Here is a 72,089-nt window from a genome sequence, read left to right as displayed (position 1 = left end):
TAGAAATAAAACCAAAAATCATTTTTATTTTTCAGTGGCAGCAACGTTAAAAAAATATAGCAGCAACAAAAAATATAGACACGGGATGCTGTATGTTGCAACAATTGTAAAAGGGAGAGAGAAATATAAGGTGTATTTGTGGGCCCCACCAAAAGAGAAGAGAGAAAATAAAATAATTATTACACTTGATATAGGCTGCAAAGGGTTTGAACACATACACTTTCGTAAACAACAAACACACGATAACATCCAAACTAGAAGTTTTCTCACTATATATGATGCACCAATAAACTATAAATGTATCAGGCTCACATGATTTAATTGAATAATAAATAAAATAATTTAACGGCCATATTCGAACCCATTTACCTGCACACACAAATACACTCTCCAACCACCAAGCAAATTATTTTCTCATGTTATAATACGCACCACTTAATTATATACACATATCCGCAACATTAAATATAGTATTAAAATTTAAAATAAATAAAACAATAACTTACATCACTTAAATAATAATTATTTCATATTTCATAACTAAATAAATGATTAAAATAAATACAACCATAACTTAAATCATTCAATTAATTATTTCACCATATATCAAAATCAAATAAAATACTTAATTTAAATAAATCCACAATCTCAAAGAAGCCATCAATTTTTTCTATGTTTCCCTTTATTCTAATTTTTCTCGAATCTTACACCTACGCTAGCTCAAACTCAGGGCAATATAATTGTTGTTACTGAAGAATTGGTAAAGCAAATAACCTCAACACCAGAGTGTAAGACCTAGGAAAAATATTTATAATTTTTGCAAGTAATTTGGTGGAACATGGAAATAGTATTAAAGTAAATAAGTAATGTGGTAAGAGAAATGGTTGGTTTGCAAGTAATAAATAATAATTAATAATGCTAATTGATAAAATAAGTGAAGTGTAACACAATTGTATATGAAAAATGTGTTAGCTTGTTGGTATGAAGTGGTTGATGTGATTAAAGGTTGTATGTTTGAACCTTGGCTAGAGCAATGGCACTTTAATTTTTTTTTTGCAATTTTTTTAAAAATATCTGTGGAATATGAAAGGTTGAAGGTAGATTCATTGAATATGGTCACAGGCACTATGTTTAAGACTAATTAATGAGAATTCAAGAGGAGAGTTAGTGCATAGCGTCTCAACGTTAAAACCAAATTAAGGTTAATATTTATATTTTATTTTGATTTGGGTAGCTGAATGGTTAGAAAATTTAAGTTAGGATATTTTTTAAGAATAATGCATAGAGAGAGTAGAGTGGAACATAAGTTTTGGGAGAGAAGGAAAATAGGGGTTGTAGAATTTTTTTGCGGCAACATGTTTGTGGTGTGGGGAGAAAAATCCTGGTGCAGAATTGGTTCACTAGAACTAAAGCTGGTGATAAAAAAATTTCTAGATAAGGGGAGCTATCCAACTTTCTTAATGGGTGTAATCGTTGAATAATTGTTCTTATTCCATGAATGTTAAGATGATATTAAGATATTGGTGGAATAAATTTCTTTTGGGATTAAGGGTACAATATAATTTTTTTATGATCTATTCTTAATTTTTTTAATGTTGGATGGAATTGAAATAGTTTAGGTTGGAGAAATTATTTAAGAATAAAATTGGGCATAGTTGAGAATTTGTATGGTGATGTGATCATGGGAAATTCTATTTTTTTGTCCAGATTTTTTTTAAGTGCAAAATTTTGTTGGATGTGCGTTCTAAATGAGTATTTCAAAAGAGTGAAGTGGTGGGTGCAAAATTTTAATTTTTGGTTGAATTACATGAGTTGTGGTTGGGAGAAAGGAATAATTTGTTAAGTGCAAGATTTTTGTTAATTTTGGGGTTTCAAAGAATTGGTTTTGAAATGTTTTTTTTTTTAAATTAAGAGGTATGAGTTGATTGTAGACCATGTCGATCTTGACATGAAGAATGACAATTCTCTGTTCCTGAATACCAAATGTGTTAATAATATTAGTTTTTGTTAGGTTATAGGTTTTTGGAAAATTTTTTGTATATGCCAATATTGGGAATTTTCTATTGTTTGGCAATTGATATGATTTTGGAATTAGCATACCCATCCCCATACCCATAGAAAAACTTCATCCCCATCCCCATACCCAAACCCAACGGGTATCAAACTTTTGTCTCATCCCCATTCCTACCGAGTAACATGTATATTCTCGTACCCATACTCGTACCCGTTTTCTTACTGTTTCAATATTAATTAATTATTTTTTATAAAATAGTAAAAAATTATGGTAAAGGAAAAATAATATTATTAAATATTTAATATTAAGAGGATGGTTGTTTCTTCGATATTACATATTTAGAAAAAAATTATATTGTATACATTTCAAATTAAAATAACAAATAAAATTTCATAAGAACCCAAACATTTATTAAATTTACAAACATTGATGAAACCTAGTTAACAATTAAAAAAAATATAAAAGGAAAACAAATATTCAAATTAAAATATATTTTGAATATCTGTTTATTTCAATTTTTTAAAATTTAATGAATCTTTTTTTAATACACTAATAAAAGTTATAGTACATCACTTGATCAAAATAACAAAAATAACAAAGATTAAACTAATAATAATGAAATCTTAACATAGATCTTGTATCTTTTGAACTTCAACATATGTTGGATGGTGATACAAAAATTCATGACAATCACATTAAATTTTTATATTATAATAAATAAAATTTATTCATACAATTATAATGACAAAATTACAGTATGATAATGGGTTAGGAAATAAAAAATAATTATATAAAATATATAAAGATAGTATTCTACATTATAAAAATAAACAACAAACAAAAATATTAAAAAATTATCAAATATGTGTTTTAGAAACAATTTGAGAGACTATTGAATGAAATTGTACAAAGGAAAATGTTCCTACGGAGAACAAACAAGAGATGTCAGACACAAATATCACCTTACCACAATCTGCAATCCCTTTAGTAGGCTTCCTCTCGGCTCGCATATGCTATCTGCTAGTGTTTCGGCTTGGACCCATGAAGGATTACCTGCAGAGAAGACTCCGATGATCAAGTCAGCCAACAGATACTCAAAAAGTCAAATCTCGTGATTAAGGGATTAATGAATGTGTACCTTTAAATGATAGGGTCCATGCGTATTTATAGCTTATTAATTACGTTTGACCTTGTTATGGGCTAGGTTATTGATTGGGTCGTAGGTGGGCCTAGGCCTGGCCTGGGCCCCCTTAATTCAATGATTGTTGGTCGTAGGGGGTTTGTCTTTATATTCTAAGTCTGGAATAACCGTAGATGTCATCTTGTCCTCTGAGTAGTCAGCCTGGTCTGCCTATACTCGTCCGTTGATTTGTCTGATAACTATTTGCATCGTTGGGGGTTGTGTAGGCGGATTTTACTGTTATAGTCATGTTGGGTCGCCTAAGTGCAGTACACCAGTCCTTCAACCTGTGTAGGTATAGCTATAGCGATAAAGGATGAGAAGTGTGAGCATTTTTGTTAGGCCGCCTAGGTGCAGTATACCAGTCCCCCAACCTTTAAGTGTGATGAACAATGTTAAGGCTAAAGTCTTAATAGGTGGTGGTAGGTGAAAAGGTGCAGATGTCAGGGGTCTAATCAGAAGGGTTTTGGGTCGTCGTTTAAAGTATTGTGCTTTTCGTGTGCGTTTATAAGTTTTGGTGGGAAGGAGTTGTAGCGGTTTATATCGTTGTTTATAAATGAGGATGCTGTTGAAAGTTTGTTCACGTTGGCTCATTTGTAAGAAATCTGAGAGTAGTAATCTGTTCTATGTTCCTGCGGCATCTTACTTATTAAAAAAGGTATGTCTAGTACTAGCGATAGTATGTCATTATCTACATCGAGTAATGGGACAGGGAGGATTTTGATGGAGACGGTAACTGATGTGAGGAAAGACCCTCCAAAGGAGATAGCAGAGAGTAGCTGGCCAGCTAAGACCGATTGTGAATGGGTCGATGTAGATGTTCGAAACCAATCTTCATTATTCAAATGGTCAAGATTGCTTAATTCATGGCTTAACTGTACTCTTGTCATAGGGAGGGATGTAAGTCGTGATATAGTGTCTTTGGAGCGGGTGAGTGTTGTTGAATGTGTCTGTCACAGCCAAGAGGGAGCGACTGAGAAGTTTTTCTACATGTATATGTACCATTTTTCACAATTGCACGTGAGGCTACCGTTCGATGACTTTACCATGGGGATACTTCGTCTACTAAATGTTGCCCCTACCTAGCTACATCCGAATAGCTAGGCGTACTTGCAAGCCTTTGGCGTTCTCTGCCACTCGTTATACATGCAACCTTCTCCGTAGGTGTTTTTGTATTTCTATGACACAAGGCCACGACAGCCGACAACGTGGTTATCTTTGGTGAGTCGGCCAAGTATAAGCAGAGTGGACGCGTTCACCCAGTCGTTCAAACATTTCAAGGATGGATTCTTCAAAGTAGTAGTGAAAGAGGCCAGGAGATCATATTTCTATAACGATGACGGTAGTACTAAGTTCCCTTTTAGTTGGACCGATAACCCTTGGCGGTATAAGGACATGAAGATTGAGAAGTTGTTGGTGGCGGATAAAGAGGTGGTGGAGACGCTGATGAAGTTTAATGATAGGCTGCCCACTAAGGGCTTAGTTAGGGTTTATAATTCGGTTCATCTGATTGTTGATATTGAAGGTATCTTTTTGTAATTTTAAGTGTTATAATGTGTGTAAGTTAACTAACCAGCATTTGGTGTAAACAATGCATGGCATATGGCATAACTTGGGAAGAAGAACTTGATGCTTTTTCAGACACTGAGGAAGGAAAAGGCGGCGAAGGCAAAGGCTGTCGGGAGCACTAAGGATATAGAGATCAATTTGTCGGAAACACTGGTTAACTCCATTGATAACATGGAGTCGAATGCCATGGTGAAGGCTATGGTAGAATTTAGTAGTAAGGCGTTAATTTTGGGTCGTAGGGTTGGTAGTATCCTGCAAAGGGAGTTGAAGGATGGGAGTCGGTCAAAGGTAGATGAACTGCAAAGTCCAGTGGATAAACATGTCGAGGAGAAAGCGACCTGGGAGAAGGAAAGAAAGGAATGGCTGGAGGAGAAAAAGAGGTTGGGGACTTGGAAAGTACGCTACTTGGACTTAGAGAAGAAGTTGAAGGGTAGGGTTGCAAATCTGGGGGCTGATTATGACGAATTAGAGGAGAAGCATGATGGTTTGGAAGTTGAGTTGAAGGACCTTAAAGGTTGCATAATTCAGGAACATATCAATGGGTTTTAGAAGGTCGTGAGGCAGGCGGCCTTTTCTTTCAAAAACGTAGATGAGTCAGATTCCAGATTTGATGTGGACAAGAATGTAGTTGATGGCCAACTCATAAGGGAGGTCGAGACTAATGCTGAGGAGGAGGTGGAGAGGGTGGCAGTTGATGAAGATGTGAATGCTGAAGAGGCGATGGTTGCGGAAGATGATGAGGAAAAGACAGCTTAGAATATAGGCTTTATTCGTACTATTTGTTATGAATTCTACGTCTGTAATAACCTGTACACTATTTTTTCTTTCTTTTAAATATGATGCATGTTTCCGATATTTGTTGCGTTGGTTGATGACGATAGTATATTGTGTAGGAACACGATTGTTGAATGCTATTGGTATGGATTTGTTACGTATTCAATATGTTGTTTTAGTAGGCCGTTTTATTTGAATAAGTAGTATTGGCGTTTGTAGATTTATTTGAGTCATTTTGTGTGTGGAAGTTATAAGTTATACTTAAGCGACTGAAAGAATATAAAAGGGTGTTCGACCTAGGTCGCTTAATTGTGATGAGGGTGGGGAACTTAAGCGATTAAAAGCATATAAAGGGTGTTCGACCCAGTCCGCTTACATATGGTAAAGAGGGGAAACTTAAGCAATTCAAAACATAGAAAGGGTGTTCGACCCAGGCCACTTACTTGGGGTAAGGGTGGGGAACTTAAGCAATTAAAAACATCTAAAGGGTGTTCGACCCAGGCTGCTTACTTGTGGTAAGGGTGGGGAACTTAAGCGATTAAAAACATATAAAGGATGTTCGACCTAGGCCACTTACTTGTGGTAAGGGTGGGGAACTTAAGCGATTAAAAACATATAAAGGGTGTTCGACCCAGGCCACTTACTTGTGGTAAGGGTGGGGAACTTAAGCGATTAAAAACATATAAAGGATGTTCGGCCCAAACTGCTTACTTGTGGTAAGGGTGGGAAACTTAAGCAATTAAAAACATATAAAGGGTGTTCGACTCAGGCCGCTTACTTGTGGTAAGGGTGGGGAACTTAAGAAATTAAAAACATATATAGGGTGTTTGACCCAGGCCGCTTACTTGTGGTAAGGGTGGGGAACTTAAGCAATTAAAAACATATAAAGGGTGTTCGACCCAAGCCGCTTACTTGTGGTAAGGGTGGGGAACTTAAGCAATTAAAAACATATAAAGGGTGTTCGACCTCGGTCGCTTACTTGTGGTAAGGGTGGGGAACTTAAGCGATTAAAAACATATAAAGGGTGTTCGACCAAAGCTCCTTCTTGGGGTAAGGGTGGGGAACTTAAGCGATTGAAAACATATAAAGGTTGTTCGACCCAGGCCGTTTACTTATGGTAAGGGTGGGAAACTTAAGCAATTAAAATATGGAGCAAGAGTTGAGCGTATGATCAAGAACCCTTTGTTTTATTCATGAAATTTGGGGTGCCTCATTAAAAACTCCCTGGCCAAAACTTTCCTTAAGGAAAAAAATGCCAAGTGAGGAAAAATAGTACACCTAGGGTTACAAGTATTCGGTACAGTAATCAGTCTAAATGAAGTAAAATTTGATATGAGAAACATTCCACGTATTCGGTATCTCTTCTCCTGATAATTGTTCAAGCTTGTAAACGTCGCCTCCTACATCATCACGTATTCGGTACGGGCCATCCCAATTGGCAGATAATTTGCCATCCTTCTTTCTTGCGATGGTGGCCATTCTTCAAACTAGGTCTCTTTTTGCAAACGATCGCGGGCATAAGTTCGCGTTATATTTTATGGCCGCTCTCTACTTAGCTGCCAAGTTGTGGATTTGTGCCCTGTCTCTTAGTTCGGTAGGAGGTCGAGGTGGGTGCACATATTTTGGTGGTTCTGATCTGGGTCGTATAGTTCTCGGCGTAAAGATGGCTCGCCAATTTCTAATGGAATCATGGACTCTACATCGTATACTAGGCTAAAAGGAGATTCGTTTGTTGTTGATTGAGGGGTACACCGGTAGGCCTACAACACTTCCAAAAAATCTTCTGGCCATCGGCCATTGGCGCTATCCAATCTTTTCCGTAACTCTACTAGTATAACTTTGTTGGCTGTTTCAGCTTGGCCATTGGTTTACGCATGTTCGATAGAGATGGTTACATGTTTGATGTTAAGGCCGGTGTAGAACTTAGCGAATTATTTATCTATGAACTATTGGCCATTGTCGATTATGATCTTATGTGGCACGCCATAGCAGCATATGATATCTTTCCAGACGAACTGCTGGACTTGTTGAGCTGTGATGTTGGCTAATGGTTTGACATCTATCCATTTGGTGAAGTAGTCGATGGCTACTATCAAAAATTTCACTTGGCCTTTTCCTGGGGTAAAGGGGCTGAGAATGTCCATTCCCCACTTTGCAAAGGGCCATGGGGAAAGTATGGAGCGGAGTTGTTCTTGCTTCTGATGGATGAGGTTGCCATGCTTCTGGCATGGTATGCACTTCTTGACAAAGGTTTGGCAGTCCGCCTCCATGGTTGGCCAGAAGTAACCGGCTCTGAGTATTCTGGTGGTCATGGTTCGCGCGTCGGAGTGATACCCACACATGCCTTCATGTAAATCTTTAATTACGTACTGGGCTTGTTCGGCTATGACACATTTGAGGAGTGGCTGACCGTATCCTCGCTTGTATAAGTCATCCCCTATCATCGTATACCTCGCGACTTTGGCCAACTAGCTTTTGTCAGGGTCAGGCAGAAGGTTACCAGTTTTGAGATAGTGGATGTAGGGAGTGGTCTAGTTGTCAGCATGGTTTTGGTCTAGGGTTAGGCAAATGTTTGTTGTGGATGGTGTAGATAATGTGTGTTGTAAGAGGGATCTTATCGGTTTTTTAGCTTAGTGCTGACTAGTTTGGATAGTATGTCAGCCCAGACATTTTCACTTTTGGGTATATGTTGGACGCACACACGATCAAAAGTGGATTGAATGACATTGCGGACTAGATGGTAGTATTGCAGGAGGGTAGGGTCCTTGATTTGGAATTCGTCGTTTAGATGGCCTACTGTGAGTTTGGAATCGGTCTTGCATGTGAGTGTTTTGACGCCAACCTCGCGTGTGAAGGATAAGCCAACTAGGATGGCTTCGTATTCGGCTTGATTGTTAGAGGTTTTAAAGGCAAAGTGGAGTGATTTTTCGATGAGGATGTCGTTTGGGCCTTCGAGGACAATACCGGCCCCTGCCCCCTTCGGATTCGAAGAACCATCTACACATAGTGTCCACTGGTCTTCTTCTAAGATGTGTTGCAGGTCGTTGACAAAGTCGAGAAGGCTTTGAGCTTTGATGGGACTGTAGGGTTCATAATGAATGTTAACCTCGGACAGTTCCACGGCCCGAGACGACATGCAGCCAGCAAGGTCCGGCTTCTGCAGTATCTTTTGAATGGGGTAATCGGTTTTGACGATGATGGTATGGTTTTGGAAGTAGGGGCGTACGTGTCGTGCTACATGTACCAAGGATAGTGCCAGCTTTTCCACCATTTGGTATCTGGTTTCGGGATCTTGCAAGGTTCGGCTGACGAAGTATATGGGATGTTGAGTACCAGCAATGTCCTGAACTGGAGTGGCACTTACAGTGTGACTTGTTGCGGTAATGTAGACGAGAAGGGGTTGGTGGATATTCGGCTTATGGAGGATAGGTGGGGATGTGAGGGAGGTTTTGAGGTTTTGGAAGACTTGCTCACATTCGTCGTTCCAAGAGAACTTTGTGGATTTCTTGAGTAGTTGAATGATGGGCTGGGTTTGCTCGGCTAATTTGGGTAGGAAGCGGGAGATGGCGGTTAGACGACCAATTAGGCATTGTACTTCCTTGATATTGTTGGGGCTTCGCATTTCGATGATGGCATGACACTTTTTAGGGTTTGCTTCTATGTTGCGTTATGTTAGCATGAAGCCAAGGAATTTGCTATGATTGACGCCGAAAACACATTTTTCAAGGTTGAGTCTGAGGTTGTACTGCCGTAACGCAGAGAATACTGTGGATAAGTCTTGAGCGTGTTGGTGGTGACTTGGGGATTTGACAACCATGTCGTCGACGTATACTTCGACACACTTGCCCATTATATGGCTAAAGACTTTATCCATCAACCGTTGATAAGTTGCTCTTGCGTTCTTTAGGCCGAAGGGCATGACCTTTTAAAAGTAGTTGGCGTTGTCTATGATGAAGGCGGTCTTGTTCATGTCGGTTATGGCCATTGGGATCTAGTTGTAGCTGGAGTATGCGTCTAGGAAACTGAGGACCTTGTTGTAAGGGTGGGTAGGGGATAAACGTCTCTAGGGCATACTTTATTTAGATCTGTGTAATCGACGCACATTTGCCATTTGTCATTTGCTTTTTTTACCAGAACCACATTGGAAAGCCAGGTGGTGTAGTGGGCTTCCTCGATGAAGTCGGCCTTGAGTAACTTGTCATCTTCGACTTTCGGTGCTAGTCGACGCTCTTTGCCCAGCTTTCGTTTCTTTTGGGAGACGTACCTGGCTTCCTTATAAATGGAGAGCTTGTCGACCGCGACTTGAGGGACGACACCGGGCAAGTCAACGGTTGACCAGGCAAAGAGGTCGGTGTTACTGATGAGGGTGGGTGTTAAGATGTCACGCTGTTCATGCTGGAGACCAGTGCCCAGCTTGAGGGTGCGTCCATTAGGGAGTTCCAAGGGTACAGTGTCATCGACTGGTTCGAGATGTGCATTGCGTCCTATTCTAGGGTCCAAGTCATCCTCAGATAAAGCTATGTCAGAGCCAGGTGGGCGTTCGATGTTGTTTGTTTGGAGGATGGGTAGTTGTGGACGTAGGCTAGCCATGTAGCACTCGCGCACGAGCCGTTGGTCACCATGGATGGTAAAGATGTCACCGGATGGAGTAGGGAATTTCATGGCTAAGTGTGGCATAGATACGACAGCGCCTAGAGTGTTGAGGAATGGTCGGCCAAGGAGAACATTGCATGATGTAGGCGCGTCAACGACAAGGAAGCGGATAGGGATTATTTTGGTTTGAGTGCCATCGTGAAAAATGGTGTGGAGATTGATGTACCCGTGAGTGGAGACCTTCTCCCCAGAGAAGTCGTATATAGGTTCACCATAAGGGACCATGGCAATGGTGGGAAGCTAGAGTTTTTGGTATGTTGTCCAATATAGGATGTCAACTGAGTTGCCTTGGTCGATGAGGACCTTTTTTACTGCGTAGTTCTCGAGTTCAACTGTGATGACCATGCAGTCGTCCTGCTGGTGGTCGACGCCATGGAAATAATCGTCTGTAAAGGTAATGGGAGGCATGCGACGTCTGTGGTGGGAGTGGGTTATGTGGTTAATGGATTGGAGTTGGCAAAGTTGTTTCTTTCTAGCTAAAGAGGTGGACCTGCCACTAGCGAAGCCGCTAGAGATGGTGTTAATCGTCTCGCGTAGTGGGGGATCAAACGAAGTAACATCAGTGCGAGCCGGTTGCGGGTCATGGGTAGTTGGTTGGGTGGGGTGTCGGTCGTGGCGAGAATCACGGGGGGATATCTGTGATTAGATCGTGAAGGATGTGGGTGGTCATCTCTGCGGATGAAGTTGTAGAAATGGCCAGCACGAACCAATTCTTCTATCTTATCTTGGAGTACTTTACATTCATTTGTGGTATTGCCATTGTTTCAGTGGTAGCAACAATATTTGGTCATGTCAGCGTTGGGAGGATTGGATGTTTTACAAGGTGGTGGGATTAGGTCGGCTTGGAGGGCCTCGTTAAGAAGGCGAGATCAAGGGACACTCAGCGGCGTGTATCTGGTGAAGCGTGGTTGTTTAAGTTCCCTAGGTCTGGAGTCAAGCCATGATGGTGGTTTGGCGGGGGTAGCAGTGGAGGGAGTGTAATTGTTGCAGAACTTCGTGTGGAGGGTATGCATCTCTTCCATGCGAATGTAATCCGTAACGCAGAGCTTAAGTTCATGCATGGATGCGGGTTAGCGAATGGTCCGGGCTTCAGAGTGAGGGCCATACATTACAATATCATTTCTTGGTTCAAGTGGGGTGTGCGGAGGGCGGCCTTGAAGAAGTGGTCTATGAAAGGCCGTAACATCTCGTCTTGCTCCTGTCTGACGCCAAGCAGAGAGAGGGTTGTGGTTTGATGTGGGCGGCTGCCAACGAAATGAGTCTTAAACATGTGGGAGAAGGTGTCGAAGTAGTCAATGGAATATGGTGGGAGAGTAGTGAACCATTCGAGGGCAGGGCCTTTGAGGGTGGTTGGAAAGGCTTTGCAGAAGACGGCATCATGGGATGTATAGAGGACAACATGGGTTATGTATATTTTGAGGTGCTCGTCGGGGTCGGTTTCTCCCGTATAACGGTCCCGCGTGAAGGGTTCCCATTTGTAACATCCCTGGCTACCCCTCCTCGGGTCCCAGAGGCACAACTGGTAGCATCTGCTGGTGAACCAGAGGTGTTAAAGGTCAGGTTGGGGGTTCGATTCCCACTGGCAACAACCCACCCAGTATGAATGGACGGAGAAGGGTGAGGGGTTGGGGTGCATCGGGCTGTAGTAACCTGACAGCCTCTGGGACCCGAGGAGGGGTAGCCAGGGATGTTACAAAAAAAGTGCACATTTTTGTAACACCCCTGGCGCACCAATCCCTGGTCCTAGAGCATGTCAGGTTACTACAGCCCGATGCACCCCAACCCCTCACCCTTCTCCGTCCATTCATACTGGGTGGGTTGTTGCCAGTGGGGATCGAACCCCCAACCTGACCTTTAACACCTCTGGCTCACCAGCAGATGCTACCAGTTATGCTGCAGCGCAACTGGTAGCATCTGCTGGTGAGCCAGAGGTGTTAAAGGTCAGGTTGGGGGTTCGATCCCCACTGGCAACAACCCACCCAGTATGAATGTACGGAGAAGGGTGAGGGGTTGGGGTGCATCGGGCTGTAGTAACCTGACATGCTCTGGGACCAAGGATTGGTGCGCCAGGGGTGTTACACCATTGGGCAGGGAGAGGGGTGTTAGTGATGGAATCGGTGAAAGGGTGGCAGCGCCTTGGTGGTTGGGGTGGTAACGGGTGAGGTGGAATGGGATGGTGGATGAGGGTGGGAAAAGTGGAGGTAAAGTTGTGAGGTGGGATATGGGTAGTGGGAAGGGTGGCGGCGGGGGTAGGTGTTGTGGTATGTCCGAGGAGGGTGGGATGGAAGTGTGTATGATGGGTAGAGATGATGGGTGTCTGCTGAGTGGTGGTGAAGGTGTGTGGGGTAGGATTGTACTCGCTTTCCTCCTCACTAGGCTGGTAAGCTGGAGACTTGGGGGCTTCTAATGCTTCCTTGGCTTTCCCCTTCTAAGTGGGGTCGGCCTCGATCTTCCTCCTCAGCCGTGAGTTTTCTTGCCTGAGTGCCTCCATCTCATCGGCACTGCGCTTTCTCATATCGACGAGCTCTTGTTGCATCTTGGCTTGGCCTTCTAGGATGGCGACCAAGTCCGGGGTGAGGCTGGCAGGCGCTGTAGGACCTGCTTTGGGTTGTTTCGTGACTCCAGCTCTGCTACAAGTGGAAATCATCGTCGAGAGTGTGCGGGTTGATTTGTAAGGTGTTACTTCATGCCCCACGGTGGGCACCAATTGTTCCTGCAGAGAACAAAAAAGAGATGTTAGACACAAATAACACCTTACTTCAATCCACAATCCCTCTAGTAGGCTTCCTCTCGGCTTGCATATGCTATTTGTTGGTGTTTCAGCTCGGACCCATGAGGGGTTACCTATGGAGAAGACTCTGATGATCAAGTCAGCCAACAAATACTCAGAAAGTCAAATCTCGTGATTAAAGGATTAATGAATGCGTACCTTTAATTGCTAGGGTCCATGCGTTTTATAGCTTATTAATTATGCTTGACCTTGTCATGGACTAGGTTATTGATTGGGTCATTGATGGGCCTGGGCCTGGCCCGGGCCCCCTTAATTCAATGATTGTTGGTTGTAGGGGGTTTGTCTCTGTATTCTAAGTCTGGAATAGCCGACAGATGTCGTCTTATCCTCTGAAGTAGTCGGCCTGGTCCGCCTATACTTGTTCGCTGATTTGTCTGATAACTATTTGCATCATTGGGGGTTATGTAGGCGAATTTTACTATTATAGTCTTGTTGGGTCGACTAGGTGTAGTACACCAGTCCCCCAGCCTGTGTCGGTATAGCTATAGCGGCAAAGGATGAGAAGTGTGAGCATTTTTGTTAGGCCGCCTAGGTGCAGTACAGAAAACAAATATATAACTATGGGTATGATAAGATGAAAAATATCTTAGAGATCTAGAAAAAATTTTCAAATATCAAAATAGTCAATGGTTGAGAAATAACAAAAGAAAATAAACAAGATAAACAACAAAAGAGTTTTTCAAATGAAACAAAAATAAATAATAATAGAATAAAGAAGATAATTATTTTTATATTACCTATTCAATGAAAGGTTTATACTATTAAACATTTAAATTGAGAGTGTTAAACAATCTCATGTGAAAGGAAAATATACAATAAATAAAAGTATTAAAAAAGAATAGAAATATTCAAATATGAGAAATAAAAATATGTAATTGACATACATCATTTAAACATAATTGCATAAATGTTATGATTAGATGAAAAAAAAAATATTGGAGATACGAATGAATTTCATGACAAACCAAACAATTAGAAGAAATTAAAAATAGAAAATATGTACTAATATATATATATATATATATATATATATATATATATATATATAAGATTACTTAATTGACTATGAATATTTTAATAATTTAAACGGGGACAAGGCAGATATGCATATCGCCATACCGAATTGAAAAAGCTGGGGATTCCCTATCCCCAAACCCATACCCATACCTATACCCACACCCATACCTAGTTAATGTGGGGATTTCTCATCAAAACGAGGACGGGTTTGAGAAATACCCTCTACGGTGGGTTTATTTACCATCCCTAGTTGGCTTCCTACAGCCAGGCATTGGGCCTCTGGTTTTTCGGCGTTGGGCTTCCTACAGCCAGCCAGCCATGTATATATATATATGTATATACATATATACATACATATGTATATATATGTATATATATATATACATATGTATATATATACATATATATACATGTATATATATATATATACATATATATATATATATATACATATACATGTATATGTATATATACATATACATGTATATGTATATATATATATATATATATATATGTATATATATATATATATATATATATATATATACATATATATATATATATATATATATATATATACATATATGTAGTTGCATGATGAATTGAGATATGTACTACAAAAATAATTATTTTTAGTTGGGGTTGTTTTCGGCGTTTATGAGGTTTTAACCCTCATTAATGGTTTTATCCGGGGTTCCTTCTTCTCCTAGAAAAACCACCGTAGCTAAGAGGTTACTGGGGGTTTTTAACAACCCTTGGTATTAGCGTAACTTACTGGGGGTTTCCAAAACCCCTGGTAATTACTGGGGTTTTAAAACCTCTGGTAGTGGTCGGGGTTTACAAAATCCCTGGTAATGGCTGGGGTTTACAAAACCCCTGGTAATGGTTGGGGTTTATAAAACCCCTGGTAATGACTAGGGTTTGAGACCCGTTCTCTCTACAATTTTTTCAAAGGGTTTTAAATCCACCTTATGTTTGTTACTTTTTTTTAATTATACATAAATCTTAAAATAAATAAAAAATTATAAAAGACAAAAGTTTTAAGTTTTTTGTATTTATAATTTTCCTATAACATTCGTAAAAGGATAAAAAGAAATCTACAATTTTAAATAAAATCTACAAAAGAGTGAATAATACAAGTTGAGTTTTGTTTCTTCAACCACATTTCATAGTATTGTTAACACAAGCATCTTCTAAGATCGCAACACCTAAAGCATCTTCTAAGATGCATTATTAACAAAGCAGCAGTTGTTGAATATTAGGGGCATTGGTTGTGGTGTGCATATACTGTTGTTACAAGCGCCAGCATGAAGCCATACTAAATTCTGCAAGGTTCATAAAATGACAATTAAAACCTTGAGCCAGATGAAGTTGGATGATACAAAGAATTCATGTGATTAGGTAGCTACCTTGAGACACACTACTTTTCTAATGGGTAATAGCAAGGCTGTCATGAGACACTACACATATGTGATATCATGCTTGGTAGAGTAAACCTGCAATAAGGGACTTGATGGTCAAACAAATACTATAATAATGCTTCCTGGTCAAGATTGAATGGAATCAGTTCAATTTATAGAGACCATGTGAACACTAACACAACAAGTTAAAAAACCCATGCTCGCAGAGTCTTAACCCCTGGTCATAAAGCAAACTTGTAGATTTTCTTATGCCAAAAACATAGTGCTACTCAGTAGTGATAATGTACCTCAATTTAAGCACTGCTTCCTTTCGATGATGTAATCAATCTAGTTCTTGAATCATACACCAATTTAGTCTCACAACTTAGCAATAAAAAAACCTAGTCAAATATGAAGATTTAAAGTTCTCATAAAGACTAAAAGAACCTGGAATTGATTCTTGTACACATCTACAACAGTTGCATGAGAAAGTAGTAGATTATGTGTAACTATATAAGGTTCTGTTCTTGAATCACCACCAAGGCAAGTTGGATCTTACCATTCAGAGCATCGACCTGGTGCAAAGAAAAAAAATGGTGGTGGAAGCACTAAAATAAATTTTTTTTATTATTGATAGATTTTGAAAATCTAGCAATAATTAGTATTTTGAACTCGTGTATGGTATATACGAGGTGAAAGAAAGAAATTTCACAATCAACAATACACATTTCAAATTAACTTGAAGATAATTTACTAAAATTCGACGTGGAAGATACCTCAAGTAACTGAAACATGGATTTCATGTCAACTAAACTCTGTACAGTCTCACGAAAAATACAACCAAGGAAATTAAGTGGAAGTGATAATGGGAAGAGAAGCCCATTCACCATTACCTGCATATTGAATTTAGATTAATTTAAGAAAAGAAGATATTCATTATGACAGTAAGAAGATAACTACAAAGAGATTGGAGGATAAAGAATCCTTTGTCCATGAAAGCAAACATAATCATTAAAGAACAAATAAAAGCTTCAATGGAGCAAAGCTACCCAAGCCTCATACTAGAACTAAATTTAAGAAAACTTTACCAAATCACCAACAGTCATCATTCCATCCATGATCCCATGAGAGCACAACACCATTATCGATGAAAGAACAACACTAAATATAAAATTTTGACCAAAATTCAATACAACAAGACTTTGTTGGGTTTTCAGAGCATCATCCTCATATCCTAGACAATGATATTACAAACTGCAGCAAGACAAGCAAAATCAATTATAAAAAAGAATTAAGAGAAGCACAAATAAAACTGGAGAAGCAAGCAACATCAATTATAAAAGAGAATTATGTTAATAAAGTCAAAAATCACCTAATCTTGAAACTTAAAAGCTAACTTAAGCAAGATTATATGCTCTCTTAAGTGTGTTTAAAGGCAACAACGTGAAAGCTCATTACTAGCTTAAGTGAGAGACGCCCATACAGACCTATGAAATAATGGTCATACAAATAGGCCAAGAACAATATATGAGCAATAAGAATATACAAAATAACTAGTGCCATTTTACACACCCAACTTAACAAGGAAAATTGATCACTTACTCTTTAGGTACTTGTCATAATTATCAGCTTCATAAACTTCATTATTAAAATATTTGACAGTCTGTAAACCAAGAAAAAATAAGTGATAAAAAAACACTAAATCGAAGATAACATTAAAAAACTGGCATTAATGACTGAAAATGCTCACCTCATAATTAATAAGTGAGTCAATAACCCTTGTACTAGCATCATTATCAGCCATGTTCATGGTTTCCCTTAACTTAGTCCTCCACTTAAAAAAACAGAAAACATAACAGTTCATGACTACTATAATCAATTAATTTTCAACAAATCCATTGCATCATACTAAAATCCATTTATCCCACCAAGTCATTAGTTGGCCAACAAAAAATAAATTATTTGTTACAGAGAACTGAAACTTTATTTCACATAAAAGAAAACTGCAAAATTATTGAATGTGATATTTGGAGGAATATTTTTTAAAGGGCAATTCACTTTCATAGAAAATTTGAAATGTTTTATGACAAAGAGTTGTTAGCATGGATAATTTCAAAAGAAATTGAAATTTCAAAAATTTACTAGCAATTTAATGCCTTAACATTAGAGAATTTAAAATTCTACCTATAAACTTTTTAGTAAAAAGTGAAAACTTGAAATCTTTTTTCAACTAGTGTCTACAAGATTTCTTTAAGGTTAAAGCTTCTCGTAGTTACTTTTGGTCACTACCATCAAGGTTATATTTTGCCGACATAGGCCCGCATTATTTCTATTATTGATAAACTTGAAACCAAAAAAATTAATGCCTTTGTTCATGAGAGATGGAAGTATTAGATCCTACATAAGTAAATGACAATGAAATTTTTTAACATCATGAGATTGCTTTAATGCTTACAGTCAAAACTAAGCCGATTATCCTTCATGGATCAACCTTAAAACAAATAAATATGAATTACAGATAATCAAAAGAAAACCAGAACAACTTAAACAAAGTTATTGGAACTTAAAGATGAAGTCCTGATAAAATTGTATATAAGCATTATTAGTATTTGACCATATTAATCAATGCAGTAGATACAAAACTTATGAAGCCTATACTTTCTCACTTCCAACAATAGCTGGTCAGAAACAAGAAAACATGTAGCGTCAAGCTTCCTATCTCCTACCATATGAGTACTATAGAGTCTTAACAACAACCTAATGAATGCAATACCTCTTTTTGGTAACAATTGGTAATTATTGATCCACTTAAATTATATGCATATGCTTGTCATATTCCAACATATATAGTTTTTTAATGAAAACTAATAATATAAAAATTGGCTATTTGACATTGGCTATGTGAAGAGAAATAGATCTAGGATAACGAGACATACCACACAATTTTAAGAATATTCTCGAATGGTTTTCATTATCTAAGGCATGTATAAATAATGATTTATCCAATAAAACATAAGGGTTAACAAATGATGAAACAATAAAAATTGAACCATTATCGGTATCATTAAAAATCTATTGACTAGGTAAATTGCATCGACATTGGAACTAGAAAGCACATAAATATGAATGTTTAATAGAGCAAATACAACCCTTATTGAGAAACAATGAATAAGTGAGTAGATAGAAAATAAACTTTATTCAAAGACTCATGCAACAAAAAATTACATCTAGAATTAATAGGTTGCCTTGAAAAAATAAGTAGCCATATGACTTGCAAGAACTCTACTTTAACATATTTTTTCTTGTTCGTTTCATTGGAAAACTCTATCATAGAAAGTTTTTTCTCCATGATATTACCTAAATTTTTAGATTTAGGTATTAAAAATTATTGTTTGATTCATATAATACAAGACTGTAAAACTTTTGTTCAATGTTGTCTTCAAATGACAGTATGCAATATATATGTAATGCACTTAGTTTTTGCTTCACTTTACTTTTGGAAAAGTTCATTTGGATAATGAGGATTGATTGATTGTGTGAGCTGATAGTTTTTCAGATACACCAGATATTCATCATGGTCCCTTTGGATGAATTTTCCTAATTGATGAGTGTGGAAAGATAGAAAAGAGTAATGTTTTCCTAATTTTCCTAATTCATCATAGTCTTTCAAGGAATTTGACAGTAATGTCTGAAAAGATCATCAACAGAGGTGCAATTCTAAACCAGATATATTGGTCTATCAATCTTACTTACCATGAACCTTATCATTCTTTTCCATCCAAGTATGATATACACTTAACATAACATGTATGTGGAAAGGTGTGGAACTGTGGTTTTCGGATCCAGAGTTACAACTTAAGAACATTGATCTTTCAAGTAATAATGCAACAAAGTAGTCCTCGTAGCTCAAAGGCATGAAGATATGTTGCAACTTCCTTATGATATTCCTTATTTTTATTATTAATGACTGAATTAAATTCTTGAAAAAAAAATCTTAGAATTGGTAAAGCGAGATATAATTCTCAAATCACACTACTTCTTTTGCTTACACTTGTTTTTTATGCACCCATATGTACTTTAGGAGCAATCTTTTTTAGTTCATATGTTCATTTCAGGATCTCTGAGAAACTTTTTCTATGGTCCACACTTCTCTTATACCATAGTTACTAAATTCTACTCAAATGCAATGATTACTATAATTTTTCTAAACAGTTTTCGGTTCACTCTCAAATTCACAAAAATTTGAGAAACTTGATTAGTACCATTGGAAAACATGGTTAACAGAAAACCATAGTCTTTAAGCATATAATTAGATAAGAACAAAATCTAAGAGTACAAAATCAGAGATGAAGTTGCAAAAAGCAAAGAGGAGCACTTGAACAGAATTAGGGATCACACTGTTACAATGGCTGCAGTTGTTGTGGAATCACACTCTGATTGCGGTAGCTATGGCAGTGTCAGAGCTACTACTTGATGGTGGAAAAATAATCAATGAGATAGGGCATGAGTAAGAGAGATGAGATTGAAAGAGGAAAATGAAATCGAAAGCAACAATACAAGAAAACGAAATCAAAAGCAATGATGCAGGGAACAAAATCGAAATTGAAATGAGACGAAATAGAAAATAAGAGATGAAATCGAAAGAGAAAGAGAAATAAAAAGCAAGGAGATGAAATTGAAAGCAAGATAACGATCTTCATTACCTTAAACTTCAAGCAAAAACGGTGAAGCTACGGTGGAGGCACGGTGAGGCTCAGTGGAGATATAGTGGAGGCACGCACGAGAAGGGTTTATTTTCTTACTACTAGGGTAAAAAAAAGAGAAATAGAAGAGGAAAGGGTAATGGGTCAAGTAATTAAAAATTATGAAAAAGGAGAAAAAAAATAAAGAGGCATTCCTTGGGTTTCTTAAAAAAACCCTAGATAGTTAAATGGGGCTTTTAAAACCTCCACAATGTGTATGTTTTACTAAAGGTTATAATAACCTCAAGTAATAAATCCCATCTAAAAATCATTATTTTTGTAGTGTGTTGATCTTGTGATGAGATGTTACATGCATGTGTAGACATATATGGTGGAATGATAAACCTCTTGTCGCTCAAAGATTTAGTCAAAACTCGATTTCCTCACTAATACTAACTAATATAGTAAAGTGATCAATTAAGGATCAATCTGATATATTGGTAAGGGAAATGAATGATTTATTGAATGTGTTTTGTGAAATGGGGGAAATCTATACAACTATACTGAATTCTATTAAAATAGCATGAATGTATGTGAATGCAAAGTTTTTAATGAAATGCCTAAGTAAATCAGAATGTACCTAAGGTGTTTGATGAATTGTCAAAATGAACTAAGTGTGGGACTATGCATGGTTATACAATGTTAGTATCTTAAGCATAATATGAACATGTGGAATGCTTCTAATACACGAATGAAACTGAAATAAACCCCTAGAGTTGAACTAACACAAATATGCAAAAATTAAAAATCTGAAATTGGTTCATTTATATTCATATGCAAAATGTGTAGGGCATGGTCAGATTTCCATATGGAATGGATGAAGTACTGATGTAATGATGCAAAATGAATGGAAATGGTCTCTATTGAATATAGGAACAAGACTCACATCAAACAATTGAGTAAAACTACAATTCCCAAATGAAGAACCCTAATTTACGGTTTTAACGAACATATGTGCGAATGAGGAATTGGATGCAATGATTGATGAATTGAGCATGGAAATGGTTCAGAAATGTTACATAGAACAACAAGCTGATATCACGAACACAAATCAATCAGAAGAAACACGAAAACAACAAATTCAAAATTGAAATGAGAATATAAAAGTGCGCGAGTTTTGTAGAATGAGATTCATAAGTCAAGATTATGATTTATGTATGATTAATCATAATCAAACAACCTTTGATATCTAAGTAGAATGACTACATATTCTATGAAGATTCAACTCGATTCCAAGTCGAATTTAGTGTTATGGTAGATCAAAGTCACTCAATCATTCCCACTTGAATCATGAATTCATTTCAATAGCAAAAGAGGTAAAACATCACAATTTCATGATGAAAATGGAAAGGAAGGACAAATATAATATAAAAAAAATCTTTACAAAAATTGTATTCAGTTACCATGGAAGAAATCTACAGAAAACAACTACAAGAATGGTTCAAAATGTAGAAAAATGGCATAGAAACAATGAAGACTTGTGGTGGTTCAGGGGTATGGCAGAGAGTGAATATGTGTGTTTCGTGGGTAGAGAATGAGTGGTGCCTGATTATGGTGTGTGGGGATGGCTCGAATGCATTGTGTGTAAATGAATGTATTGGCAACAATCTACATCACTAAAACCTGCAACTGGTTTTCCAAGTTTTTCTAAGTAATTAAACTAACTCTTTTATCCCTAACTACTTTGCAACTCTAACTTGTAATTCAGGTGGAAGGTTTCCGAACAATTGCCACAAGCTAATTCAGGTGAATTCCATTATGTTTGGTGTTGCCTTAGATTCTAGGACTTGATGTAGTGTGTGAGCAAAGCCATGTGGCTCATAATAGCTCTAGCTTCACTTCTCCATTCATCTTACATGTGCCAAGCTTATTCTACACTTTTTGTCCCCTTGATCATGGTGCATCACAACCCTTCATCTCAACAATCCTTCTCGAGGTTAGAATCAACTTCAACACACACTCCTTTCTGCATTTCAAGACTAAATGAACAAGTTAGAACCTACAAAGCAATGTTATGATACAACTAAAATCACCTAATTGAACTAAACATGCGAAAATGAGATTCAAGTGTTCTATGCTTCCATTTACCACTTTTCAGCCATCTTAAGGTCAGCACAAATGTATTTTAATGTTCTAAAACTTTCCCCACATGTGCCATGTCATTTGGAAATGAAAATAAAAAAGTCAACTTTGGGTCAACTCTGGTCAACACTTTCAGCAAAAGTTAGCTATGCCATTTTTAATCAAATTGGCTTATTCAAATTTTTTTCATAGCTTCTTTTGGACATTTGTAGGCTATACTTGATCTTTATATTTGCATCAAACTCAAAAGCCTCAAGATGAATGTTACGCACTCTAAACTCTTCCAGAAAGTTTCTAAAATTAGATTACAACTAGACCAACTTTACTTCTAAGCCTATGTATATAATCTAGAAACAAACTAATATGCTAATATCTATTTATGAACCTATCTTGTATGCTAGACTAGATCCGACTAGTAGTACTTCTAAGGATTACACTAAAAATGCATTAAAAACACCTAATTAAGCTACTTTTGCAAAACTATACTAGAAACCTAACTAGACTAATTCTAAGCTATTGACTCCTAATTAACATCTTAACCTACCAAAAAAATGCAATTAGCTAAGGAAAAACTATAGAGATAAGGGACTTATCATGGAACAATATGAATTCTCTCATAAATGGAAAACCAGGTTGCACTTTTACCAAGAGGATTTTGGTAAGTCGGGTAAAAGGCAATTTTTTTCTTCTGTAAAACTTTGGCTTAACATTAAGAAGAGTGCTATTGCATAAGGCTTTAGTGAGTAGGTAAGGATCGTTGCTTGTAAGTCTTATGAAAAGGTGGTGAGAAGTTCTTTCTAAGAGGCGTTGGTGTGCAAGAAAGGAAATGGTCGAGTATGAGAGCATGGTATACTATGTGATATTATTTGATGGTAACATGATTTGGGTGAATTATGTATTATGTTGTGGTCATGAGGTGAGTTGTAGGATATCAAAATATGGTTGTATATTGTATTTTTTTTTTTGTTAAGCTCACCCTTGCAATTGTTGTTTTTTTGCGATGATTGTATAATGTGTGTATTATACGAAAGCATATGTTAATGCAAATAATAGTGGAATTGTGTAGATGTGATGAGACACGATTGGGAGAACCTTGGGAGATTTGGAAGGCTTTTGCAAATGGATTTCGAACTTCATTTTGTAATGGACTATTTAAAGAGGTTTGGAAAAAAATTACGATGTTTCATTTGAATAAATTTGGACAAGTATTTACGAACTAATTTGCTAAGTTCTTAAGTGTAGGATGGTATCATAGTTTTGCTTGGTATTGAAAACAATTTCACGTGACATTTTGGGAGGGATGTTACAAAGAGGGGTTTAACTCTTCATGATAAATGAAAACATTACAATGCTTTGAATGTCCATCCCTTTGATGTTCTCTAAAGATGTTCAAGAAATACAAATAAAGGTTTCTAAAACCTCTGGACTAATCTAGGAAAATCTCTATCCAAAACACTCTCTTGAATTAGAGGTCTAGCTATGTATTTATGAACTGTTCAAGGTGGTGCTCAACTACACTTGCGTGACTTAGTAGTAAAGGTTTCCTTTTAATATGAGTTTCTTTTGTGGCTTTGCCTAATGCTCTAATGCGCAACTCCCAAGATAACTTCTCTAGGATGGAGTTTTCATTGCTCAACTACAAGTTTAGTGCTTGAGGTTTCCTCTTCCAATGGGTTTGCTCTTTATGGCTTAACCCCAATTTTGCTGCTCAGTCGTGTTTGTAACAACTTAGCTCAAATTGTAGTATTTTCATTCAATTCTTCTAATTTTCCTTTGATTCTCTCTTCTAATGTTGTGACCTGCAAAACAAACTAAATTTGAGTGAATTTTAAAAAATTATCAATAATCAAAACAAGATAAGTGTTAAAATCATCTTAAAATTTAGTTAAATTGGGCAGTTATCAACACCCACAACCTTAGTCTTTGTTTGTCCTTAAGTAAAGTAAACTTATGAAGATTCGAAACATATTTTCACCAAAAGGTTGGCCAAAGGACTAAGTACAATTGTTCTTTCTAATAAAAAACAATCCACATAAGGTTCATCATGAGTTCATTCAACTCTTTCTAGAAAACACACATGCAGGAAATTTTACTGCTTGAGAGTATGCAAAATTGCTCATATTTGTGTTTGATCATCAATGAAGCTCGCAACTCAGTATCTACGCTAATTATAGACTTTCAAGTTCTTTCTAATTGCCACTTACACACAATTGACATGGATCACAAAGGTCTTTATAGGCTTGTAATGTGGCTAGGCTACAAAGGAATGTGGTTTTTTAAGATAGGCAAAACTCATTGATAAAATGGATTAAAACAACATACATATATCTTGCAAGTATTTGCATCTCCTTTATAACCCTTTTCTTGACATGTTTTATACTTTTATCATTTTAGCTCATGTTTTCTTTTTTCTCTTTTGCACCATTTTTTTAGTACCATGAGCTTTTAATAGGTGCATTGAAATCAACTTGCTTAAGGTCTTATATTTTCTCATCATTCTTAAGACCTCTTATTTGATTTTTAGTTGCCATTTTGTACTCAACATCCTCCTCCCCTTGCCTTTAATCACACATGCTACTTTCCTCGTTCTTTTGTCAATGAAAAGAAGGGCAGATTTGAGAGTGTTGCAGGTTTAAGGTGTATGTCTTTCAAAGCTAGGGTGCAAATAGGATTTGTAAATATGTTTCTAAGTTGGATGTTTAGCTACGACTCAAAACTTTTCATCAAAAAAATTCATTGATCCTTTCCATACCTTTCATGTTTCATCTTAAACGAGAGACTTGACACAAAAAGACAACAAGGTACATTACAACTTGTTTTCTCTCATAACTCTCATTGTTTTTAGCTTCTCTTCTCACCAAGTTGGTTCACTCATCTGTGCTTTTCTCTCACTATTACTCATCCTAGTAATTCGTGTGATCTATTCAATTCACAAAATTCCATGTTGTCCTTGTGTTTTCATGTCTTAAAGATGTCAACATATTGGAACAAATTGCTACTAGTTATTTTTCCAACCAATTTTTCAAAAGATACTTTGAGCAAGCTTCCAAAACATATGAGCATATTCACAACCTAAGCAATTATAGCTTGCTCAATCAGAACAAATTGTCAACAAATTAAAACCAAATGCATGAAATTTAAAATGCAGAAAAATAAAGTGTAGTATATAAAAACAAAACTAGGTTTTGGGATTGATTAGTAGGATGAGTATGGAGACGATGACGAGTATGAAGACGGGGATGAGACAAATATGTATATACCCATTCCTCTTTCCATACCCAATTTAACAAATCAAGTATTATCAATACTCATACTCGTAACCAGTTAATATAAGAATTCTCTATCAATGTCTGGATGGATTCTAATCTTGTGTTTGGATAGGGAATTTCTCAACTTCTAAGATATTCAAATACATTGATTTAAATTAATCCTATTTGAAATTGTTTCATTTTTCAAATGTTTTATTTAGATAAGGAAATTAAAATTTAGAGAATTTTTATTTTCTTATTTGGATAAAGTATTTCAGTTACCACTGAATTAAAAAATTATTTAAATGTCAAATAATGGTTAGAAATTAGAAAATATGAACATTGATAATCTTTTAATTGATTGATGATAATTTTTATAAAAATTTCTTTCAGGTTTTATATTTACGTGCAAAACATTTAATTTACGTAAATGAAATGTTAGATGGAGTCAAGCTGAAGTAAGATAGTACTAAGTCGAGCTCATGCAAGTTGGGCGAGTCAGTCTATGTTAGACTCATGCATTGAGTCAGTTTGAGCGACTTGAGCCAAGATGGGTTGTACCTCAGTCGAGCCAAATTGGCCAAAGCCCAACTTGAGGCGAAATGGCTTAGACCCGAGTGAAGCTATGCTCAAGGTCAAGTTGAGTCAATCTGGACCTAGGTTAAGCTAAGTAAGTTCAAGCTCAGATTAAGCCAAGTAAGTTTGAGCCCAGGTTGAGTAGAGTAAGGACAACCATCATTAATACACTCAGGGCGGGTCCATGTTCATGCAAGTTAGAGCCAACCCACGTTTAGTCGAGTTGGGCTAGGCCTAAGTCGTTCCTAGTCTGATTAAGACCAAGTTGGGCCAAGTCCGATTAAAACTAGGTTGAGTTGAGCCATCCCAAGCCCAAGTTTAGTATAGTATGCTCAAACCTGGATTAAGCATGAAAGCTCCAGGACAACTCAAGTGGATTCGACCCGAGCGAGCTAAGACGCGAAAGGTCCACATTAATTCAAGTCAAGGTCGACCCAAATTTATCCTAGTTGGTCTAGGCTTTGGTGACTATGTCTTGCTCAATTAAAAACGAGTCAAGTCATGTTGAGTGGTGTTGGCCCGAGCAAGTTGGATTAAGCCAAGTCAACTCAAAACCACTTTGAGCCATCTTAGCTCGAGCCCAGGTTGAGCTAAGTCAGCCTAATCAAGTTGGGTCAAGCTAAGTTAGCCCAAAAACCAAATTGATCTATGTTAGCCCAAGCCTAGATGAAGCTGAGTCGGCCCAAGCAAGTTGGGTCAAGCAAAGTCAACCCAAAACCACGTTGAACTAAGTCAACCTAAGCCCAAGTCAAGTTGAGTTGATCCATGCTCGGTCAAGCTAAGTTAGCTTAGGTTGGTCAAGTTAAGTCAATCCAGACTTAAATTGAGTTGAGTCGGCTCAAACATAGTCGAGCTAAATCAGTTCAGCCTGATTGAGTCGAGTTAGTTAGTTGACCTGAGTCTATTTGGACATAAGTTAGCCCGAGTTGACTCGAGTCCAAGTCATGTCGAGTCAGGGTGAGATCACATTCATTCGAGTTAGGCTAGGTCTATATAGACTCTAATAAAATTCTAGAATTTCATTTCCTTTCAAAATTATCCAAACAACATATTTATATTATAAAACATTTCAAATTTTCTAAAAAAATACCTTCTTCATAAGGAACAAATTCATTTATCATAGAAATCTTCATCGGTAAGAAACCCCAAATAAAACAACAATAATCAAAAATAGAAAAGAGATGAAAAATTCAAAAATAGGATGGTTAGTGCGAATTATATTTATCCCTCATCATACTTTTGATAAGTGATTTAACCTTTGAAAACGAAAAATCATTTTTACAAATTTGTTGTTCCAAAATTAGTCGAATAGGACGGTGAACGAATTCCTGAATACAATTGCCTATCATAAGCTTTACAGAAATTCCTAAAATACAATTTAAAAATCCGCACATATTATAATCCAGAAATGAATATCTCTCGTACATACATTAGTATATTGTAACCCATCTCCACTTCCATAAATAAATGATATAAAACTTTAGACATTTAAGTCTACTTTTCATATAAGAAAAGAAACCCAAAACATCCAATAATCATCTACCCTTTTAACATAAAGAATCTTTCACCCTTTGAAAACTGAAGCTCATAAATACCATTTCCCTTATAACATAAGAAAGCACATTTTATGAATAAAACTCAAACGAAATCTACTGGATAATACTCTAACGAACCTATATCTTAAAAAAGATAAAGTTCCAAAGAAACCCTAACCCAGAAAGGAATCAATGATATCTGGGAATAGGGTAATGCAATCAGTTGCAAAAACTTTTTCTTTTTTTTGTCTTTTGCTCTCTTCACATTGTGAGGTTCTAGTGAGAGAAGACATTCGGTACCAATAAATTATGAACTGGTCTATATAAAAAAAATTAAAACATCACTTTCCATCCAAAACATTAAAATTAATCTTTATCTAGACAATGTTTTCATTTTTTTATCCGCCGTAAAACTTCGAACTCACCTTCGATTCTTAATACATATAAATCTAAGAGTCACTAATTTGGACACATTGATCAGTGATGAGAAGGGTCTGGACCACCTGGACTGAGTCGATTAGGCTCATAATAATCTTTATCTAGCAATTGCTTCCTTAGCAAAATTTCCTTTAAAAGCTGTTTGGTGTGGGAACTCTTTGCTGCAAATGCATTATTATGGCTTTGATTTGTGCTTGAGAATGTGGAAGGTGGTAGAAGACGAGCTTCTTGGGAGATGAGAATTGACGTGAAGAGAAGAAGGACAAGGTATAATGTTCTCAAACATGCCATAATGATAAAAGTAAACAAAGCGTATGTGAAGAAACTAAAGAAGTGATAGTGAAATATATAAAGAGGCATGGCCACCTTGTCAAGTATCAAGTGATGTGATGTGAAAGAAAAGCCATCATTCAGTGGACAACAATATAAATACCAGATATGATAAACATGAAAGAGTACATTAGAAAAGAAAGAAAGTAATATATGTATTCGGCTTTCTATATTTGATACAATTTATTTTTTATTCAAATCATTTACTAACCTTATTGGTAGAGTTTTCAATCCACATAATTTTGATGTTTCTATTTTAAGTAACTGTGTGATTTGAAGTCGGGAATTCTGTCTATTTTTATAAAGATGGGTTAAATATATTTTTTTATCTTTAAATTATTATAAAAATTATATTTTATTTTTAAATTAAATTATAAATTATTTTATCTTTATATTTTGTAAAAGTCGTCTAAATATATTTTTCACGAGATAATATATAAATGTTATATTATAATTAATTACGGATTTTTTTTCTCAAGAAAATATTCTATAAATTGCCCGTCAAAATGATATTTGTCTGATTTTACAAAGTACATGATTAAATATTTTATAATTTAATTAAAAAATATATTTTTTTTATAATAATTTGGAGACGAAAAGAGAGAAGAATATTTAATGTATTGTTAATTTTAAGATAATTTGAAATTTTATCATTGTTATATTTTTAAAATATGACTACAAAATTTAAAAAGAAAAGATCTATTTGAATTAATTTTGATCTTAACTTCTAAATTAAGTTAAACCATCGAAACAATTGGTATTATTTTCCTAATTTCATATCCAAAAAATGAAAGCACCAAAGCAAATCTTGATCATATTTGTGAGATTGATCAGTTAGAAACATCTTTTGTCGGAGTCAAATTAATGAGTCAGCACATGACTAATCAAACTTTGATTTTCCATCTGCCTAATTGTTATGAACATGAATGACCGGCGTACATCACTCACTTCAGTTTTAGTTAAAGTAAAACATCAATGTGATATTTTAAAATATTAATGTCGATCAATTTTTCATTGTTAATGATAGGAAATTATTAATTCAACTCACGAAATTTTAATAGGAAGATTACTATGTAAGCATCTAGTATTTTTAAAATTTTACCACGGCTAACTAATATATAAACATATATATATATATATATATATATATATATATATATATATATATATATATATATATATATATATATATATATATATATATATATATATATATATATATATATATATATATTGTTTTGAGAGCCATATCTTTTATAATATTTTAATTTTTTATCTCACCTAATGTTATGTAAATTTAATTGTTTTATGTAATTTTTTCATTATTAATTACTAATTAATTTATTTTGGAATTGTTATTATAATTAATTAATTTAATTTATAAAATTGTAGAATAAGAAAATTTTGACCTTTATATTTAATAACTTCAATTAAAAGTTCATAGCATTTATGTTGGAGACAACTTAATTAGAAAACAAAAATAAAACTACGCGAGTTAAAAAATTAAAGTTTAATTTTTTAATCAGAAATAATATAGTTATTAATAATTTCTAAAATTTAAAATATGAAATTTTAGCTTCCATATAAAATTATTTAATCTAGTGAATCATTTTTATATAGTTATTACAATATGTTGTAAGTTTCCATCTCAAGGTTTTTGTAAAATTATTTTTTTCTAGTTTTATTGTTATTTTCTGTAAACATTTGAAAAAACAATTGTCGATAATAACATGATGTTCTCACCAAGTTTCACATCATGAAAAGATGGCATTATCATGTACTACTTAAAACAATTTATAACATAAGGTAGCAAAATGGCGATCCTTGATGATGTGGTGACTTAGACTTCGTCACTTCCATTTTATTTGGATTTGAGGATGAGTTGAGAAAGTTGAGAAAAGATAAATTTGAAAGAAAAAAAAGTACTACAAAAAAATGCTTTATTAGTAATCAATTTTAGTGACCAAAAGTTGTTAGTTACTATAATTACTAATTTAGATACAAGTTTACAAAGTAAAAAAATTATTGGTTATTAAAATAGTTACTATTATGAATAAAAAATTATAATTGGTCATTAAATTGGTTTTTAAAATTAGCTACCATAGTTTTTGCTACCAAAGAAAATTGGTCACTAAAAATTAGCTACCTAAGTTTTGCCTACCAAAATAACTTAGTTACTAAATTGCTATCTAATTAATGAGTGACAAATTTAGTGACCAATTATAATTTTTTATTTATATTAGTGACTATTTTAGTAACCAATAAATATTAATTTTGAAAATTGGTATCTAAATTGATCACTATAGTGACTAACAACTTTTAGTCACTAAAATTGGTTACAAATAAAGCATTTTCTTGTAGTGAAGAGTGAAAATTTAGGTTATTTCGATTAAAGAAAAACAGAGTGAAAAGTAAGAAAAAATAAATAAAAGTTTACAAAAATTTGTGAGTGTTTTCAGGGTGTTAAAAAAATCATTTCAATTGATAAAATTATAATAATGTATTTTTATCTTATGGTTAAAGTATATTTATAAATATTTAGTTCTTATATATTGCATATTAAGTAATTAAATAGTTTATTTAATAAGATAATAAAATTCAAATTATTTATTTATGATTATAATATTACTTATTTTAGTTATTTATAATATTCGAAAACTTTCTTCGCTATTTTGTGCTGAATGAATTGGAATATTTGTAAGAGAATTATGGTCTAGTTTTTTATATTGTTCTTATTGAATTCTTTTTTTTTTTCTTAGATTCATGATTTCAATCCTTTCAATGTTGGAAATAAACACAGCCTGAATGATAGATTAAAATTTGGATTATTTGTTGGAAACGTTGGAAATATTACTTATTTCTCTCATCGATACAAACAAAAACACATATTTTCTCTCAATTTTCATTTGAAAACTATTTTTTAGGAAACACTTATAAATTTTGTTATGAATAATAGTTTGCAAGAATTTGCTACCAATTTTTCTCAAAATATTTTGCATAAAATATTTTTCGTAAAAAATTTTGTAGGAAATATTTGTGCATTTTATAATTTTGTAAAAAATAATTACCTAAGAAGAAATTACCCGCCAATTAAGATTCATAGGACAAATAACAAGAAAAAAATTTGTTCTGCAAAATTTTATAACAAATTTGTAGAAAAAATATCACAAAATATTAAAAATTCTAATAGTGGTTGTATCTTCAAAATATATTGATGGACACTAATTTTGATGATTTAAAATATAATAAAAAGAATTTTAATATATCAATATCAGTATATTTTTAATGTCTAGTAGATGAGAACACCAATAAACAACGTAGACTTTATAAAAATTATGATAACCAATATAGTAATCCTTCTTTTATTTTTAAAAAATAAAATTTTGTTCATCATTTAGCCTAAAGGTTATCACTAATTCATTATTAGCTTTAGTTTATTAATTAACTCAATTTTAATATAATAGAAAAAAAATTAGATTATTTAAATTTAAGCAACATTATTACCATAGTTTTATTTATTTAGTTAAATTTATTAGTTTGGATTTACATTTATGGAATAAGACATTTACAATTTTCTCTCATTTTCCTCTTTCTTTTTACCTTTTTTCTTCTTTTTACATGCAAATTCCCTACTTTGTCAACTCACTATAATTAGGATAAGCTAAGATTTGTCAATCCCTATCAATTGGTTAGTCTTATCCATCACTTCCACATTCATGAGTGGTGGTGGGAGAGGGAAAGGAACTCGGAAAATATTTATATGGACTCTAAAAACGATAGTTTACCTATAGAGAAAAGATAATATGAATTCATAAAATTTATAATGTGATAAAAAAAAAAGTACATATTAGATATATCTTAAAAACTGTCTGTATATACCATTGTCAAAAAATTAAACTAACTTGTTTTAAATTTGTAATGAAACAAGTGTTAAATCATTAAAAGTATTACATAATTAGATAATAATACTATTATAGACTTAAAGTAAAAAATATTAAAACGTAGTACAAATTACAAGAAAAATAGTTATCATACTTGAAAAAAAAATGTTTATCTAGTCAAATATTAAAATAAAATAAAGGTTTATATATTAAACTAATTAATTTCCAAGTTCACATCTTTCTTTCCTTCCTTTTTTTTTTAAATTTCAGTAAATGGATTCGGTTAAGTGTCCTCACAATGTTTTAGAACAATAATAACATGGTAGGTTAATGGTAGGTTAGCATAATTTCGATTATACTCTTCAAATATAATAATTTATACTTGTCTCATTTTCTGTCTGATAACATGTATATCCTTAAGATAGCATGTATATCAATATCCCAATTTCACTTCGTCTCAAATATTGATTAAATATTTTTTTAAGAACATAAAAGTCACGCCAAATAAAAAAATATTTTATCAAACACTTACTGTCAAAATGACACTTTTTTTCTTTTAACGTTAAAATTTAAGAAAAAAGAATTATGACATCATAAAACTTATGACACTGTTATTTACATGGATTTGGAACAAGCCTTTGGAGAAGTGGATAGATTTTGATGGCTTTGAAGATTTGTGATGAACGTTTCTGAAGGCCAAAACATAGGAGAAGATCCACATGTAAAAATTTTTCCAACGTTCAAATTAGCAAGAGTTTTTTTAATAAAAGAGAGTATGAGAGAATTCTATGTATTTCCTGATGAAATGCCATGTGTATTTATAGGGTTTTTGAGCCCTCTGATTTATGTGATTAAAACAGATAATATCAAGATGATATCAAATAATATCAAGAAATAACAACTCACCGTATATATGATACTTAGTAAAATAATATAAATAATATGATACATTACTTGATTAACCATATATTTTGTAGATATATGGTATTAAAGAATATCAAAACGTAATCAAACTACCGAGATTTGGTCATATATTATTAATATATGAATATATGAATATTTAAATATAGATTAGAATATTATTTAACCAATTTCCACCATGACGCTTACCTCCTATAACCTTTATAGATGAAGATTTTTGTATATATGATCTAGATCAGGACGACCGAATGGTCGTCGATGCAACTATTACCAATTGGTGTGTACACAAAATCTTGATCAACTAAGGAAACTTGATTGACATCCTGGCACGCTTTCAAGAAGCTCGATGTCCCGACCAACTTGATCCAACCATATCCCAAACCCCTACTCGGTTTTGCGGAGAACAAGTCCACTCCAAAGGTTATTTTGACTTGCTAACAACCTTTGGAACACTAGAAGCCTATCATAGTAATTGTGTGATACTTCCTAATGGAAGTTGACACTTCCTACAACATCCTTGTCAAGTAGAAAACAATGAATAAGTTCAGAGTCGTTGTTCTACTCCACACATGGAAATGAAGTTCTCAACAAAGGACATTTCAACTATCATTACCATCAAAGCAAACCCCAAATAAGCAAGGACCTACTATGGTCTAAGTTTGAAAGTAGCACCATATGTGCCTTTACCAGCTTGGTGGGCACTAGCATTTCAGCCTAGATGACAACGATAAAGCAACCCGGTTCTCTACAGATGAAGCCACAACGTGACGAATAGTGCAATAACATTGGCCATTGTTTACAGATCACTAACAAAGAAGCTGACTTAGATGGCAACACTCTCGATCTTGATCCTAAATTAGAGTTCCCAAGTCACAAAGGTTTGTAACAGCGTGGACTAGCCGATTCTAGCTAGATAGTGGGCGTTCTCAAATAGAATGCGAAACAATTTACATGGTGTTCGACCGACATGCCAAGCATCGATCTCGGCTTCTTATGCCACCATTTGTCCATCTCACCACAATCCAAGCATGTAGCCCAAGGAAAGAGAAAGCTAAGAAAGGAACACCAAACAACTATCAATAAAGATGTGACAACCCTCCTCAAGGTTAGGTTCATCAAAGAAATCAACTACACCAGTGGCTCACCAATGTTGTCAATGTAAATATGGTCAGTGGCATCCAACATTGACTACACGGACCTCAATAAGGCATTCCTAAAAGACATGTATTTGATACCTAACATTGATCAACTTTTGGACAACACGGCGCGATATGAGTACTTAGGTTTCCTGGATGTGTACTCAGGGTACAACCAAATTTGGATGTACCCATCTAAAAGGTGAAGACAACCTTCATGACATAAGGAGCCAACTTCTATTACAAAGTCACGAACTTCAGTTTGAAAAACGCGATCATAACCTACCAACATTTGATGGACAATGTGTTTGTCGAACTCATTGGAAAGATAATGGAAGTCTAGTAGATGATATGGTCGTAAAATCCATAGTTGCGACTAACCATTCAGCACACCTTCTGCCGTCTTCGAAAGGTACACTGTCATAATATGAGATTGAATCCAAAAAAATGCGCTTTTGGTGTAGGTGGCAGCAAATTCCTAGGTTTCATGATAACTTGAAGAGGAATGGAGGCTAACCTAGACAAGTGTAAGGCCATACTTAACATGAGGAGCCCGACCAACCTTAAGGATGTCCAGAGTTTGAATGACAAATTAGTCTCACTCTCCCATTTTCTACCATGCTTGGCATAGAAGACAAGGTCGGTCTCCAAACTACTAAAGTGAGTTTAGACCTACATCTGAACTGAAGTCCTTAGCCAAACAAACCTTTGGCAATATATTGTTATATGGAACTTAGTGATCAGCTGTGACCTATATATGATAAATTATCACCAACTAATATTTGCGTTAATTTTCCAAATCAACAATTTGCAATCTCCTTCCATTATCTTTTAAATAATCCAATATTTTCAAGATGTATCTTTTTGTTGCCGATATCTAAAAAGATTTAAGAAGATCTTATCATATTTAAAAAGATTTGGTAGTTATTATCTTTTGATATTTTATGATATAATTAAATAAGATAATTAATTAAAAATATCAAATAAAATATCCAAAATATAAATTTTCCCAAATTATTTTTTATCATGAATATTCATGAATTATCAAAGCCCTTTTCTGGTAAAAGATAGAGAAAACCACAAGGTCCAATTTTTGTAGCATGTTTTCTTTTCTTGGCTTAGCCAAAATTTCTTCACTTTCTCAAGCTCTTCTTGCTTTCTTCATGAAATGCTTGGCTTGAATTTATGTGATTTTGATAATTTCCTATTCTTGGATTTATCTTTAAGGTGTTATAAAACTTTAATCAATTTATTTCCACGTCTCCATGAGCTCAACTTACCTGCAACAACACTAATACACTTCAAAATAACTAAAAAACATTTATGCAATTAAAAATATATTTTTAACATCTTTATGTATATCATGCTCAATAAACCCAATTATAAGAGATCCCAATTAAATCAATATTTTAAGAACAAAATTCAATTAAAAATCTAGAATTAAACATTAAATGAGAGCATAAATATGAACTCTTCACTTTTCCATCTAAGCTTCTGCCTTTGAGATGGTTCTCGAGTGACTTTCCATCCAAGCTTGTGTGTTGGACCTAATGGGGAAATTTGAAGATGAAACGTGGTAGTCTGCCATTGGTCAGCTTTTGAGTGTTAGGATGTTGACACATGTCAGGCTTTGGTTGGACAACTTTATGAGTGAAGGATAGTAGATATGTGGCAGCTTTTCATTAGATACATCTATGATTGACCAATTTCTTAAAAGAGGAGTGTATAATAAAATTAGGGAATGCACCCCATATTTTTCCGGAATTCATCCGCTTCAATAAATTTAACGAGAATGATCAAATTGCATCAATTTTTCAAAAGTCAATATCAAATTGAGACTAGAAAAAACTTGATGACTAGTCAATATTCAAAAGTCAATATATATAATTTAAAAAAAAATTCAAAAATCTTGGGGGCCATAACCACTAGTCACCATTTCAGTCCAGCAAGTCCAAAAAATTTGCTGGAAGAGCAACATATGTCAACATGGGTTACTATGCTCCAAGTCTTTGGTAAGAACATCTACTAAATAAAATTTACAAAATTAGACATTTAAAATTAATAGTCAAGTATTCTAACATTATAGAAATAATAAAAAGGACCATACATCAAACGTGTATCCTAAAAATTATTGACATCAATAAAATATGTTTATGTTTGCTGAAATTCAAAATATCATTTGAACAAGACTATGCAAAGGAAAATATATATATATATATATATATATATATATATATATATATATATATATATATAAATAATTGAGGTTGTAATAAAAGATATGTGTATCGAGAAACTTTGATAGATATGAAATGAGTTAAATAGTTGAAAGAGAATAAAAAAATTGTGTAATAAAACGAGGACGAGGAAGAGGCAAATATATAGATACTATCCTCCGATTTAAAAAAAAATTAAAAAGCACACATACACATACCATATTCAATCAAACTATAAAATATTATACTTTTAAAAAAAATACTTTGATACACAAGTTATAAAAAAACTCCACTCAAGGTATGTATATTGTGATGTGCGTGATGCTTGAGGTATATATAGTTTATTAACATGAATTTGGATCCCCGTATATTTTGGATCCATGGCCTAAATTAGGGAGGAGTTAGATGTTTTTTTATAGGGTATTGCAAGATAACTTTAATAGTAGATGTCTTTGTCGATGGTCTACTTGTCAAAGAGCCTGAAATTCAAACTTGATTGAATCCCAGTCATAATTCGTATCATAATCCTACCTAATAAATTTGCTAAGAAAATCTTATCCTCTCTTTTTTATTTTTTTTCATGAAGTGCAATATGGTTTGGGTGCTAGTCACATTTGAGATTATAGTTTATGAGTGATATACCATGATTCAAAACTATATAGTGAGAACAAAAATTTTTGTTCAAATGATAGAAAAGCCTTTTGCTTCAAAATTAGCCTCTAAAAGTTGTGTTTGAGAATGTTTCTAGTTGGCTAGTTTAATATTTTTTTTATAGTGATGAATAAGAATTCTTAGGAGTAAACTAATTTAATATTTAAATCTCCTTTTATCCCTGAAAATACGTAACATGCTTTTTACTTTTAGTCATTGATTTTCTTTAGTTTAATGACATTACTATTATTTTTTAGGTTTAAATACCTTTTTCATTCTCATTTTCGTAGTGTTTCTTGTGGATAGTCCTCATTTTGACAGAATGTTTAAAATGGTCCTTATTTTCGCAATTCGTGTTTTATTTGGTCTTTTTCTGTGATGTCGTTTAAATCAGTAACGGAACACTATACATGTGACACTATTTGTATTACGTTGCATTGCGGTGTGTTACGTACGTGTACTGTACAGTGTTTTGTTACTGATTTAAACGACGTTACAGAAAAGGACAAAATAAAACACGAATTGCGAAAATGAGGACCATTTTAAACATTCGGTAAAAATGAGGACCATTTTAAACATTCTCTCAGAATGAATACCATCCGCAACAAACATTACGAAAATGAGGACGAAAAATATATTTAAAAACTAAAAACCACCCTTACCTCACCACCTATCCTCCACAAGCCGGACACCCACCAACCCCTCCTCGTATACATCAGAACCACCGACCACACCGTCAGCGCCGCGCTTGTCCAAAAAATAGAAGGCACGCAGCATCCTGTCTACTTCGTCAGTAGATGTTGCAAGATCATGAAACCTGATATCAAATGGTGGAGAAATTGGCCCTATCTTTAGTCCACGCAGCTCACCGCTTATGCCCAAACTTCCAAAACCATAGCATCACCGTCAAAACCGACTACCCAATCCAAAAAAATTTGCAAAAACCAGATCTAGTCGGACGGATGTCATCCTGGGCCGTCGAGCTGTCGGAATTCAACATTCGCTACGAACCCCATCGCCCCGTTAAAGCCCAATGTCTCTTAGATTTTGTCAACGACCTCCATCACACACCCACAGAGGACCAGTGGACACTTCATGTAGATGGTTCCTCAAATCCAAAAGGTGTCGGTGCTGGCATTGCGTTAGAAGGACCCAACGACATCCTTATCGAAAAATCCCTCCACTTTGCCTTCAAAACATCAAACAACCAGGCCGAATGCGAAGCTATCCTCGCCGGCCTTTCCCTTGCCCACGAAGTAGGTGTCAAGAAACTAACATGTAAAACCGACTCCAAGCTTACTGTAGGGCACCTAAATGACGAATTCCATATTAAAGACCCCATCCTTCTACAATATTACCATCTGGTCCGAACAGTCATTCAATCCACCTTTGAGCGAGTCCGCATAGAACATATCCCAAGGACCGACAACATCAGAGCCGACATCCTCTCCAAATTAGCCAGCACCAAATTAAAAAGTCACCACCGATCCCTGTTGCAGCAAACACTATCTACACCCTCCATAACACATACTTGTTAAATCCTAACCCACGCTCCAACGGACAACACAACTCCCCCCCAAAGCCTTAACTGGACCACCCCCTATATCCAATACCTAAAAACCGGCAACCCCCCACAGGATGCGGACAAAACTTGGCTGGCTAAGGCCGCCAGGTATACCATGATAGGCGATGACCTTTACAAACGCGGGTACGGCCAACCCCTCGTCAAATATGTCACGGCAGAGCAAGCACAGTATATTATTAAAGAGCTACATGAAGGCATTTGCGGCTACCATTCTGGCGCATGTACCATGGCTACTAGAGTCCTTAGAGCCGGGTATTTTTGGCCGACCATGGAAGCAGACTGTTAGGATTATGTCAAAAAGTGCAAACCATGTCAAAAACATGGCAACCTCATCCACCAGAAGTAGGAACAACTCCATCACATAATATCCCCATGGCCCTTCGCAAAATGGGGAATGGATATCCTTGGCCCGTTCTCACCCGGCAAGGGACAAGTGAAATTTCTGATTGTAGCCGTCGACTACTTCACCAAATGGATAGAAGCCAAACCACTAACCACTATCACGGCCCAACAAATTCAACAGTTTGTTTGGAAGGATATTGTATGCAGATATGGCGTCCCACACACCATTATCACCGACAATTTATAGATAAGGAGCTAGCCAAATTCTACACTGGCCTGGGCATCAAACACATCACGAGTTCTGTAGAACACCCACAAACTAATGGACAAGCAAAGGCGGCCAACAAGGTTATCCTAGTGGAACTGCGCAAACGATTAGATAGCGCCAAAGGCCGATGGCCCGAAGAGTTAGTAGAAGTACTATGGGCTTACAGGGTCCCACCTCAAATTCTATTTTAGTTAAATGTATGTTGCATTAAGTGGATACTTGTAACCCTGGGTGTACTCTTTTTCCTCACCAGGTCTTTTTTCCCTAAGGAGGGTTTTGGCCAGGGAGGTTTTAACGAGGCACCCCATCTTCAATAAATAAAATGAATGGTTCTCAATTGTATAACTCTCCTATGTTTTTATTCTCATATTCTCTTAAGTTCCCCATCCTTACCACAAGTAAGCGGCCTGGGGGTGCAGAACAGGTTTTTTTTGTGGTCCACTTGCAGGAGGAGTGTGTAAATAAAATCTGGAGGTGCATTTAGCTCCTGATTTATTCTTTTTCCAGAATTTCTTGATTTTGGACTTATTTTGTAACTTTGAATATTTCAAAATCACACTATTAATTGACCAAAAATAAATTCCAGTTGCATTAACAAACGTTAGAATATCCAATAATATTTTATGCAACTAAAATCAATTTTTACGCCACTTTTACCAAACTTACTCAATAAATCCAATAATCACAAATCCTAATTAAATCAATCTTTAAGCACAGAAAATTCAATTAAATCCCCAAATTTAAATATTAAATGAGGGCAAAAATTTGAATTCATCACACACCCACACTTATCCTTTTGCACTCCTGGGCAAAATTGAACAATTTCAAAACTTTATTCTGAGGTCTTTTATTCCATATTTTCAGTGGATTAAAGAAATGAATACAAATGGAAACAGATCAGTCTTCTAGAAGTCATGTTGTCATGCACAAACAAATGGCTAAAATTCTGTTTTTCACACATGAGTTAATATTTTGAGTTTACAAGATAATCAACTATGAAAGAGAAACACTCAAGTTAAATATATATTCTCACCAAGATTCTCTCAAGTGTTTTGGCTTGTGTTTTCACTCAAAATACCCATGCAAGTAAACACTCTCAATGCTTAACAAGACTCTAATATTCACAGCTTTCAGAAAACATGCATTCAAAAATCATGAGGACTTTTCACAAGTTATAATGAGGCCAAGGCAAAGGTAGGAAAAACTTTAGGATTTGTGTGTTTTTGAAATAGTAGGCAAGAAAGAGTTATGAAGCATAGTTTCAAAAACAATCCTTACTTTTCTTTGTTGTTGTTGTTTTTTTTTTTTATCCTTTGTTGCTCTTTTTCAGATAGCAATCACTTTTCATTTCAACACTCTGTCATCAACAATTATTTTCCTTTTTGCCATTTTTATAACTTTGTGGGGGAAATACTCACCCCCACACTTTATTCCTCAACCAATCTCAACATAATCCACTAGCTCCTTCTTTCTCCCTAAGATAAGGATAAACATGGTCTTTTTCTTTTTAAGGTTTAACAATATGCTCAAAACAAGAAAAAGAGGTTTAAGCTCAAGGGGCTACCAATGGATCAATGTCATGGTTAGCTTATTTGGCCAAGTAGCTAAAAACAAGAAATGCCTCAGTCATATCAAATCATGCATGTTCACCTAAGATGCAAAACAACAGAATCAAGCTAAACATTTGAGTACCAACAAGACATGAGCAAATCACACAAGAAAAATAGGAATGACACACGGTAGTTCATCCTTACAATAAAGCTCAAAACTCACAAGGTCAAAATCTCTTTCACAAAAGATTTATTCCAGAAACTCTCAAATCAACTCAATCAGTAAATCACAGAAACAATCCATTCATAGCACATAACTCTTATTTTCCCAGAATTATGATCGTTTCAATTAGTAAATCAAATCCAAAAATCCAATGTCAATATGTTTTATTGAAAGCAGAAACTTTTTTTTTTATAAAAACAAACAGAAAATAAAATTAGAAAAGAAAAAAAACAAAACAAATAGAAAACAAATCAGAAAAGGGGGAAATCTCCCCACACCCCCACACTTTATCCATACATTGTCCTCAATGTATTCAATATGTATAAAATGCAAAGAAAAAGTATGAAGTGTACTTACCTCCTCAAGGTGGAAGGTATGAGGGAGAAGTCAAGTTCATCCCATCCATCGTCTTATTCAGCATATCTTGATTTTCATTGAATATCCGAAGACGATGCCCATTAACTTTAAAAGTTCTTGCTGAGGATTCTTCCTTGATCTCCACCGCTCCATAAGGGAAGACTTCTGTAACAATGTATGGTCCTTCCCAAGTAGAGCGCAACTTACCACTCATGTGACCAAGCTTGGATTTGTATAGTAACACCTTCTGGCCTACCTTGAAATCCTTTCTAGCCACAAGCTTTTGGTCATGAAACTTCTTGGTTTTCTCTTTGTAGAACTTTGAATTTTCATAGGCTGCAAGCCTAATCTCCTCTAGTTCTTGCAACTGAAGCTTTCACTCATTTCCTGCTTCTTCCAAATCCAAGTTGCATGCTTTCACGGCCCAATAGGCCCGATGTTCAATCTCCACAGGTAGATGACAAGCCTTTCCAAAAACCACCCTGAAAGGTGACATACCTATAGGTGTTTTGTAGGCTGTCCTGTGTGCCCAAAGTGTATCATCCAATCTTGTGGCCCAATCCTTTCGACTAGGCTTCACTACTTTCTCTAGTATCTTTTTAATCTCCCTGTTAGAGATCTCTGCTTGCCCATTAGTTTGGGGGTGATATGGTGTAGCAATGCGATGTGTCACCCCATACTTCTTCAACATGTTCTCAAGTAGCCTATTACAGAAATGAGTCCCCTGGTCACTGATGATGGCTTGTGGTATCCCAAATCTGCAGAAAATGTTAGACCTGACAAAACTCATAACAATTCGAGAATCATTAGTTCTTGTAGCTATGGCTTCCACCCATTTGGAGACATAGTCTACAACAAGCAAAATATAAGAAAACCCAAAAGAAGGAGGAAAAGGACCCATAAAATCAATACCCCAAATATCAAATACCTCACAATACAGCATGGGTTGTTGAGGCATTTCATCCCTTCTTGAAATGGATCTAGTTGCCCTTTGGCACCGCTCACAATTTTCATATACCCTCTGTGCATCTTTAAAAATAGTAGGCCAATATAATCCACAATCCAACACCTTCCTACTTGTTCTTTGTGTGCCATAATGTCCACCAAAAGGAGACGAATGAAAAAACTCAAGCACATGAGGTATCTCGATATCTGGAACACACCTCCTTATGACTTGGTCACTACCAATGCGCCATAAGATTGGATCTTCCCATATATAGTACTTTGCCTCACTTTTTAGCTTGATTCTTTCATATTTGGAGAAGGAAGGAGGAATAGCAGAAACAACCAAATAGTTAACAATGTCAGCAAACCAAGGTTCAGGAAACATACCTTTCACAGCAGACAATGCTAGGAGGACTTCATCAGGAAAGTCATCCTTAATCGGAATGTTATCTTCTCCATTTTACATCCTGCTAAGATGGTCGGCTACTAAGTTATGTGCTCCACTTCTGTCTAGAATCTCAATGTCAAACTCTTGGAGCAGTAGCATCCATCCGATCAACCTTGGTTTTGAATATGCTTTCTTCAGAAGGAATTTTAATGCTGCATGATCAGTATAAACAATTACCTTGGAACCAAGTATATACGGTCTGAATTTGTCCAAGGCAAACACAACAGCCAATAATTCCTTCTCAGTCGTGGTGTAGTTAGCCTGCGCTGTGTCCAATATTCTGGAAGCATAATATATCACATGTGATAGCTTCCCATCTTTTTGTGCAAGCACCGCTCCTACTACAAAGTTTGATGCATCACACATCAACTCGAATGGTAATGTCCAATCAGGTGGCTGGATGATAGGAGTGGTGGTAAGCGCCTTTTTCAATGTATCAAACGCATCTTTGCACCTCTCTCCAAAGTCAAATACTACATCCTTTTGCAACAAGTTGGAGAGAGGGTTGGCTATCTTGCTGAAGTCCTTGATAAACCTCCTGTAAAATCCTGCATGTCCAAGAAAAGATTGAACCTCTTTCACAGAAGAGGGGTAAGGCAATTGTGAAATAATATCAATTTTAGCAGGATCTACAGATATACCATTCTTGGAAACAACGTGACCTAAAACTATACCTTGTTCCACCATAAAATGACATTTTTCAAAATTTAGAACAAGGTTAGTTTCTTCACATCTCTCAAAGACTCTAGCAAGATTAGACAAGCAGTGATCAAAAGATGAACCATATACACTAAAATCATCCATAAAAACCTCAATACAATGCTCCAACAAATCTGTAAAAATACTCATCATACATGGCTGAAATGTTCCAGGAGCATTGCAAAGGCCAAATGGCATTTTCCTATAAGCATATGTACCGAATGGACAAGTAAAAGTAGTCTTATGTTGATCTTCTGGGGCAATACAAATCTGAAAATACCCAGAGAATCCATCAAGAAAACAGTAATGAGACTTACTTGCCAATCGGTCTAACATCTGGTCCATGAATGGTAAAGGAAAGTGGTCCTTCCTGGTTGCCTGGTTTAGTCTTCTATAATCAATACAGACCCTCCAGCTATTCTGAATACGAGTAGGAATCAACTCGTTCTTCTCATTCTTGACCACGGTGATCCCAGATTTCTTGGGGACCACATGTACAGGACTCACCCAAGTGCTGTCAGAAATGGGATAGATAATACCTGCTTGTAGAAACTTGGTGACTTCCTTCTTCACAACCTCCATCAGTTGAGGATTCAGTCTCCTCTGAGGTTGCCTCACTGGCTTAGCATCCTCCTCCAAGAGTATTCTGTGCATGCAGAAAGAAGGACTAATACCAGGAATATCTGCCAAAGTCCAGCCTATTGCTCGCTTGTGATCTTTGATAACCTGCAATAGCTTTTGTTCCTGCTCGTCAGTAAGCAAGGCAGATATAATAACAGGGAGTTTCCCATCCCTCTCAAGATAAACATATTTCAAATGAGATGGTAAAGGTTTCAACTCCAAAGTGGGTGGTTGTTCCACAGATGGCAACATTTTACTGCCTAAGGTAATTTCAGCCACTTCAGCATCACACTTGGACGCCACAGAGGTATCAAATAGTGACACCACGTCCTCAACATCACCTGTTATACAATTTTCTCTTTCGTCTAAAATTGAGCCCGAAACATTCGAAAAAGAAAAATCCAAAGAAGAAGAAAAACCAGATAAAGCGTCCAAAAGTCCAAAAGCATAATTGTTTACTACATTACTCAATAAATCAATACAAAACAAAGAATGGTCTTCAATTGGGTGCTTCATGGCTTCTAGCACGTTGAACTGCACCTTCTCATCTCCTATCTCCATAGCCAAGGATCATGCATGCACGTCTATCTTGGTACGTTATGTCATCATGAATGGTCTTCCCAAGATGATTGTGGTTGAACTCATTCCTTCATCATCCTTCATATCCAAGATGTAGAAATCTACAGGAAAAATTAACTTGTCCACACGGACAAGCACATCTTCTAGCACACCTGCAGGATTAACTGTGCTACGGTTGGCCAATTGAATGACCACACCAGTAGACTTAAGAGGTCCAAGATGAAGTGAAGTAAAAACAGATAAAGGCATTACATTAATGGAAGCTCCTAAATCTAACATAGCATTATCAAACTTAGTACTTCCTATAATGCAGGGAACAGAAAACATACCTGGATCCTTACACTTTTGCGGCATTCTGACTGCAGGCTTCTTAATTAAGCTAGAGACGTTTCTTCCCATGTTCACTACCTCTTTGTCCATAATATGCCTTTTATGTGTACATAATTCTTTGAGAAACTTGGCGTATTTAGGAATTTGTCTCACAGCATCCAACAAAGGAATGTTTATCTCCACTTTCTTGAAAGTATTCAGGATTTCTTTGTCTAACTCCTCCATCTTTTTAGTTTTTGGTTTCAAACGGTTTGGATAGGGAGGAGGAGGAGAATAAGGAGAAGGATTTTCAGAGGAAGTATTAGGGGATACCAACCTGGAGTTATCACTAGGTGCAGGCATCTTAGATGTTGCTTGTGTTGCTTCATCTGATCTTCCTCTTTCATCATTAGGTACAACTTCATTGTCCTTATCTTCATCTTCTTGGGCATCCCCAAGACCTTGTATTTGCTTACCCGATCTTAAAGTAATAGCACTTACATTTCGTGGGTTGATTACAGTTTGTGCAGACAAATTGCTCGAGCCTTGTCGAGACTTCATCTGATTTAACTCATTTGCCATTTGTCCAATCTGGTTCTGCAAGTTTTGATTGGTTGCTTCCATTGTCTGTTTCAACTCATTGATTTGTCCCTTCATCATGTCAGCCATCATTTTCATCATTGCCTCCATGTTTGAATCACCAGAGGTTGCCGTTGGTTGTGGTTGTTGCCTCTGTTGAGGTGGAACATAGACTTGTTGGTGTTGAGGCTGTTGATTTCCCCATTTCTGGCTGGGATATTCCTTCCAATCTGGGTTGTACTTGTTGGAGGACAGATCATGGTTGTATTGCTGCCGAGGTGGTCTATTATTGCCATAGATGTTTGCAGCATATGCCTGAGGTTGTTCATTGTCTAACGTCCCTGTCTCTTTTAACATAGAACAAGCCTCTGTAGGATGATTAGTAGAAGCACAAATTCCACATAAAGTAGAAGGGATAGGCTTTTTCTGTAAGTCTGTCAAGGTCCTTACCATGGCTGTTATGTCATCCAACTTCCCTTCTAATTTCTTGTGATCTGCAAGATATGAAACTTCTACTCCATGGGTTCCCTTCAATAGAGTTATAGAATTACTCCTTGTGGAAAATTGTTGATGGTTCGACACCATAGTTTCAATCAATTGTCTTGCATTTGTTGGCGTTTTGTCCACCAATGACCCTCCACTTGCAGCATCTATCATTTGTCTATCCATGATACTCAATCCCTCATAAAAGTATTGAATGAGGAGATGTTCGTTTATTTGGTGATGAGGACAGGAAGCACACAACTTTTTGAATCTTTCCCAATACTCGTGAAGACTTTCTCTTTCTTGTTGCCTTATCCCATAAATATCTTTGCGAATAGCAGCAACTCTAGATGCTGGAAAAAACTTTTCCAGAAATAATCTTTTCAGAGTCTCCCAAGTATTGATGGACCCTGGCGGAAGGCAGTATAACCAATTCTTAGCGGCATCTTGTAATGAGAATGGAAAAGCCTTAAGCTTGATATGTTCCTTTGTCACTGTTGTAGGTCTCATGGATGAACAAACAACATGAAATTCCTTCAAATGATGGTACGGGTCTTCTCTTGCTAATCCATGGAATTTGGGTAAAAGATGGATTAACCCAGACTTAAGCTCACATTCTCCATCTGGATATTGGATGCACATGTTTTGTGTAATTGCTGCATCCGGTGAAGCCAATTCTCTTATTGTTCTTTCTTCCATTCTATCTTCTTGAATTTCTGGTTCAGGTGATGGATCAGAAGATATGTTAATCACCGGAGGTGATTCTAGCGATACACTTTCAGTGGTAGGTTCAGATGATGACGGTGCTCCTTCAGTGGAACACCTGAGTTCAAGTCTCCTACGTGATTTACGCAAGTTCCTTTCAAGTTCTGAATCAAGTTGATAAAATTGACCCGGATTGGCCCGAGTCATGCACTATGCAAGTCCACCTGAAAGTGTTTCCCTGTGTGTTTTCTTTTTCTTCTTATTCTTGTTTTGGAGAAAGATTTCAAGAAAGAAATGAGTTAAGATGTCGTTGGGTCTACTCCCAGGAAAGAGAGGTGCGTCACAGTGGACAACTTAAATACCAAATCTTTCCTAGACAGAGTTTTCCAAACTAGTCTCAAAAAATTTCTTAAAAGAAATTCTTAATCAAAACAAAAATAGAAATTTGCTTGGAATATATTAAAAGAAAACTAGAGACTACAATATAACAAACTATATTAAACGTATATGCGTAAAATAAATAAATAAATAAAAATAAAATAAAATAGAATAAAAAAATAAAAATAGAATCAAAATAAAAGAAATACTAACCGTACTCCCCGGCAACGGCGCCAAATTTGATATCGTTGTCGTTAGGCGATCAAATTACCACTACTTTAGCAACTTCAGAATTGCCAGTTAGTAGTGAACAAAATAGTTAGGGTTAAGATAACCCTGAGTCGTCTCACAACGAATACGGAATTGATCTCAAGTATTTGATTTAAAAATGCAATTAAAACTAGCAACTATGAAAATAGGGGGATTTTGATGTGCAAAGAAAATGACACGGAAGATTGTAAACACAATAATAGTAAATAGGTCAATTCCACTGCTTTTTCTAAATAAGATTCTTCATTGGTTATCTAGAGATTATTGTTAAATTAATTATTGTTGTTATTTTACAAATCAATCAATGTAAAGACTCAATTCATTTGTTGGCATCCTCACTTTTAATCAAAGTACAGTCTCAATTAAAAGTGAGAATTGTTAGATTGTCCATAGTAAATTCAATCAAAGTACAGTCTCAATTAATTTTACTATGCCTAATCATGTCTATTCCTTTGTTTCTTTACCAAATAGAAAACCTAATTAATCAAAGTAAAGTCTTGACTAATTTTAGTTAAAGTAATTACCTCTAATCAAATTAAAGTCTCAATTATTGGCAAAAACTTATTTAATCAAATGAAAGTTTCTAAACAAAATCAAAGTAAAGTCTCAATTTAATTTAAAAACCTTTTAACTCATATGATTAGCATGCATGTAGATTTAAAATCATTATTTTCTATTCGATTAAGAAGCAAAGGACATAGATAAACAAAAACCACAACAATAATAAAAATAACAAACACATAAATTCATCTAACCTCAGAATCCATTTAAGAAATTACAGTGGAATCAACCCTAAAAGCTTAGCCCTCCATGGCTTTGATGGAATACATGATGAAATGAAGGAAAGAAAATAAAAGAAAGAATGAGAGATGTGGTGGAGACGGTATCTGCCAAAACCAGAGAGTTCTAAGTGTTAAAGCTGTCCCTTGTCAGTTCCCCTTAAGTCTCTTTATATAGGCTTCCACTGGACTTTGGGCTTTATCTGTCAGTTGCTAAAATCTTTTATTTTTATTTAATTAATTAGCAACTTAATTCCTGTCCAATTTCCAATTCTGCCCCTCTCATTTAGCCATATTCACAGTTTTGACCAGAGTTGACTGCTGACTTTGACCAGTTGACCAGAGTTGACCAGTTGACCAATTTGACTGTCCTATCAGATGCTGACACGTGGCGCAGAGTGCACTTTCTCTCTCTAGACTAGGGTTTGCTGCGTTTAGGGTTTCATGGAGGCTTGTGGGTGACGGCGCGGCTGACGGCAATGGCGGCTGCTGACGGCGCGGCTCCTCCTTCTCCGGCGAGGCTTGACGGTGGCGGAGCAATGGCTGCCATGGCTGCTGCTGCGGACGTTTCGTAGGTGCAGGCGTGAATGAAGATGGTGAAGTTTCTCGCGCAAATCTGGTCCAGGTGTGTTTGCGAGGTGAAGTGGTGGTTGCTGGTTCGGGCGAAGATGGACGGCGCTGCAATGCGTTTGCTGATGCGTCGTGAACGTGCCTAATTGAAGCTTCAATGGTGGCTTTGTATGGTGCTGTTGCTGTTGCGAAATGATGGCAAAGAGTTCGCGGTTCCGATCAGTTCCTCGCTGTTGTTCTGTCTCGCGTTAATGGTGGTGCGTGAAGGATGGTGGAGTGTTCTGGTTGTTGCTGTAGATGGAGATGCGCTGGTGGTTGCCGTGGAGGGTGGAAGGGAAATTAGGGTTAGGGTTTCATGTGTGAGATGGAGGAGATGATGACGTGGCAAGATCTGAGTGGTCAATTTGGTGAGTGGAGGATTATGACACGTGGCAGCTTATGGTTGGCTAATTTTAAAAGGTGGGGATTGCCACATGGCATGATCTGGTTGAGTGGAGTTTAAGTGGTAGGAGGGGTGCAACTTAGTGAAAACTGGGGGTGCAAAACAGGTTTTTTTTGTGGTCCACTTGCAGAAGGAGTGTGTAAATAAAATATGGGGGTGCATTTAGCTCCTGATTTATTCTTTTTCCAGAATTTCTTGATTTTGGACTTATTTTGTAACTTTGAATATTTCAAAATCACACTATTAATTGACCAAAAATAAATTCCAGCTGCATTAACAAACGTTAGAATATCCAATAATATTTTATGCAACTAAAATCAATTTTTACGCCACTTTTACCAAACTTACTCAATAAATCCAATAATCACAAATCCTAATTAAATCAATCTTTAAGCACAGAAAATTCAATTAAATCCCCAAATTTAAATATTAAATGAGGGCAAAAATTTGAACTCATCACTTCCTCCAACTCCCCTATTCTTTTGTTCAATTTTCCCTCTGAATCCAAACAACGAACCTTCCACGTTGCCAACCTCTTCCTCTCTTCTTCCCAACCCTCCCTCTCTTTCTTCCACGCAGCCTTCTCTTCCTCAAGCTTTTCGACTTTTCCCTGCAGCTCTTCCACCTTCTCCCGCCCTCCTTCCTTCACCTCCCGCCGATATAAAGACCCTACACGTTGACTTAATATCAAGGCTTTGCTCCCAAATTCCACCATTGTCCTTACGATATGATCCGCCTCCAAACCATCAATAGAGTTTATAATGGTCTCTGGGAGATTGATCGTGATATCCTTCCTCACAGATATTTTCGGCAACTCAACTAAGCCAGACTCCGGTCCCCTCTCCCCACTAGCCGACCCTGCCCCACTGGCCGACCCCGCCCCGAGCAAGACCGCCCTCACTTTCTTCACGTCCTTCCCCTTGCCGATGCGAGGCGGCACCTCGGCTTTCCTCTTCGTTCCACCATGTACATGTACTTCCACCACAGACTCTTGCAAGTTGGCAATGTCAGTCTTCCCCAGCTGCTTTAGCCTTAGCGGCCATCTCCTTCCTCAACGACTGGAAGAGCGCCAAATTTTTCTTCCCTGATTGCGCCATGTGCCCTACAATAACATATTAAACCCCGGTTAAAACAACTTAGAATCATTAACACAGTTTAAGTAACAAACAGATACCTTCAATATCTATAATCGGATGCACCGAATTATAAACTCTAAATAAGCCCTTAGTGGGCAACTTATCAACAAACTTCATTAAGATCTCCACCACCTCCTTATCCCCCGCCGACAACTCGTCGGTCCCCATATCCCTGTACCGAGAAGGGCTACCCGTCAAGCTAAATGGGAATTTTGTACTCCCATCTGCGTTCAAGAAATAGGGCTTGCCTTCTTCCTTCACCACAACTTTGAAGTACCCGTCCTTAAAGTGCTTGAACGACTGGGAAGACGCATCCAATCTGCTGATACTAGGACGACTTATCAAAGACAGCCAAGTAGTTGGCTGGCGGGGTCTAGTGTCATAGAAGTACAAGAAGGCGTAAGGAGAAGGCTCCAAGTATAGAGATTGGCACAAGATGCGGAAGGCTTACAAGTAAGCCCAACTATTCGGGTGCAACTATGTAGGTGCCACGTTCAGCGCGCGCAACATACCCATAGTGAAATCATCTAACGGTAGTCGCACATGTAGCTGAGAAAAGTGACACATGTACATGTAGAAGAACTTCTCCGTGGCCCCCTCCTGCCCATGGCACACACGGTCAATAGCGCTAACCCTCTCCAAGGAAACGATATCCTCGCTTACACCCTTTGTGATGACAGGTGTACAGTTCAGCCAAGAGTTCAATAAGCGAGACCACCAGAATAAAGATGATTGATTGCGGACATCGGTACACACCCACCTGTAACCGCCTTTGGCCGGCCAGTCACTATCGGCCAACTCTTCTGGGGGATCTTCTTAGACCTCCCTCACCGTTTCCATGGGGATCCCGCTTACCATACCTCCAGAACTGGTACCCTCTTCATCAACTTGCCTACCTCTACTCCTTTCCGACCCCAGACTCTCACTACTAGATGTGGACAACAAAACGCTATCGCTACTAGACATACCTTTTCTCGTATTTTCGGAAAGATGTCGACTGAAATTGGGAACTAGTCGGACAGGAAAACGCACACAAGACCTTTGAATACGAAATTCTCGCAAATGAACCAAGTAAACCCTCGTTTGTTTTGAAATCCATATTTATAAGCCAGAATCCCAAACGGCGAAAACCCCTTTCCGCCAAAACAACAACTCATACCAATCGATACCATCATTACAAGAGAGATGACTCTTAAAAACAACGGCGCCAAAACCCCCTAATTTTACCCCTGACATCTCTTCACCTACCATCAACCTTTTATCACTTTTAGCCTTAACACTGTTCATCACACTTAAAGGCTGGAGGACTGGTGTACCACAACTAGCCGATCCCGTGAGCACACCAACACATAATCACCCTTGACCGACAACTAGAGATGGCAAATAAACCCGTGCCCGTGGGTATCACCCGAACCCGTCCCCGTTTTGACGGGGAATCCCCGCTTTGACTGGGTATGGGTATGGGTATGGGTAATACCCGAAATTTTCAACTGGGGATGGGGATGGGGATGGGGATATATATATACCCGCTCAAATACCCGTCCCCGCTTAAATTACTAAACTATTTATAATTTATTAAATAATCTAAAAAATATATATAAATAAATAATATATTTACACATAAAATATAATATAATATAATATAATATAATATAATATAGTATATATACATATAAATAAAATATACTTTTATTTATATATATATATATATATATATATTTACACATATACATGTAATATAATATAATATAATATAATATAATATAATATACATATAATATATACGTATAAAACAAATTAATCATTTAACTAGTGAGATCTTTTATAAACAAATTTATAACATTACAAATTCATAAAAATTTAAAAGAAATATATATATATATATATATATATATATATATATATATATATATATATATATAAAAGCATAAAATATCTACGCATATACATATAATATATATACATAATAATATAATATATATTATTATATTTATATTATTATATAATATAATATAATATATACTTAAAATAAATATATATCTATAAATATATATATATATATATATATATATATATATATATATATATATATATATATATATATATATATATATAAAAGATATCCACACATATAATATATATACATAGTAATAATAATATAATATATAATATAATATAATATATATAAATAATTATATATATATATATAAACATAAGATATCCACACATATAATATATATATACATAGTAATATAATATATAATATAATATAATATAATATTATATATATATATATATATATATATATATATATATATATATATATATATATATATATATATATATATAACATATTTCTCATTCTCTTTGTTTTTTGTTATACACTTTGTTTACTCTCTTAATTGTCTGGTTTGTTTTTCAAGATTTAATTTTGAAGGTAATTTTTCTTCTTCTTATTACATAATTTTTACTCTCTGTACATGGTTATGTTCAAATAGGTGTTCCTCAATTTCATTCTATGAAATAATTTTTAGGTTACACATTTGATTATCTTTATTTATTTATTTATTTTCATGAAAATGTTTGACTCTTATTTTGTAGCTCTTCTTTTTGTTACTTTGGTTATACACTTTTTTACTCTCTTTTAATTGTTTGGCTTGTTCTTTAAGGTTTAAGCAGATCTTCAAGGTACTTTTCCTTTTATCATAATCTTAATTATACATTTTTTTTTCCGTTATGTTATGTTCAAATGGATATTCTCAAATTTGGGTCACACATTTAATTATCTTTACTCCTTTATGATAATTTTATTTATTATTTATTTTTTGTTTCATGATAATGTTTAATTCTCAATTTTAAGTGCTCAATTGCATAAATCCTTAATTTAATTCAAGATCAAAAGATGAAGAATCTATGTTTAAATTTGAATTATTATTAATTTAATTTTGTTATTTGTGCTATTTCGTTTAAGTGGTATAATATAAATTTTTAATAGTATAAAAAATATTTGAAATATTTTTAAACTTGATTATTGGTTTTCCTTTTATATTTTGTTAAAAAAGAAATTAACCTTTTTACTTTGTTTGATTTTTTTTTGTTACGTATGTTAGTTTCTAGAGAAAATGAGCACAGGAGATCAAGATTTGCAGGTACCAAGTCCACCACAGTGTTCACAACAACCAACTCCCTTTCAAAGTTCCAATAATGACAGTCAATCTCCATTGAATCCATCTACGCAAACACCTTCAGAAGTTCATGATGAAATACATTCAACAACACAAGTAGAGCCTGAGAAAGGGAAATTGAAAAGTGTTGTGTGGGAACACTTTGAAAAGATAAAAGTTGATGGAAAATACAAAGCTAAATGTAACTATTGCAAGAAACTGCTTGGTGGAGAAACAAAGAATGGAACAAAGCACTTGCACCATCATACAAACATATGTATTCAAAAGAAGGCTTTAGCAAAAGGAAAAGGGGGACAAAAAACACTTTTTTCTAAGATTTCAAGTGGCAAAAAGGAATTGGCTTGTGGAGCTTATAATGAAGAAAATGCCAAGAGGGAACTTGCAACAATGATTATATTGCATGAATATCCATTGTCAATAGTGGACCATATTGGTTTTATTAGATTCGTGACAACAATTCAACCATTATTTCAACTTCCTTCACGAAATACGATAAAGAAAGAGATACTCGGCATCTATGAACATGAAAAACAAGTTGTTATGAAGTTGATAGATACAAATAAAGGAAGAATAGCAATTACATCAGATATGTGGACTGCAAGCAATCAAAAGAAAGGGTATATGTCTATCACAGCTCACTATATTGATGACAATTGGACATTGCAAAATATAATTTTGAGGTACACCTTTTTTAATTTATAAATTTTCTAGTAATTTTTTTTATGCACCTCTAGAAAGATTATATGTCTTACAAAATATTGCTTAATTTATAGGTTCATTTATGTTCCCGCACCTCACACAGCTGATCGACTTTGCAATGTATTAGTTGATTGTTTGTTCGATTGGAATATTGATACAAAATTGTCTACTATCACTTTAGACAACTGCAACACAAATGATAGCATGATTGAAAAAATTAAGGATAAGTTGAAGTTGGACACACTCATTAAGAAAGGGTCTTTGCTTCATATGCGTTGTTCAGCACATATCCTTAATTTGATTGTGAAAGAAGGGTTAGCCGTCCTAAAAGAAGGGGTGGAAAAAATTCGAGAAAGTGTAGCATATTGGACAGCAACTCCTAAAAGAATGGAAAAATTTGAGGAAACAGCTAGACAATTGCGAATTTCTTTCACTAAAAAGTTAAGTTTGGATTGCCCAACTAGATGGAATTCTACTTACAAGATGCTTGATATTGCCATATGTTATAAGGATGTGTTTTTTAGGTTAAAGCAACGTGAAGCTCAATACACTTCTTTGCCAACTGATATGCAGTGGGAATTTGCAAAGGATGTTTGTCGAAGGCTAAAATTATTTAATGACATCACAGAAATCATTTCTGGCTCCAAATACCCAACTGCCAACATCTTTTTCCCAAAGATTTGTGAGATCAAGATTGCAATAAATGATTGGGTTAAATCTCCTGAGATAACCATTCAAAATATGGCAATACAAATGTTAAAGAAATTTGAAAGTTACTGGAGTGTTATTCATGATATATTGGCAATTGCTTCAGTTTTAGATCCAAGGTACAAGATGGACATGTTAGAATATTATTTTTATAAATTGTATGGTAATGATTTTGATCTGAAACTTAGTAGGATTCGTCAAATGTGCTATGATTTGGTTTTGGAATATCAATCAAAAAAGAATGAAACTTCTTCTTATAGAGCTACATCATTGGAGTTGGGAAAGGATGTTGATAATGATGCGAATGAATTTTTAGAGTTTATGGCAAAAAAGAAAAAATCTAGAACTACAGTTATGAAAACAGAGTTGGATTATTACTTGGAAGAAGATAATTTGCCGGTTACACAAGAATTTGATATCCTATCATGGTGGAAAACAAATGGGTTAAAGTTTCCAACCCTTCAAGCAATTGCAAGGGATGTTTTAGCTATTCCAATAACAACTGTAGCTTCTGAATCTGCTTTTAGTACTGGTGGTCAAATATTAACTTCTCACCGTAGTCGACATCATCATATTACTATAGAGGCTTTGATGTGTACAAGAAGTTGGATATGGAACTCAAACCATCTAGGTAAGTTACTCAAATTTATTAATATTTTTTGTTAGTATTTTTTGTGAATTCTCATCTAATATTCTACATTTGGTGTTTGTAGGTGTTAAAAAATTAAAAGGAAAAGATGTTCTCATGAGTGAAAATGAATCTGATGAAGAAGGTACATTATATTCTAGTAATTAAAATTTTCAATTTCAATTATTATATCATATCTAATTTTTCATTTTTTTTCTATGTGTAGGTGGATCGAATGCAAATGAAACCACTGATCATTTGTAAAATTAATAAATATTTTGGTTATTATAAAATTTTAGTAATGTGTAATTTTTTAGCTTTTATATAATTATTTGAATTTTATTTAGTTGTTATTTGATACTTTAATTTGAGATTTATACTATTATAATATTTTTCTTAATATTTGACATCATGAAAATCAAAAAGAGTATGTTATTTTAATATTGAATATTTTGATAGTATCATGATTCCGTTGGTATGATTTTTAAATTTTTTTTTATAAAAAATATTTAATTGATATATGGAACAATAAAAAAATGGGTATGGGTATGGGTATAAGAAAATACCCGTTACCCGGTGGGGATGGGGATGGGTCAAAAGTTGTATACCCGTTGGGTTTGGGGATGGGGATGGGGATGAATTTTTATTATGGGGATGGGGATGGGATCATGATACCCGTACCCGCCCCGCCCCGTTGCCATCCCTACCGACAACTCATATCGACCAAGACTGGGAGACTGGTGTACCACACCTAGCCAAACTCGACCAAATAAGTAAACGATACATATATGCCAAGGTGGTCAAGTAGTCACCCTAGGCCGAGTTGGTCTAAGCCTTACCAGATTAAACCGATAAAATAAACCGTCGGGGAAAGTAGTCGGCCTAGGCCGACTACTCCAATATACTTAGTAAAATTGAAGCCCCTCGTGTTCAATAGGTCCTAAGGGCCTGGGCTAGGGCCCAGGCCCACTTACAACCCAAACTAAAGCCCAAGCCAGGGCCTGGCCCATGGCATAACCAGACATAATTAATGCTCTATAAATACACGTGCACCCCAATAATTAAAGGTACACATTCATTAATCACTGATTTGACTTTTTGAGAGTTTTGACTCACTTGAGCTTCGGAGTCCCTTCTGCAGGTAACCCCTCCTGGGTCCAAACCGACATGTACCAACCGAGAAGAGGCCAACTAAGGAGATAACGGACTACATGGTAAGGTGACGCTTGTGCCTAACTTATCTTGTTTGTTCTCTGCAGGAACATTTACCATTTTAATTAAAATTTGTTTAATTGGATCAACTGTAATTCAATTGAAATCATTGATTTAAATTATTGATGTTACGACATTGATGTGTTGACATTCATCATAATATGATTATAATATGACTGTTAAGATCTAATAAGTGTATTTTTAAACATGCTAATAAATAATGACTTTTATGTAAACATATACAAAACATTAAAATATTATTTTATGTATATGCTAATCGATTAATCATAGAAGGCAAATTCAAATTCAAATAAAAAAAATAAAATATTTTAAGACTGAAAAATAAATTTCACTCATAAAAAATAAGAGATCAAAGAATATTTATTCTAACAATATGAAAGATAAAAGAAGATTATTGAGAATAATTCAAATATGAGTTTAAGTTTTATATTCTATGAAAGTAATAAAATTAATGATTAAATATGTTTTAGGTCGCTTAATTTTGAATAAAAATTTGAATTAGTCCCTTTTCAAAATTTTGACTCAAATTAGTTCCTACACTTAGAAATATGTGGATTTAGTCCTCTTAACATAATTTTGTTAAGTTTATTTGATGTTTCAGGCACATTTCATGATATTATTTAAGTTATTTACACTATTTGATACATTTATGTTTCAATGTTAGCTGATAAATATATTTGAAATATCAAATAAACTTAACAAAACTTGGTTAAAAGAATTAAATCTACGTACATTTTTTAAAGATAAAAAACTAAATTAATCCAAAATTCGGAAGATGAAATAATTTCAATTTTCACAAAAATATATTTAATCCTAAAAATAAATATAGTATAAGAAAAAAGACCTATAAATTTATTATTTTAAAATTTTGAATTAAAAATTATATCAATTTGTTATTTAAATTAAACTTAAATCATATTTATATAATCTCTCCTAAAACTCATTAAAAAACAAAAAAACCGGAGAGAAGAAAAAAAATAAAACGATATAAAAGATACAATGGGACAACTCCAGTACAAGGAATCCATCACAAATAGCCCACTCCTTTATGACAAGCAATTATTCGTTTTTCCCATTTAAAGCTGCCACAATTGCTTACCTTCTCCTTATAGCATTGCCTTCCACATTTTCCCTAAATGCTTGCGGGTCCTATGCATGTGAATGAAAAAAAAAGAATATTCAATGTATTTGTACATATCATTAGAACACGCCAATGAGATATTTGTGCCATCACGTGCTTTCTGAAACCTTTGAAGTACTAGTCAATGTGTGAGTCGTAGTTTCAAACCTCTTTCCAAGATCACCGATGAAAAAAGATGCATGGGTCACCCCTCTCCACCATAAACTTACATACTCACGTTTCAAATTGTTAAATATTACTTATGTGAGTACCAAAATCTCAAGTGTGAAATGATTGGGTTATTGCGATTTCCTTTGCATATCATTCCACCGCCCCAGAATTTGGATGTGGACAAAACTTGTTATAAAACTATCATATATAAATAAAAGGTATCTCTTTTAGAATGTGATTTTGATAATTTTTTCCAAAATAAGACTTTGAAAATCTAAAAATACAAAATGTTTTCAAAATTGTACTAAAGTAGTGGCATGTTTTAATGGAGTTGTTCAGAATTCGGTGTTTAGTAAAGCTAAATTCTGACCTCTTTTGTCAACATTAGTGCAAAAATTAGATCAGTAATTCAGTTTCTCAAGATTCTAGCTTGATTTTCCAAATACGAAAAGAAAATAGAGAACATAATTAATTTTTTGACATATAATTTATTTTATAAATTATGGAAAAGTAATTATTTTTAAGAAGGACCGACCTGGATGTGTTCAAACTCCAAATCAATACAAGATGGGAAGTCTACCTGCAAGGATTTTAACCAAGTTAGTAAAATATATATTTTTAGCAAGTATTTAAATAAAGAGTGATTATCCAATATATATATATATATATATATATATATATATATATATTTATATATATATATTTTTAAAAGCCTTTTAAGCTTGTTAAGATATAGAGTATAATTAGGGATGCCAATGGGGTGGGTAAGGTACGGGTAGTAGCTCCCCTGTACCCTACTTGCTGAAAAAATATTCGCCCCGTACCCGTACCCATATCTGTCGAGTATCTGTTATGCGGGTACCCGTCTATTTTTTTTCATATCAGCGGGTATCCACGGGTACCCGCGGGTATTTACAAAATTATTTACAAAATAAATATTTAATCATAAATTGAAATAAAATAAAATAAAATACATCATTGTCATAAATTTTAAATAAAGTTCAAACAAACTCAAGTCCATACAAGTCCAAATAATTATAAAAATAAATATAAAATAATGTTTAATATAATGGAAATTCTTTAATTAGTGTTTGATCAACAAACTCACTTTCTCCAATTGATTCCTGAAAAATAATCAAATAATAAACCCCAACTACCACATGTCAAGTATTCTTATTTTGATTCCATCATTTAACAACAAGCATACCATAAACGTCACTGTCTATATAGGGTTTGGTGTATATGCCCAATTTCAAAGAAGGGAAAGAGAAGAATGTCAAGGGGTGTATTTGCAAGAAGACAACGTACCAATACTTGAAGCTGGAAGAATGAAGACAAAAGAAGATAAGATGTGCAGCTTATAAAATATTAGATAAGAATGTTTTTTACTAATATTTATATATATATATATATATATATATATATATATATATATATATATATATATATATATATATATATATATATACTAGTCCTTCTACCCGTGCAACGCACGGGTTTTTTTTAGATGTAATAATTGTGGTAATAGCAATGGGTTTTCGGATATTTAATAATCTATATGATGAGAATCTAATGTTTTAAAAAGATGTTGAAGTGTATCAATAGAATAGATCAATTTAGAATGTAATTAAAGTGGTATGTCAAGTTAATATTTGATTTAATTGAATATTATCGTCAACCATAAACAACAAAAATATGACTAATACACTACTTTGTTAATATAAGAATAAAAAAAGTAAAAAATTACATACCTAGAATGTATCCTTTGGTATTGAAGTTCATAAATTCGTTTTGTACATAATTTCCTTTTGTACACAATGACTTCTTTGTTCAACTTTTTCTGTACCATGATATTCCTACATAGCAGAAAATAACATAAATCAATTGATATATATTTATAACAGTTTTGAAATGAAAAAAAAATAGAAATGACATACCTATAATTGATTTCTTTTCAAAGAGTTTCAAAAATTTCTTTGTACACAACGCTTTTAGTTGTGTTTGTTACCTTTCCATCTTCATCCAATATAAGTATTTTCAATCCTGTTTTGGTTTTGACTCTAGAAATAGCAACATATAGTTGGCCATGTGTGAATACAGGTTGTGGAAGATAAAGGCCGACTTTAGAAAGTGTTTGTCCTTGACTTTTGTTAATCGTCATTGCAAAGCATAAAGATATCGGAAACTGTCTTCTTTGAAATTTGAAAGGCAACCCTGAATCAGATGGCACTAAATCCATTCTTGGTATAAAAATCATGTCACCAATGTTTTTTCCAATAATTATAGTTGCACATATTACATTCTTGCCTAAATGGTTGACTTGCAATCTTGTGCCATTACATAGACCTTTCGCTTGATCAATGTTTCTCAAGAGCATAATTGGAACACCTGTTTTCAACTTCAGTTTATGATTTGGTATCCCTGAACATTTGATATCATTTAAAAATTCAGATGTAAACCATTCAGATTACACTTCATCTTGTTCATCAGATTGGCAAGGTGTATCTGAACTTAAATAAGTCACCTCTTCACCACCAATTAAAGACAACATGAAATCATTTACTTGCTCTACAGAATCATTTGTTAGGCACAAAATTGCTCCATCATCAAAATAATTAGGATTCAACATGTTAAACACAAATTGAGGATAGACAAATTCAACCAATGCCAATAAAGGTAAATCTGTGTTTGTAATCAAGATTTGTTCTGGAATTTCAACCATGCACTCACCATTCTCATTTAGATCCATTTTCTCGTCTCCAATCTTCAATATCCAATCAGCAAATTCTTGAATATCATTGGTTGTTTCAGTATTTAATGTAGTACTTAATCTCATGTTCTTGGATAACTTTAGCACTTTACAACAATTCCATAACTCTGAATAGTTGATTGATGATTTTATGATATCAAACCTAGATCCTTTTTTGATAACTGGTAGAATTTGTCTAAAGTCACCTCCCAAGACAATTGCTTTGCCACCAAATGGTTTGTCTTTATTGGCATCATCAACATTTCGCATAATATCTCTTAGTGTTCTATCAAATGCCTCAAAGCACATTCTATTCATCATTGGTGCTTCATCCCAGATAATCAAACTGGTTGCCATAAGAAGTTTTGCCCTTAGACTACCTTGTGCTATGTTGCAAGTTGATTCATCATTAATTAACAGTAGGATGCAAAAGGTAGAGTGTGCTGTTTTTCCACCAGGAAGTAATAAAGAAGCAATTCCACTTGATGCTACGTTCAAAACAATCATGCCCTTGCTTCTTAGACCAGCCGACAATGTCTTCCACATAAAAGTCTTACATGTACCACCATAGCCATATAAGAAAAAGAATCCTCCTTTCTTTGAAAGAACTGCTGTCATGATATCCTGATATACATGAATTTGTTCATCATTCAGTGCTTTAAACAAACTGTCATGTTCTTTCGCCATGTCTTGTTTATTATATTGCAGCTCATCAACAATAAATCTATTATTGAATGTATGTACATCTGAAAGATCAAGTTGAGGTAATGAAGGATAATCTTTCAAACTTCTACCATTTGACATTAGCATTTCCTCTATTTCCAGCAGACATAGTTTTTGTAATTCAGCAATCTAAATTTGAAGACCTGCAATAAGTAAATAATAAAATTAAAATATATATGTATAGCAAATTAAAAAAAAAAATATGAAATACCTGGTAAGTTCATCTCCTTCCTTTTTTGGTACAAAATTCCATCACATAAGATACTCCAAGTAGAATTCCAAACTATATCTGGTTTAGAAATTGTATTCATCGACAACAAAGTAACAAATAATCTTCTAAGTTAATACCCAGAAGCAAATTCACTTGCTTCTTTGATTGCATCAATATATTCTTTGTCGTCAGCCAACAATCCCAAAACATAGCAAGCTTCTTGGTATGTTTCATAATACTTTCCATCAATTATCTTAATGCTTTGATAATCAATACAACCTTTTTGAATGGTCAGTAATATCCTCAAATAATAAAGTTCTCCAGAACCAAGAGGAATATAAGTAAGTCTACCAATGTTGTAGCTTTTCTTCCTTGGTTTCCATTCTTTTTCTTTGGCAAACCACACAAATTTGCTTGGAAATTCTGAATAAGTCAATTGTTTTCCTTCCTCATAAACTTTGTTAGCCTCAAACCAAGCTAGAAACATTGTGTTAGCATTTTCGTATCTGTTGAAGACCACATTAATATCATTATCATCTTTAAACAAAGCTGATTGTTGGCCAGGAAGATGAAAGGTCAATCTCTGAACAGGAGGCCATCTGTGATGGATGTCAAAAGAAAATATTCTCCAAGCAGCTTCACATGGTGATAGATACCTACAATCGTAATACCTTTTGATCTCATCAATAATGGTTGATTTTTCAGACTGTGCAGAGTTGTTGCTTATTTTAAGAGTAGCTCTGTCGGGACCTTTGTTCACATATTTGAACAAATATTTTATTGAATTGGTCTTGTTGCAATACTCTGTATTAACGTGTGCTTGATACCTCATTAGAAGTGGTGGATTGTAAGGAACAACACTTCTATTGTCCAGCTTAATTCCATTCTTCTCAACAAATCTACCATTATCAAGTCTTCTATAGCATGGATATCCTTCTTCATCAATTGAAGTCGAAGATGTGAATTTTTTTGGATAAAATTTAGAACATCTTCCTTCCTTCATGCAAGGTGAATTATGTCTTGCAGGTCTGCATGGTCCATGAATCATGTAACTTGAGACAACTTTTTCCAATTTGGGGTACAAATCAGCATTTGGCAATTCAGCTGATATTACTTTATCAATATCAGTTGAATTCTTCAACTTGCTTTCTCCATCTAACCATAAAAGTATATGTGCATGAGGTAAACCTCATTTTTGGAATTCTACTATGTACATTCCTGCATATATAAATAAAAAATAAATATAGTTGTCAGAATCTAATTTAATAAAAATTTATATAATGTATATTACTTCATATATAACATACCTGCTGTGCTTTTTCCAAAGAAGTCCTTTTTCTTAAAATCTGTCATCATTTCATCCAGCTTCATTTTGAACACTCTACATACAATATCAGGTCTATCCGAAGCTGATAAGCCTTTTGCTAAGACAAATTCTTTTATTTCACTCCAATTGACATTGCATGTTATAGTAATGAACAAATCCGGATATCCAAATTTTTTACAAATTGCCATAGCATCTTGACAATTGTTGAACATGTATCTTGACAATACGTCTTCCAATTAAAGAAGGATCTGTCTCTCCTCTATTAGCAGCTTCTTGTAATCCATTAAGAATATCACAGCGAATTAACTTTTGATTAGCTTTGATGAACGACAACCTTTGGGCTTCAACCATTGTATAGCAATCGACCAGAAACTGTTGGAACAATCTGCATGCATTCACAATATTTCCTGCTTCTACAGCTCTTTGTTGTATTCTAAAGGCAATAAATTCTCGCAAAGAAATTCTAACTCTTACCCTGGATTTTGTTTTTGAATGAGATTCTCTTATTGGGATATCCTCTTGATAACCATCTTCTCCATATGGAAACATGAGAGGATATTGCAGTGGAATGAAAGCTGCGTGAGTTTCGTGCAGTTTGGTTAATTCACCAGAACATTTTTTGACCACTATATCTCTGCCTACATCCATATTGCCAAAATCACCAACTATAAGTGCAACTATTTCATCACATGAAGGTGTATTGTAGACTCTAGGGTCTTTGTTTCTGCCTCTAAATAGTCTTAGCGTGAAATCTGATTCCATATGTTCCAGTGACAAATCTCTTACTCTTCTAAAAGATTTCGCAAGAACATTGTGATTGTCAATCATTTGAATCAAATCAGCAACCAATGATTCATCTATAACAGATTCCTTGGTGTTTGAACTAAAAAATAATAAAGAGAATACATGTCAACACATGTATTTAAATATTTCATATAATGAAATTATTTAATATATTCACTGACCTGAAATGCTTGACTCTGTTAGTCATTTCATTTTCGGTATCATATATGTACAGCTGTGCAAACTTTGGCTTTGATCCATGCTCTGGCAATAAACTGCCAATACGGTGATAGTTCTGTCCATTCAGAATAAATTGTGGTGGAGCAGAACCATTGTTCATTGAATTATCAATCTTACCACCAATTGAAGTAAATGAAAACATGCTATTGTATACTCTTATGTTTTGTAGAAATGATTTTTTTTCTCTAATCTTCACCATTTAACAAACCTTCAAGAAGATTAGGTGGTCTTTTTAATAGTGGAATTTGGACTTTTCCCTTTTGACAACACAATGAGAATTCAACTCCCTTTGAGGTGTTACACTTTTCTGCTCTTTCTTCATACAAAAGTTGAGCTTTACAGTATTGGCATTCCAAGCAAGGTTCTCCAATATTGAGCAGTTCTGAACATCATTACAAAACATTAGCATGAAAATGTGTATATTTTAATCTGCAGTTATATACAATTGTGTTGGACATTATGTACCTTGTAACTCTCCTTTGCAATACAATTCGTTTGTAGTTGTAGTACTTGTAGTATGTTCTTCAATATTAGTAAGATGAAAACTAATTAATGATTTGAAAGGAATTTATATTAACATCAATAAGTTTAATATCTGAATTACCATCATCTCTTATCGTTGCTGAATCATCATTTGTTGTGTCTGAATAATTATGTTGTCTTCTTGTTTCATCATCAAGATTGAATCTGTTTTGAAGTGATTGTATGACTTGAAAAGGATATTTGACAACTTTATTCCTAGAAACAGAATGCGACTCATTTAGAACCTTTGATCTCCCACCTATGAAAAACAATAGAAAACAATTGTCATACCTGCATTGGCATTGTGAGTATGAATCCAAATGTACTTACCTGCACTGGAATTGTAATTATTTTGTCCATAATTTCTCTGACTGTTATTGTTAAAAGCTGGAGTCATTCAAAAACATTGATATAAATTTTAAAATTGTCATTTAAATAGGTATATAAGAAATTAAGAATAATGTAGAAATATACCGAAAGGACTATGGTAAGTTAAAGTAGAAGTTATAGATTGTGAAGTGATTTGTTGTTCAACTAAAGTACTTGAAAAACTTGAAAATTTGTTGACAGTTACTGCATTGAAACGAAGGTTAGTTTAAAGTGAGAAGAAATTAATATTATTCATAAACAATGTTAAAATTAATTATTGGAAGAACTTCAGAACTGACCAATTTGTCTGTGAAATATTGAATTCATATTGTGAAGGTTGTTGTTGTTGTTGTCAACATTTGGAAAAGGATTATTGTAGAAGCATTGTTATTAAAGAAATATACAAAAAGACTTCATTGATTCATTTAACAACAATCTGTAAAGATATATCTTAGAAAAAAAAAACTTACTAATATCCAACTGTTGTAATGGATTCCTGTCTATATTTTTCTGAAATGATCTTTGAGATACAGTTGGTTTATCTGTGATTAAAACAACAAAGATGTTTGAGTATACATCTGTGTTGTCAAGTTACAATCCAAAACATACAGTTACAAATATATATATATATATATATATATATATATATATATATATATATATATATATATATAAAGAAATCCTGAGATTTGTTTACTTTGAGAAGAATGGTTTGCAAATTTAGTTTTCTTTCTTGCATTCTCTTCTTTGTCATCTACAACATAAAAAAACATACAAACATACAAATGCATAATTTTTAAATAAATTATTGATGAAGAATTAGAAAAGATAAATGGTTTAAGTAAGATGTTAATGACTTACATGAATGTTGATTACTTCTTGCATTGAACCTTTGTTGTAGCACCAGTTTCCTTCTTAGCCTTGCATTTTTACAATCGTTATGCTCCATTACAGTACATAAATGTTATGGAATAGTTTCAAAGGTTACAATGGAAGAAACAAAAATAAAGGTAAGTTGACTCAATGGATGGAAAAGTGTTTACTGTTTTATTACTATATTGGTGAATGTCTTTGTTAAACTTTCTTGTGTAGCTTGTACCTCTAATCACAATTGTGGAAACAGAAATATATGTAATTATAATAGGAAGCAGTTGTTTCAGAAGACAAACATTAAAAATAGAAAGAGCATGCAGTGCTGAGTGTTAATATATCAGAATCATTCATATATATATATATATATATATATATATATAACTTATTTCAGAGTTGATTTGTTCTTGCAACTAACAAAACATTTGCTTTTTATGTAGGTACAATCAGACGTCTTTTTTATGCACTACTATATATAGTACAACAAAGAGGACTGTTTCATAGGAAGTATCTGCAATCTTAACCTCATTATGTGTCTAAATGATAACATACAGTCAGTGTATGCACATACTAAAGCAACATACATCCATACATATGATTATAGAATAGAGAACTTTTCATTATTCGTCCAACTATATATCTTTCAATTGCATCATATATATAGAATAGAGAACTATACATATGCATTGCTGTAAATAAAAAAACTTCTAGGTTGAAAACTACAAAAGTGGCAGAAATAAAAAAGAAACTATTTATACTAACTGTAAATTAAAAATTACAATATGTTAGCACTTTGACATTCTGATGGCTTTTCATGTGGTGCACTTCAAACACCAAGTCAATAGTTTGATGAAATCCATGAGCAGTACAAAATTCCTTCCAGCCACTTCCAATTTTGCTAGACTTCTTAGGATGATTTCTCAACAGTAGTTTGCACTTCACTGTTTTACGCGGTCCATAAAGAAAAATGTATTTAAATCTTCCTTGACGAAGATAATTGCGAAAATCAGCTGGCAAATCCTAAAACATACATAAAGTATTAATGAAATTAGTATACGGATTGAATTTTTAAACTAATTTGGAAACATAAATCAAAATATGAAAGAAACATCCATTTAGTAAAAAATATGAAATGAATCTCACCAAATGGCTAGCATTGCATTGATTTGGATTCAGAAATATGAAGAAATGCAACTTTGGTCCATTGAAAAGGGGTTGATCTGCCTCAATTCTTTTAAGAAAACGTGCAATAGACAAAGGTTTGCATTTACTGGGAAAAATAGTGATGTGGAAGCAAGAATCACCCACATATCCAAAATAAATAGTGTGGAAATCGTGAAGTTCATATATGTGCCTTAATTCAGTCCATCCTCCAATTAGCATTGGTTTTTGTAAATTCTAGTTATAAGTAACCACATGTCTATTGCCTTCTTCATCTCTTAAAGTCCATTGACGTTCAAGATCGTCATCATAAAGAATGGCGAACGCACGATCCACAAAACCAACAACCTCGAAAGACAGAATTTTTTAAAGAAAAATATGGATTAGTTAAGGTTAAAATCAGGATATTGTAAAAGAGAAGAAGAAATCCGTCACACAAATAGAAAGAGTAGAAGAAATCTTGTAAAAGAAAATATGTCTGAAAAATTTGACAATGAACTTACCTCGTTCTGAAGGTGAATAATAGAGAACTGGTACCTACTCATTCTATTAATAACGTCATCTTCATTGAAGTTGTTTTCCATTTGCTTCGACTTTAAGAGAGACAGTAGAGTAAAAGTTGGAAGAATGTAGAATATGATTGAACTGATCTTGAAGTTTAATCTTCATGGTAGAATGGAGATGAATATTTATTTATAGAAGACAAATGACAAATGAAAAGACGGGACGATTACAAATAGTTTCTTCAACAGTAATGTAATTATTACGGCATTGGAAAACGGGAAGACGATAATAACAGAATAAAACATTAAAAAGATATAACGTTATTAAAGATATATTAAATTATTCGATTATGATACACAATATAATAATATAATATATGTAATATATACCAATAACAAATTTCCAAAAATGAACTTCTGTAATATATAATATTATACGTAAAAATATAATATTTCATTCGTACTTATTGTATAAAAATATCTCAATTATATCGTACAATGTTTAATAAGTTAGAAATTAACAGAAGATAAGTCAAAAAAAATAGTCAATCAAAATTGTATATGGCATCAGATTCTGTAGTGAGAACCTAAAATCTGTCAACAGATAATTGCTTTGCCATATTTATCTCATTTATGAAAAGTAAATATTATGAAAAATAGACATATATAAATTATGTTGTAGAAAAAATAGATATATCTTATTTATGAGTCACACAAGTTTCAAGAAAAAATCTTTTTAGACAAAAGATATGTTATTTACGACTTTCATTACATCATGCTACAAAATGAAATCAATTTTCGTAAGTTTTTATGTAGCTGGTAGTCATATTTGTTGACAAAAATTGAAAAATGTCAACAATATCTTGTGCACCAGCGTATGAAATAAATTAAAATCTAAATAATGTAACTTAAAAGCGCATAATATTGTTATCATGAAATTGAACATAGAAGTTGTAGTTCAGATGAAATTAAAGATGAAATTTAACATAGAAGTTGTAGTTTAGATGAATTTAAAGACAAAACGATGCATAGACATATTACATTCCCAAAATAAAAGGCATAAAAAATTTTTTCTTCAAATAGAATAACTAAAAGTGGATCTCAAATCACTGCTTTTTCCTTCTTAATATTTCTTTTTAAAAGCTTCAATGGAACATTGTCTTCTTCGATGGATTCAAGTGATGCAGTCTTCTTTCCAAATTCTCTCTTATGTGAACTGTTAGCATCATCGTTGGTTGGATTATCTTGGATTAGTTCAGGTGATTGGGATCCACACTCAATTGTTTCTTTGGTAAATCGGACTAATAAATCCTACAGTATTAAAAGTAAATTTATTAAAAGTAAATCCACATTCAAAATTAATAACATTATTAAAAGTATTAAAAAAATAATTCATGTAAAAAACATTTATATAATTTGTATACCTCTGAAATATTAACGGTGGACTCATTGACTATACGCAATTTTTCCCTGCTAAACTCACCATTCCCAGCATAAACATCCTTCAAATAGGTAGAAATAATGAGATTATAAAAAAGAAAAAGATAACTGCATTATAAAGAGATTATAATGTAACAAATTTGATCGTAAATTACATCTTACCACAGATTTCAACGAAGAATCATTGAATTTCTCAATTATATCATCATCAACACATATTTTCTTCACTCTGAAAGACTGCTCAAGTTTAAAATTCTGATCGTTCCTACTTTCCACTTTAAAAAGCAAACTTCTATCAACTAACTCATCAAACTGCTTAGGCAAATTTCCAGAGGAATTCATCTACAAAAAGAAAATAATTAAACATTGTGTAATTTCAATATAAGTGGATATATTGAAGAGTATACCTTATCATGAGTATCTAACATATCAGCACAAGTTTTTTTGAAAAGGGTAGTTGCATCCTTATCAAAGAGGACAAATGTGGTTGAATCGGAAGAGTTAATAACTCGGATCTTAATCCTATATCTGAAAATTGAAAAATAAATTTAATGAACAAAAGTTGTAAATACAATGTTGTTTTAAATTGACATTAATATTAAAAAACAATTCGTTAACCTTGGAAAGACTTTTATAACATGCTTGTTACACTTCTCACAAAAGAACATCTTCAAATCTGGATAAACAGCTTTGTTGCACACACAAGCAGTATACCACCACTCATCGTCAACCAAGATATGCTTAATTGTTCCAAACAATATGTAAGTGGTGACCTTTCAATATAAAAAACATTAATCAAGAGATTATTGTGAATAAGAAAAATTGCACAATAATAATAAAATCTATTCTAACCTCTTTACAATCTTTTAGACCTTGAATGGTGGTTCTAGGTGTAAGTGTTAAAAAGTCCTCTTCGACAGTATTTTTGGAAGACTGAGAAAGTTGCGTTAATCCTTGAGAGGGAGATTCATTGTTCTCAAACATTCTGTGCAAAATAAAATATAGTTGTTCTCATAAACAATAAATATATTATTGAATGTATGTACATCTGAAATATCAAGTTCAGGAAATGAAGGATAATTTGCATTACAAAGTAACAAAAATATTGTTACAAAAATGGATTATAAAGTTCGAATAAACTGAAGAACAATTTGAATATTACCTTGATTTAAGTTCAGATGCTTCCTTGAAGTTAACATTGTACTTAATACGGGTGTAGAACTTACAATTTTGAACTTGAACCTTATCTATATTTAAAAATATAGTGTATGTGAGAGTAACATGGAATAAGTAGTACAAAGTACTTTGTAAAAGTAATAACAAAATTTTACCTTGAAAAGTTTTGACTTTCGCAAATTCTATACTTACAACAACATTTTGTACTTCTCCACTTGAAAGAAATACATTCAGTTCATCCACATAAATACCAAACAAAGTACACTCTATTCGATACCTAAAGATTAAAGTTCAATATAATGTCATGTAGTTATTTGAAAAGAAATATAAAAGGAATTTAGTATAGTATATATATATAGAATACCCATCAGCTTCTATTGCTATGAAATTTAATTTTGTTGTCTTTCTATCAACTTGCAATTCTCTTTCAGTCCCCACTCCGACCAGTAATCCCAAAATATCTAAAATGCAATTCATAAATGTTAAATCATATACTTTAACAAAAAATGTTTATTAATAAAAATATTAATAGTATTGGAACTAAAAAGATTGACTTACCAACTAAATAATCAGTATCAAATGCAGTGGTTGTCAATAAGGACAAAGGTGTGTATTGTGGTTTAATATCAGGAACCAAATTAACATTAAGCAAAGAAACTTTTGTACCAAACTGGAAATTTATCTTATAAGGGTGGTGTGTTGTTCTGTATATTCCAGAATTCGGAGCAACACTGAAGTTTTGTATGGCATAAACATGGCCTTCAGAAATGTCATTCTGAAATTTGTTACTTAGAGTACGTCTAATTGAAGCATGTATTTTAGAACCCTGAAACAGATAAAAAGAACATATATAAATTTAAGTATAAATATGTTTAGCATACAAATATTTAATTCATACAAATTTGTAAAGGAAAGTAGGTGTAATGGAAGAATTTAAAGAATAAAATTAATAATAACCTCTTTGTCTTGAATAACGAACTCGATGGAAAAAGGACACCTCTGTTTAGTGAAATCAGGAACAAACCATGAACGAATGACCCTAGCGATAATATTCCAATTTTCCTTCTGGGGACTTACTTCGCTTACGCTCTGGATTTGGTTTGGAACTTCACAGAGAGACATGTTGAACTCACAACAACAATATTGAAAAATGAAAAGTAAAAAAGTCAGGATTAGATTCGAGACATATTTATACTTACATAGAGAAATAAGGAACTAATAAGACAAAATTGTAATTCATACAACTAAAGTAAAGAAATACCAAAAAAAGGTTGAAATAATAACTTTATCAGAATCTACTTTTTATTAGTCAAAGGAGAGTAAAAGAAGTGTAACGATTAATCAAGACGTGGATATGACAATTTTTGAAATGGTAGAAGAAAGCAAAAAGTAGAATATATTCAAATAAGGACTCTTCAAACATGGAGTACCAACGTTTTGACAGAAGTCATGCGAATATATATTGGTGAAACCTGCAAATAACAGCTATTGATGTCAGAAGAAATAAAGTATTCATATTGATTTATTGACAGGTTTCATAGAAAAGGAAAATTAAGAGAAAAGCATTCTGATGAAAATAAAGCATGAAGCAGATGACTTGAAAGTGAATAAAAAAATTGTTGGCGTGATGGATTAAGCACTGAACAATTAATTGAAACAGTAATGTGGACCCAGTTCATTGCCTAATTGAATGACAAACAAACGATTGACGAACGCAAAATCCTTCAAAATAAAACCAATATAAAAAAAAATTAGTAAAGGATGTCGGAGAACAATGATGGTAAATAATGTATAAGAAGCAAGTTCACAAAAACTTGGTCTTCCATGAAAATAGTAAAGAATCCACCCT

At 34.3% G+C, this 72,089-nt stretch overlaps 2 protein-coding genes and 1 pseudogene across 2 annotated transcripts; all 3 read right to left on the bottom strand.

Annotated features, from left to right (window-relative positions):
* Positions 1-9,551: 9,551 nt before the first annotated feature.
* LOC114170180 (uncharacterized) lies at positions 9,552-10,415 on the bottom strand. The gene has a single exon (XM_028055663.2). It carries the CDS (start codon positions 10,413-10,415, stop codon positions 9,552-9,554), a length of 864 nt encoding a protein of 287 aa, XP_027911464.2.
* A 49,705-nt stretch (positions 10,416-60,120) lies between these two features.
* Positions 60,121-64,588, bottom strand: LOC114182713 (uncharacterized; annotated as a pseudogene).
* Positions 64,589-68,725: 4,137 nt separating this feature from the next.
* Positions 68,726-71,362, bottom strand: LOC114169418 (replication protein A 70 kDa DNA-binding subunit B-like). Its single transcript, XM_028054560.2, has 11 exons — positions 71,198-71,362; positions 70,799-71,066; positions 70,605-70,701; positions 70,396-70,517; positions 70,227-70,311; positions 69,917-70,049; positions 69,683-69,837; positions 69,472-69,592; positions 69,227-69,406; positions 69,049-69,126; positions 68,726-68,935 (listed from the first exon to the last, which is right to left on the bottom strand). Exons 1-11 carry the CDS (start codon positions 71,360-71,362, stop codon positions 68,726-68,728), a joined length of 1,614 nt encoding a protein of 537 aa, XP_027910361.2.
* Between the last annotated feature and the right edge of the window lie 727 nt (positions 71,363-72,089).

This window comes from Vigna unguiculata, chromosome 11 (genome assembly GCF_037176805.1).
Source record: "Vigna unguiculata cultivar grain cowpea cultivar isolate G323 ecotype 2 chromosome 11, ASM3717680v1, whole genome shotgun sequence".
Lineage (NCBI taxonomy): Eukaryota > Viridiplantae > Streptophyta > Magnoliopsida > Fabales > Fabaceae > Vigna > Vigna unguiculata.
The sequence above is the reverse complement of the archived record's forward strand: the minus strand, read 5'-3'. Positions and strand labels throughout refer to the sequence as shown.

Bases quoted from the DNA above. Each gene is read 5' to 3' on its own strand.
- LOC114169418 (XM_028054560.2), bottom strand. From the start codon at position 71,362: ATGTCTCTCTGTGAAGTTCCAAACCAAATCCAGAGCGTAAGCGAAGTA. The intron at 70,518-70,604 runs GTATTCTATATA...TTTAATCTTTAG, and splicing joins ATAGCAATAGAAGCTGATGG to GTATCGAATAGAGTGTACTT. The intron at 69,593-69,682 runs GTTAACGAATTG...TTCAATTTTCAG, and splicing joins GTTATAAAAGTCTTTCCAAG to ATATAGGATTAAGATCCGAG.
- LOC114170180 (XM_028055663.2), bottom strand. From the start codon at position 10,415: ATGGTCCCTTATGGTGAACCTATATACGACTTCTCTGGGGAGAAGGTC.